The sequence below is a fragment of the Prunus persica genome, chromosome G8 (genome assembly GCF_000346465.2).
Source record: "Prunus persica cultivar Lovell chromosome G8, Prunus_persica_NCBIv2, whole genome shotgun sequence".
Taxonomy (NCBI): domain Eukaryota; kingdom Viridiplantae; phylum Streptophyta; class Magnoliopsida; order Rosales; family Rosaceae; genus Prunus; species Prunus persica.
The window spans coordinates 8792136-8863610 of NC_034016.1; the positions used below are offsets into that span (position 1 = coordinate 8792136).

A 71475-nucleotide genomic window follows, 5' to 3' on the forward strand; every position below is an offset into this window, starting at 1 on the left:
CAGCTTGTCAGATGTGCAAGTAGTCTACCAGAAGAAAAAAATGGAGAAAGAGGGTGAATAGTGCATGAGATTGCTGGGTTTTTGCAGGTAAGAGAGGAAGCTTGCTCTCTAAGTGTGGGTTGATTTCTTGGGTAGAAGAGGCCTTATTTTATAGCCGCTAGAAACCATCACTTCCCAAGAAACCTTAATGGCTTCTACTCATTTTGGCCAAGCTTTTCCCTTCCTTTCTCATCTCCTCCCTTGACTTTTCCTATTTTGGTGAAATTTCATCTGCCTAGCAGAAATTTTTGAGAGCTCAAGGCCCTCTTTCTCGCAGCTGTTTCAGTGGGAGACTTCCATTCCCAGCCATCTCCTTCCTTTCTTTCTTTCTTTCCTTTTTCTATGGCCAGGTCTGATGGGGGAAGGAATTGGAGTATGTATGCTAGTTCGAAGGGTGCTTCTCTTCCTGGCAGATTGCATGTTAATATCCCTTAGTTCTTCGGGTGTTTTGTGTTTGGAAATTGTTCCTTCCCATGTGCTGGAACCTTCTAGCAGCTCTGCATATGTGGACATCTTGCTCCCTTTGTGGCTTCTGTTTTTTCAGCAAGGGGCTGATGCTTTTGCTGCTTCTCATTTCTAATTGTATGAGCCTTCTAAGATAATGGGTTGGTTTGTCAAAATAAATGGGCTAACCTCAACAAGTGTTGAACTATTTTTGTTGAGGTGTTGGGCTAATTTGGTTAACCTAATGAGCTATTTCCTCTTTTGTGCTCACCCATATGTTTGGACCTAAGAAATGGGCTTGAGTCCCGAGGCTCCCAAGCAACCCGAGACTTCCATTTCTTGGCCCATCAATGGGCCTCATGTCGATTTATTACCATCCATATCATAACCCACTCAAGCAAGTCCCGGGTATTTGAGTGGCTTGGGCCCACTTAAGCTTGTAGCGTGGCGTGTTGCTTATTTGCTTGGCGTGGCATATGTGCAAGCACAAATGATGAACTTTCGAGTGCCCAAATCGCTTTTCTTCTCGGTAAAGTATCGCATTGGGCCAAGAATTTATTTGAGCCGAACCGTGGATTTTTTAGGCCTCAACAAATATAATGTCAGAAATTCAACAAGCTCTATTCATGGGTGTAAATAGACCGTAGCACAGTGACTAGTTCATGCACTATTCTTGGTTTCAACACAATACTACAACATTGCACAAATAAATGTCATAATAAACTCCATTATTTTAGACCTTGTTCACAAGACTTTCTCTAATGGTCAATTTAAAAAAATATTAATTAACAAAACCTACAACATCGTATACACTAATATAATAGCAAGTTCCATTCCTTTAGACCTCTTTCACAAGAGTCTCTTTCATGGTCAGTGTAAACCATAGCGTCCATAACCATATATATATAAGATAGAAGGCTAATTATGATAGATGTCATGGATTCATTCAAATATCACATAACTACAGTAGAATGAAGGCTAAATAAAATCTTGAAGAATATAGGGTTAGAGAGCAAGAGAGAAACAGAGAAGTGAAGCACTCTGTAGTTTCATTCAATATGACAATGATATCATCTCTTCCCACAGAAGCTAGAATGCCTTTACATACATTGCCATATAACAACAAAGAAAAATTAACTTAACCAAACTTGACACCTGTCCTAGCTAATTAGTCTAACTATTTTTCATCAATAGACTGAAACGAGACAGAGAAGAGATAGCAACTCACAAACTAAAAAAATGGGAAAATTCTCACAGAAAAAGGTGATGCGCTTCAAGTCCAAAGCAAGAGCAGCATTAAGTCCTTCAATCAAGGCTTTCAACAGGGCACCATTCTTGCTCTTCCCATTCCCAATCAGGGGTTTTCAAACCTCGAACACCAAATTATCCCTGGAGTCGCATAGAGCAACCCCAACCCCAGCCAGCACCACTCTCTCATTTCCAACCATTTCCTCGCTCACCAAACCCTTGAAGTAGAGCCTGAACACTCTTTCACTTTCGACCCTCTTCGTCGACGACGATGAGGAGGAGCCTTCACCGAAGGGTTTGGCGAAGAGTTCGCCAGACTCTTGCCACTCGTCCTATGGAATCTTCATGATCTCCCTCGCGACCTGATCATCGTGAATCTGACGGTTGAGATCCTCTCTGGCTTTCCGCATTTCGATTTCGCGGTCTTTCAATTCCTGCTCCATTCTTATGAGTTCTTCGGACTTGGGTTCTACTTCATTCGCTATTAACAAGACGGCACACGCAAGACAAAAGATGTCAAATCAGGCCCTTGAAAGGTGTAGATGAAGCCTTTTCCTTGGGTTGGGGTGTTGAGGATGGTCCGAATGGTGACATTTGTGTGTGTGGGGGGGGGGGGGTGTGGGTTGGGTTGGGTAGAGGAGGAAGATGGTCGAGAATCCCATTGCAGATCGGTCTCTTGATCTTGGATCGATGATCGCAGATCTGGCAACGTGTCGTCGTTGCTGCGGAGAGAGAGAGAGAGAGAGAGATCGATCTGATAAACTCTCCCAGGTGCACTACAACATGCACGTTACATCATCAATAATGTAATCCAACCGTTTCAGAGTTTTATTCTTCAGTATGTAGAACATCTATCGCTTGGAACATTAGTAGCTGGTCTCATAGTAAGTCTTGTTAATTACCGACATGTACTTCTTTTGCTGATCTATGTGTCTTTCATTGTTTTCCTGTATGGTTTTACGGACACATGAATTTTTCATCGCAAAACGATTTGCATCCTTGAACAAAAATTGATTAGTCTTGTTTCGTATTAGCCTGAAAGCAGGGGAATTCTGCAGTTTGAAGATTGCTTTCAGCTTCCAAAATTAAAAGACGAAGATGTTCTAATATTTCTTCAACATGTCTATATTTGACCTCCAGGTGATGCAATGAAGGATGAATTTCTTCCAAAGGCTTTGAAACAGTAGCCAGAGATGACTTCAATTTTCTTAGATTTTCTAAGATTGTTGCCTCCATTGGTAGGTTGATTGCAGAATTGTAAGTAAACAACAGAGGTAGTAAGAAGACCATGAAGAAGGAGAAGTGGTCGTCGTCAGTACTCGGCTGCGGCAGTAGCACTCCAGTAAGTGGCAACATGTTTGAGTTCGAATAAAAATTAAAATTGTAAATTGATATTTGTAGTAGAGACACGTTAATGGTTCATCATGGTCCTTTTTTTATTTATTGAAGTGCATCATCAACTTTTGAATTGCTTGAATAAGTACAAATAAGCTTTATATTTATCACGTAGATCGTGATACTGAAGAGGCAAATCGAATTCAAAATGAGGAGGAGAACAAAAGTGGCGAGGAGAGTAAAAGTGAGGAAGGGAGTGAAGACGAGTAGCTAATTTATGTTAATTTTAGAATCGTGAGGCAAAATACTTACACACTCAAACTCTATGATAGACTTGGTTTGTAATTGTTCTACATTAAATTGACTAGGGTTGTCTTCGGTAACAGAGAAGAGACTACTGGTGCCAAGAACATGGGACATGCTTCTTGCGGATGTGATGAGTTTCTAGGGGACACGAGGTGCACCGAGATTGCAGGAATCATGACACACGAAGTAGGTTGCAATTGCTTACTTAACGAGGAGAAATTATAGAATGATACAGTACTGCCACGTCAGCTGGTAGTACTTCCATTCAAAATATGCCATATGTCATTTTTTTATAAAAATTATAATTTTTTTTTTACAGCTGGATTTAATACTTTCTTTTTAACTTTAGAATAAGATTTTTTTAATTTTAAAAAGAGAAAGAACCCAAAGAAGCCGCCGGAAACCACCTCCCACCACAACTCAATCCCCATCCTCGCACTTCTTCCACCCAACCCAATAGTCCATGGATTAAGAAAATAAAAATTAAGAAAGCAAGCTCATTAGGGACTCGACAAGTTTCTGTATGTGATGGTTATTTCTTTTTGGGTTTGTTGATAATCATTTGTACAGAAACCACAAAGGAAATAATCAGTTTTTGTTATTTCCAGTGATTTCTTTATGTGGTTCTTGTTTTAGATTAACCAGGTGGCCAACCAAAACCCTTGCGCGATTGGGTTGGGTGGTTGGTAGTGCAAGGTAGGAAGATTTGGGTTGTTGTGGGAGTTGGTTTCCAGCGTCTTTGGTTTTTTTGTTTTTTAAATATTATTCTAGAGGGCAAAAGTCCAGCCATAAAATAAAACATTATAAAAAATTTTAAAGTGACACATGGTATATTTTGAATGGAAGTACTACTAGCTGACGTGGTAGTACAGTACCATTCTATAATTTCTCCTTAACGAGGGTCCTCGCATTCGGTGGGTAAAGGAAGTCATTCGTTGGGATTTCCCCCCTTTTATTCATCGGTTGTTATCAAATTGAACTTTGTCGACTATCGATCGATTATTTCCAAATTGTTCATTAAAATTAGTCAAAATAACCATAATGTTACCAATAGTTTCAATGTTGGTCCATACATAAATCTAACCGTGAATTTAATCATTATTGTTTGACGTAGAAATTGAGCCAGGTGCTTCTTTAAACATCCACATTATCGTATATTTCGACTAAATTCAAGTCTCATCCTCGTAGATCTATTGTAAATACAAACATCATGAAGGAAGTTGAGGTTCCAACCCAAAACCAATTGGCAATGGGGGAGTAACCCAACTCCTTATAAGCCCTTGCAAGGTTTTTTTTTTCTAACTTTCCAATGTGGGACTCTTTTACCATCACATTCTCACACGCCCCCACACGTATGGCGAATTTTCAAGCCTAACACGTGGACAACACATTTTGGGTGACGTGGAGCACGTGTGGCCGTTGGGCTTTCACACGTGGGCTAACCCGCTCTGATACCATGAAGGAAGTTGAGGTTCCACCCCAAAACCAATTGGCAATGGGGGGAGTAACTCAACTCCTTATAAGCCCTTGCTAGGTTTCTCAACTTTCCAATATGGGACTCTTTACCTTCACATTCTCACACGTCTCCGCATATGTGGCGAATTTTCAAGCTTAACACGTGGACAACACATTTTGGGTGACATGGAGCACATGTGGCCGTTGGGCTTTCACACATGGGCAACTCGCTCTGATACCATGAAGGAGTTGGGTTACTCCCCCTTGTTTAGTTTTATGCACATGTGGGTGTAATCACTCAAAAAATCACGTATTATTTTTCTTATTTTGGTGAAAAATAATATTATGTTTAGAATCATTTTGGGTATTTTATGAAGTAACTTTGAATTGAAATATTGGATTTAGTGTGTTTAAAGGCTAATTAGATGAAAATTTTGTGATTTCTTGAAGTTTAATTAAGGATTTGTGAATTCATGAGCACGTAAGCGCAAATGGTTCGAAAATCGAAGTTGAAATGAAGAAGTTATCTGTGTTAGAAGTTTGAGGGTCCAAAGTGTAATTTTGGAAATACTATAAATACCCCAAACCCAAATGTTTTATTTAGTTCCGCCCAGACCAGATAACCCAACTCACAACCTGACACTAGCGACGACTTGACCTGAAATTTCACGACATTTCTAAGCACAATCGCTGACTGGACCAATTGGGTTTTGTTCCTCTAGATAGCGCGCACCTACCCCTGGGATCAGATCCATCATCAGACCATCACTCATGATGAATCGATGCCGTGAAGTTGTTGCACCGCCGCGGGTTCTTTAGAGGTGCTTTCTCGTCCTTTCCCCACGTCATCTCAAGTCGACCTTGGTATAAAAGTTACTTTTCTCATTGTGCTCTTCATTTTGGGCGCTTGGGCGGTTGGTTGTAGGATACTTGGGGTGTGGGGGATATATCAGGGTCTTAGAGATCTAGGATGGGGAAGGGGGTAGGGATATGCAAGATCCAATCCAATTTTGGCGGATTGGATTGGATCCCTAATTTTCAAAACTTAAATGAATGGATCGAACGACGGATTTGCTTGTTAGAATCTAATCAAATCAAATCAAATCAAATCCAATCTAGTTAGTTTTATGTTTCTTTTGCTTGTGTGGGTATTTGAAATTGTAAAAGTTATGACATTTTACGTCATTTGATGGAGTTATGCTTAAATATATTATAAAATTAAAATAATTTTCTCTAGCATTTCATTTATATTATAAATTTACATCTACTAATATGTCTTATTAGATTAAATCTAACAATAAATGTTTCATATTTCATTCTTGTCTTTTTTCATTATCAAAACCGATCATCCAATCAATCCAATCCAATACAATTGGATTGTATCATAATGGATTTAAAACTCTAATATGATTTGATTGGATTGGAAAAATCATAATTTAATTTATATTGGATCGGATTCGGATTGATTAAAGTATATTGATTTCGAACCAATACTCAACCCTAAGAAGGGGTTGGCTGGGACTCGGTTTTGATATTTTTTAGTTTTTCTTATTCAATTACATACTTTTATCAAAATTTAAGAATAATATGTATTTTTAACTAGTTGTTAATCCAATATGGTTGTCACTATTTCTTTTTTATATGAAAAACCTCAAGCTTGTTACTAGTTAATCTTAAATTTAGACATTTTATATTTATGTTATAAAAAAAAGGGTTCTTTAGTTTTAACCCATAAAAAACTTAACTAATTTGGAAGAAAGATACTGAATTTTGCTTAATTAATATAAAACCAAAGCCACCTAATTTTACCAAAAGGACATCCAACAACACTAAAATTACTACATGTGCCATTGTGCTTAACTGTCAAATACAATTTATTTAATTATAAACCAAAACTTAAAACTGTCAAAACGACATAACATTCCCACAAAACACAACACAAAACGACACTACTCAGATTTAATCACTTCAAAAACTGGTTTCGCGCGACCTTTCGTCTCTCACTCCAAAAACGCAACCGACGAGCAGAAACGAAGACGAGAACGAGCAGAAACGAAGACGACGAGAACGGCGACGAGCAACGACGACGAGCAACGACCACCGACGACGAGCAACGACCACCGACGACGAGCAAAGACCACCAACGACGACCGAAGCTAAACCGTAAGAAAATGAATCAGTACTCTCTTCGATTTTAGGTTTTACACCGACGAAGGTTTCAGTACTGTTTCTTCCTTTTGATTTCTGGTTGTTTGTCTTCGATTTTGAACCAGAAACTGCATTGCAGTTTCTGGTTCCATAATTCAATTTCAGATTGCTTTTCGCTAGGGTTTATAGGAATGTGATAACTGCTCACGAAGTTAAATGTGTTTTGATATTAGTTTTAGATACTGTTTCTTCCTTTTGATTTCTGGTTGTTTGTCTTCGATTTTGAACCAGAAACTGCAATGCAGTTTCTGGTCCCATAATTCAATTTCAGAGTTCTTTTTGCTAGGGTTTATGGGAATGTGATAACTGCTCATGAATTTACATGTGTTTTGATATTAGTTTTAGCTACTGTCTTTGCATTTTGATTTCTGGTTGTTTGTACTAAATTTTGAACCAGAAACTGCATTGCAGTTTCTGGTTCCATAATCCAATTTCAGAGTTCTTTTTGCTAGGGTTTATGGGAATGTGATAACTGCTAATGAATTTAAATGTGTTTTGATATTAGTTTTAGCTACTGTCTTTGCATTTTGATTTCTGGTTGTTTGTCTTTGATTTTGACCAGAAACTGCATTGCAGTTTCTGGTTCCATAATTCAATTTCATAGTGCTTTTTGCTAGGGTTTATGGGAATGTGATAACTGCTCATGAAGTTAAATGTGTTTTGATATTAGTTTTAGCTACTGTTTTTGCCTTTTTGATTTCTGGTTGTTTGTCTTTGATTTTGACCAGAAACTGCATTGCAGTTTCTGGTTCCATAATTCAGTTTCAGATTGCTTTTTGCTAGGGTTTATGGGAATGTAATAACTGCTCATGAAATTAAATGTGTTTTGATATTCGTTTTAGCTACTGTTCTTGCCTTTTTGATTTCTGGTTGTTTGTAGCAAATTTTGAACCAGAAACTGCAATGCAGTTTCTGGTTCCATAATTCAATTTCAGAGTGCTTTTTGCTAGGGTTTATGGGAATGTGATAACTGCTCATGAATTTAAATGTGTTTTGATATTAGTTTTAGCTACTGTTTTGCCTTTTGGTTTCTTTTCACATCAAATTTTGAGCAGCAGTTTCTGGTTGTTTGTTGCAGATTTTGACCACAAAAACTGCAGTGCATATCACAAAATGGAACAAGAAATGTCACCACAAAAGAATGAAGCTGAAAACCAACCAAAGCGCAGAATCAAAACGATGGCTCAAAGGATCAAAACAAAGCCAAAGCCAAACTATGATCGGAAAGCAAAGCACCCGGACTATGTCCAATTTCGGTGCAATGCCTATGCTTTCAACAGCATCATTAGAGACATAAAGGACAAGCTCAATGAAAGGCAGAAGAAGCTTCTCAAGAAAACCCCTTTCTGAAACTTGATCGAGCTGTTTTACCGCCAGAGAATTGACATGAATAACATGAATAAGTCGGACATTGACTTAGCACAGCTGCTCAAGACATTTGATCCGGATACAAAGTCCTTCAAATTTGGAACCAAATCATTCCAAATCACAAGCAATGCAGTGACTCAGATTCTAGGACTGCCAAATGAAGGCAAATCTGTCAAACTTGTCAATGATAGGTACACTGCTACCTTCAGAACAAGGCACTTTGGAGAAAAGGGAAAACCTTCAAAAAACCAGGTAGAAGCAGAATTACAAAAGACAATTGCCTTGGCAAACCAACAGAAGAAAGAAAAGGCAAAGACAGAGCAAAATAAAAAAACGAACAAAGGAAAAGAAAGGAAAGAAGCTGAAGAAGAAGAAGAAGAAGAAGAAGTTGATTACGACAAGGAGGTGGTCAGCCTAATATTGATTCTGCTGTGCATGACATTCCTTTTTGCCAACTCTTCATCTACTTTGCATTGGAAATTATTTGAGCACTGCGTGAATCTAGACACACTTTCAAGCTATTCGTGGGCAAGAGCTGTTTCAGACTACATGAATGAATCCTTGACCGCAAAAGCAAAAGCAAAAGCAAAGAAGGGAGGAGAAGCCTCTATAGGAGCTGTTTCGGGTTGCACTATCCTAATATTGGTAAGTAAACAGTGGCTTATGCAATGCATTTTGAGTTTTAGGCAATGCAGTTTCCATTTACTGCAATGCAGAAATGGAAACTGCAACGCAGTTTCTGTTTTATCCTATGCAGTTTCCAACTTAATTTCTGATATATCTTGTTTTTGAACTGTGCAGTTTCTACTGTGTGAGAGGACAAACATCATACAACCAATCCTTGGCAAGGAGAAAGAAACTCCTGCCATTCTTAGATGGAGTCTTGTGGAACTCCACACAAGATTCAACCAAATAAAGGACTTGAATGACATCGAGGTATGCAATTTATCGCATGTTCTGTTTTAATGTATCTTGAATGTGAATCCATGCTAAATCATTCTCATTGTACAGGGTATTTTCAAAACTCCTAAAAAGCGAAAAACTACCAGGGAAGAGGAAGACACTGTTGAGAAGGTAATTGAAATCTGTATACAGTGCATTGCAGTTTGTGTTTTCTACATTGCAGTTTGCATTTTATCCAATGCAGTTTCTGAATCATTCAATCTCATTGTACAGGGTATTTTGAAAACATATAAAAAGAGAAAAACTACCGAAGAAGAGGGAGACCCTCTTGACAAGGTATAAGAATCTCTAAACAGTGAATTATGCATTTCGGTTTTCGTTTCCTCGAATGCAATGCAGTTTCTAATTAGTTTCTGTTCAATATGCAGGAAAAAGAAAAAGAAGATGATGAGGGAAAACCTGATGATGCAATTCAAGACCTCTTGGTGAAGTCCATGACAGACCAAATCAACTACCGCCAACAACAAGATCCTAGCTTCGTTTTCCCGGAAAGATTACAACTGTGGAAGGATGAAAAGAATGAAGACAGTGAGAAGAAAATGAAGGAATTGTGGGATATATTTATCCAAGCAGAAAAGAGATCAAAGGAGCTGGAAGTGGAGTTGGCAACATACATAGAGAAATTAGATAATGAAGAATGTGTGACTGCCACCATGACAGTGGAATCTACAGTTCAGCTTAATGAAATACAAAATCTGAAAAGGAGGATTGCAGAATTGGAAGGCAAGGAAACTGGTATTGACATGGAGAAGATTGCCAAGAAAAAGGAGATTCAAGAAAAGTACAAGGCAGAAATTGAAAGCTTGTTGTCAGACCCAACAATCTTTGAAATGGAGATGGATCTGCCTACAAAACAACCAACACAACCAGTTGAAGAGAAAGAAAAAGAAAAGAAAGAAGAAGAGAAGCAACAAGAAGAGAGAGAAGAAGAGAAGAAGCAAGATGCTCCAACACCTGATGTTCCTTCAAGAGTACAAAGGGTGAAGAACAGAGAAAGAAAGAGGCTTCAAGCATCTTGCTATGTGTACGAAAAAAATAAGAAAACAAAAAAGGAGGCAAAAAAGGATGATGAAGAACTACCACAATTCAAGCTTATCTCTTCCGAGGAGGTATGCAATTACTGCAGTTCAAGCTGCTGCTTTTTTCTATTTTCTGCATTGCAGAAACAGAAACTGCAATGCAGTTTCCGTTTCCTGCAATGCAGTGTGTTATCTGCTTTACAGAAATGGAAACTGCATTGCAGTTTCTGTTTTATCGAATGAAGTTTCTAATTAGTTTCCTTTCAATCTGCAGTTAACACAAGAGGCATCTCAGCCCGATGCCACAAATCCAATTCCTGACCCCCCTAAAGGAACGAGCCTTCATGATTCAATACCTGTGGATCTACAACAATCAAGTGATGAAGATGAAGCACAAAAAAAGCAAACAAAGAAAAAACTAGGATGGGGTCAGAAAAAGGTGTGGCAGAAAATTCCAAAGCCGGACAGGGAAAGCATTGAAAAACACTACTTAAGCACTCAACTTCGGTAACATCTCTATTCCAAAATAACAATTCTTTCATCTTTTAATTACAATTAAACTAAAACTAATCTTGTGAATTTCATGTATTCGAATCCACAGTGATATCTTCTGGGCAGGACTCAATGATGAGAAAGTGACAAACCATGATCTCAAAGATATTGTATGGGACCTGGAACTGTCACAAAACGTAAGTATTTACCAATTCTATAACACACACTGCACTGTATTTTTTATTTGTGCTACCTATATTCCCCATTTATAATTCCATTTTTCTCCAATCAATGTGAAACAGGTCATTGAGGCCTATATCCAAATAGAGGAGGATAAAATAGAGCCCATGCAGACAGAGAGTCCACAGTACATGTCCACATGGACTTGGGTAAGTATTATTTTGAAAATTCAAAATTGTTTAAACAGACAATGCACTGCAGTTTTCGAAAAAATATATACTAACAAATTGCCATTCTGTGATATCAGGCTTACATGCAAAGCTTCCTAGAGCCATCTTGGCACAGGTTCCTGTATGAACCCTTACTTGAAAAACTCGGGAAATGCAATGTTCTTTTCTTCCCAATTATTTCACAAGAAGAGTTCCACTTCACACTTCTCACATTTCACAAAAATGAACGAAAGTGGAGACACTACAATCCACTTAGATCGTTGGGACGTAGAAAAGAAGAAAGGTGCATTGACATTGCTCGAAACTTTGTAAGTGGAATGAAACTGTCTTAATTTCTCAGCACAAACACAAACAGAAACTGCATTGCAGTTTCTGTATTATACATACTGCCTAATTTCAGACCAAAACTATAATATGCAATGCACTGATTACCATTTCTTTTTCTCTTTTTTTCTTCTTCTTTAAACAGGTTAATATTGTTGAAGGGTGGCTAGAATATATAAGACCTCAAGCACGAGTGTTCATAGAAACAAAAAAAAAACCAACACTTGTGAAGCAAAAAGAAGGGCCCCCAACACTTGTACAAAAAGATTTGACTCCAAATGAAGAACTCACTCTCAAATGGATTATGCAAAATCCATTGCAGTTTCCATTTGAGGATGACATGGAATGTGCTCAACAAAGTGCATCTTCGTAAGAATTGTGTCTACTCAACTATTCATTACAGTTTGAAATCATTCAAAAGCAAAAAAAACTAATCTCGTATTTCATTTGCAGATTGGATTGCGGCATGTTCGTCATGTTCTATATGGATAAAATAGCACAAGGACAGCCCATTCCAAAAAGCGTGGACAAGAAATTCATGAATGAATATCGAGCACAATATGTCACAAAACTCCTACACCACAAAAACTGTGTAATTAATCGTCTCTAGTGATTTGCCTTTCGTTAACTCAAGACAATATGTATCTTAATTCTTGTGGATGTTTGTAAATATTTCTAGTTATGGTATATGAGAACATATTTCCTATACATATATAAACTGTAATATAATCTTGGAACAGGATGCAACAAAACCAAAAGGAAACAAACAAACTGCAATGCAGTTTCTGCAACAAAATCTGAAATAAACAGAAACTGCAATGCAGTTTCTGCAACAAAATCTGCTCAAAATCTGAAAACAAGCATTGAATGGCAGTCGAAAACGAATATCCACTCATTAAACAATTGTATAATTTTCATTAACTTCAAAAAAGAATCACAATATCCAAAAATGTGAAAAGAACCCAAAAGCCAAAGCCATAATCAAAGTACTAAAACTTTGTTCAAAACACATTTAAGTAGGTCAGCATTGAAATGTAGTTTCTGCTCATAATCTGCAACAAAATCTGCTCAAAATCTGAAATAAACAGAAACTGCAATGCAGTTTCTGCAACAAAATCTGCTCAAAATCTGAAATAAACAGAAACTGCAATGCAGTTTCTGCAACAAAATCTGCTCAAAATCTGAAAACAAGCATTGAATGGCAGTCGAAAACGAATATCCACTCATTAAACAATTGTATAATTTTCATTAACTTCAAAAAAGAATCACAATATCCAAAAATGTGAAAAGAACCCAAAAGCCAAAGCCATAATCAAAGTACTAAAACTTTGTTCAAAACACATTTAAGTAGGTCAGCATTGAAATGTAGTTTCTGCTCATAATCTGCAACAAAATCTGCTCAAAATCTGAAATAAACAGAAACTGCAATGCCGTTTCTGCAACAAAATCTGCTCAAAATCTGAAAACAAGCATTGAATGGCAGTCGAAAACGAATATTCACTCATTAAACAATTGTATAATTTTCATTAACTTCAAAAAAGAATCACAATATCCAATTAGACGCGGTGTAGCCAATTACAAGCAACTAAAACTGCAATACAGTTTTTGCAAAAAGTGCAACGCAGAAACTGACTATATATTCGCTAAACCATATCTAAAATAAAAAATTGTCAAATGAGAAGGAGTGTTCATATAATAGCCTTGCAAGTCTTCCTATTGTGCCCAGCAACACTGCACCGACTGCATTTCAACGGCCTTTTAAATTCACCAAAAACTTTGATCCTCTTTGTTGGTGGTCTTCCTGCTGGCCTCTTTGTAATTGGCGGAAGCACAACTCCAGCGGCAGAACCATTGCTGCCCAATCCTTTCCCAATATCTGGAATAGGAAAAATAGGACTCTCATAGGCTTTTCGAAAGAAGTCGGTTTTGTAGTAACACTCCACGTAATCATAAACTGAATCTCTCTTTGCTAGGATTGCAGCCACCGCATGTGTGCAAGGAAAACCATCAATTTGCCAAAGACGGCAAGAACAAGTCCTTTGCTCGAGATCAACCATCACAGAATAATCAGCAAATACTTCAAAAACAGTGCTATTAGAACGACGAACTGCCCAAGTCCTACCGGCCTCCGCATTTTCACAGAGTCTAGTCTCCATCTCCGGACACAAAACTGTTGTCCACTTCTCCGCTTCAATTCTTCGTTGAGAATTCAATACCATCAATTTCTGTCGAATCCCTTCTATCAAAGGTAGCACCGGCAAATCTCGAAACACACCAACCCAATTATTAAAGGACTCCGCTAAACTGTTTGCCATCTCCCCATAATGCATTCCTTTGAAAAATGCGTTGGCATAGTGATCTCTAGACAAATCAGATATAAATGTCTTCACTTTCGAACTCCCAACAATCACCAACTCCTCCATTGCTACCTTAAACTCTTCCTCCGTAACAGCATATGCGCATCTACTAAATAAATTGATAACACGGTCTTGGAGCAGTTTCCCATAACCTGACTTCGGGTACTTTGATATCAAATTCTGTTTGAGGTGATAATAACAGTAAGAATGAGGCCATCCGGGAAACACAAACCCCATTGCATTTAACAAACCTTGATTGCGGTCCGAGAAAAAGGTCACCACTCTCCCCATCGGTAGCAATATAGAAGCCAAATGTTGAAGAAACCAAGTCCAATTCTCCTCTGTCTCAGAATCAACAACTCCAAAAGCTAGAGGATAAAACCCTGCAAAACAAAACCAAAAGCACAAGTATAAGCAAAAAAAGGAAACTGCAGTGCAGTTTATGAAAACAAATCTGCTCAAAAAAGGGAAACTGCAATGCAGTTTCTGCTAAAAATTGCAACAAATGAAAATCTGCAATACATTACAGTAACCATACCTTGATTTCCATTCTTTCCCGAAGCACACAGAAGCTGCCCCTTGTACTTGCTCTTCAAAAACGTAGCATCAATGAACAACAAGGGTATGCAATATTGAAATCCAGCAATGCAACCGCCAAAAGACACAAAAAACCGTCAAAAGCGATTAATTCCAGCTTCACAATCAAGAGTGCAGAGAGAACCAGTGTTAGTTTCCTTTACGGCGTCCACATACCACACTAACTCGTTGAAGGACTTCGACTCATCACCGTGAACGTCCAATTTAGCTAACTCTTTGCCAAACCATGCGTGGTAGTATGAAATGTCTATACCATAATAATCTTTGAACTCGTGTATAATCTCAACTGGCTTCAGCTCTGGTTTTGCACGAATTCTGTCCACAATGAGGGAGGACACCACACGAGACCTCATCATCTTACTCTTTGATTCCCGTATCCGACCCGCACATGTATGAACATTATTTAACGTCCGAATTACAAAACTGCCAGTAGCTTCACAACGAGAAGCATAAACACGCCAGCTGCAACCCTCCAATTTCTTATTCGAACAAACAGCAACCACCCGCTTCTTGTCATTGCCGGCATATTCAAAATTAAATCCTACTTCAAGAGCGTACTTGCACAATTTCAACCGGAACTCCTCTGCACCACCGTCAAACTTCTGCCCCACATGATGTATGTATGTCTCCCACTCATTCGACAACAAAGGCTTAGCACTTGCTCTCTTCGACCTGCCCAAAAACTCGTTTCTGTCTTCGACAGTACTAGAACACGACGACTCGCCCTTTTCACATGCTATCAACTCCTTATTTACACAAAAATCACCACTATATTCACTGCTCCCGCATAAATCCTTCACTAAAATATCAACAGTCTTCTCATTTGATATCAACAAAAATGTCCTCATCAAGTCCAAATCGCTATCCGTTTCTAGAAAACAACTCGGATAACTGGGCACCGAATACCGTAATGTGAAACAACCCAACTGCAAACCCCTAAACCTCAGACACAAAGTCTTCAAAATATCAACCATGGATGACTCTGATGAAACTGAAAACATGATGGTTTCCGACTTATATGTGCACTTGGCAATGACACACACCTCCATTAGCCTTGAAAATGCAAACAAAACAACAAACAAAAACAGAATATCAAAACACGTTTGACTTCATGAGCAGTTATAACATTCCCATAAACCCTAGCAAAAAGCACTCTGAAATTGAATTAGTTTCTGGTTCAAAATTTGCTACAAACAACCAGAAATCAAAATGCAAAGACAGTACTGAATATCAAAACACGTTTGACTTCATGAGCAGTTATAATATTCCCATAAACCCTAGCAAAAAGCACTCTGAAATTGAATTATGGAACCAGAAACTGCAGCAGTTTCTGGTTCAAAATTTAGTACAAACAACCAGAAATTTTGAATCCAACGATTTTGAATGGTTAATCCCTATAAACGAAGCAAAACCTAAACAAAGAGTAGTTTTGAATCCAACGATTCATCCATTTTTCCAAAAACTGCATTGCATAAAGAACAACAGCAAAAATGTGTAATCCCTAAAATCGAAGACAAATCTGTGTTAGAGGGTCATTTTCTTACTGTTTTTTTCCCAAGAGAGTGAAAATCGCTTCGATAGTCGTCAGTGGTTGTCGTTGTTGGTGGTGGTTTCTGCTCGTCGTCGTTGCTGCTCGTCGTTGCTGCTCGTCGTCGTTGCTGCTCGTCGTTTCTGCTCGTCGTCGTTGCTGCTCGTCGTTGCTGCTCGTCGTCGAACGAAATTTGCCTGCCAAACGAACGAAATCTGCTGCCAAACAACTGAGCTCGAAGACGAAACAGAGAAGAACACGAAGCTGCTGCCAAACGAACGAGAACGAAAACGAAACAGAGAAGTCGCGCCTTGTTTAAACATTCAGGGGCAAAAGCGTCATTTACTGTATAGGTTTACAAATGGGCCAACGAATCTGGGCCTCTCTTTGGGCTAATCCAAAATAGTAATTTTTTCCTAGGTATTAAAACTAAAACCAAAATATCCAATATCTTACAAACTAATTAATAAAGTTAATTATGTCTAAAACCTAATTTTTCTTAAAAAAAAACATTTGACCACTTTTTTTTTTTTTTGAAAATAAAATAAGATCCTCATTGAGTTCCTAACTTCCGCAAATCGTACTTCATTTTACAAGCAACAAAAAATGAAAAACTAAATGCGTGAGATTAGCCAACTTCTCTGTTGCAATATTAGCTTCACGAAAAATATGACAAAATTGTGTACCTGGTAGTTGACAAGACAATCCAAAAACTACAGCCTCAAAGGGCATAACAAAAGCCAAGCGCCAATGTACGTAGATGGAATTTTAGATCATGTTAATTAGTGGAAAGAAGATATAATTGAGTCTTTTAAATCATGTTTTTCAAAATGTTTATTTGATTCGAGTTTTTCTTTAATTTTACATTTTAAAGATTAATCTGATACTTTTATATCCCCTTAATTTGCATTTGTCAAACTTAGATTTATGTAAATAGCATCTAATTAACAAAAAAAAAAGGTCTGATTGTAATTACACCGAACTTCATATAATTTAACTGAATTTTTTTTTAATTTTTATAAAACCTTTTATTTATTTAGCTTTTCGTAAATATGCCCATTTTAACATGACATTTTATAATATATAAAAAAAACCATTCAAGTCCAATACTTTTAAAAAGCTCAATGTTGTACTTTCAAGTGAAAAAATTGTAGCACGTTAATAAGAAATTAGAAAATGACAAGTGGCTAGTGGCTAGTTGAGGTCTTCAAATAAGCTCTCTAGGATTTTTGTATAAAATGTCATGTTAGAATGGGCCTACTTGTGAAAAGTCCGTATTTATTTGTTGAGGAAGATGCATTCCTTCAATAGGAGAAATTATCTAATACTACAGTAGTACCATGTGGCATTGGTATAGGTGATGATAAAGACAAATGAAATGATGACATACGGACAACAACTGCAATGGAAGGAGAAACTAATGTTTAATTGGTGTTAACGTTACCGTCCGAGAAACTTATCATACCCACCTTCTCTGTTTTTACCATCATGGACGACAGCCACTGCCATTTTTGCAAAAGATTCTTTTGCCATTTGAGCTTATGATGAGAAGTAGTCATATTGCTCTCCTTCACATAGCTGCTGAATAATTAACCCAAAAATTGGTCTCCTGTGGTGACTTGTTGAGTTTAGATGAGGAAAATTGACAATATGTTTGTATGTTTTTTCTTTGGGCTTAACCATATAAGGACAAATAAGAGGGCATCAAGATAAAATAGTCGAGCCCCTCCAAAATTGGCCAAAATTGGACAAACCGGTTCAGTCACTGTCCAACGGTGACATGAAATAAACTCTTAAGTCACTCACTGAGAGTGACATTGAACAACTCTCGGGTCACTATCCGACAATAACTGGACCGATTTGTCCAATTTTAAAGGGGTTGGACCATTTTAACATTTTGTCGTGTGTGAAGTACTTTTTTTTATTTATCATTTTCTGATTTTTATTTTCTTTAAATTTAATTGAAATTATTTTTGCCCCAACTTTTACTTGTGTGGTACTAAAGAAAAGGGGATTAGTATGAGGATGTTTGCTTCAAATAATGTCAGTCCTTTTTTTTTTTTCTCTAATTGCTTGGGAGTTTCGAACTAAACGTGGGTTGTTGTTAAATGGGTATTTCAGGTTCAAACAATAAGTGATCAATTTTAAGTGGGATTTTATTGAATAATTAACAACCCACAAGAACTTTTAATGATTTTTTATTTTTTATTGTTGTGTTTAAGAAATTTTAAGTGGGATTTACCCAGTGGATTGAATGAGAAAGAAAACAGCCATGGTCATGGCGTCTCAGGGGGAAATAAAGAGCAAAAGAATAAACAAATTTTGTAGAACTTTGAGGCGGTGAGGAGGAGGAAGGCTGTGGTACTTGGTAAAGTTTTACCCGTACAATTTTCGCTGGTAGCTCCTCTCTCTCTCTCTCTCTCTCTCTCTCTCTCTCTCTCTCTCTCTCATATAAAATAGAACCCCAGCAGCAGCAGCAGCGGCAGCAGCTTCGTCCCTCTTTTGGCCTCGAATCGATGGGCAGTGTTGTGGGCGATCTTCGTTTCCGTTATGAAGGCTGTATGATTCATTTGACGCGTTTCCCCATGGCAACGGGCATTCCGTACGAGATCGAACGCGATAGTGATATGGAGAGCAAAGCAAAGTACATAATATTGTGTGGGAGTAGTCTGAATGGTTTCTGTGAATTGGCCAAGGATAAGGTTGACGATACGTTTTCTTGTATCCTTGTCCACACACACGAGAGCCCGCCCTCGAATATGCAGTCGGCTTTGTAAGGAAGATGAAGGAGGAGTTGGATCTCCCAATGTCAGCTGTCGGGGACACTAGTCCACTTGCGGTGAAGAGTTTCTCTCTTTTCGTAGCAGGAGGATGCGATGTGGTTGGAACTCCGACCTAATCTTTTTATATAGCCCATGTGAGCTGTCAGCTTTTTTGCTTTGCTTTTTATCTTTCTTCCTTCACCGTTGTACAGGTTGGTGCTTGTTAATTAAGGTCCAATATCCTAAAGAGAAAGGGATTCCTAAAAGGATATTGGTTTGGGCTTTCCTTTTCTTAATTCAGCTCCCTCTATATAACTCCACTCTCTCATAACTAGTTTCACTCAAAACTCTCATTGGTGTGGTTTGAAGTTGCTTGTTCCAAGCTTTCTTCTCCTCCTCTTCCTCCTCCAAACCAAGATGAAGCTCATCATGAAGCTCTTTTGCTGCGGTTTCGACTCCTCCGAATGCAAAGAGACGGTGGAGACAGTGGTGGTAAAAGCGCGATTCTTGCAAAAGAAGAAACAAGATGAGGTGGCTAAGATGAAGAGTGACATCGCAAGTCGCCTTCGGGCCGGCGAAGACCCTATTGCCAGCCCTGCTCATGTCCTGATCAAACGGGTTATAAGAGAGCAGAATGTTTCTGTTGCGTACGAATTCATCGAGGCCTTCTGCGATATGGTTGTGGACAGACTGTCGACCATCAAAGAGGTGAGGGAATGCCCAGAGAACTTGAAAGAAGGGATAAGTAGTCTAGTCTTTGCAGCCAAAAAGTGCTCTCATGAGATTCCAGAACTGGTGACACTTAAGAATATTTTCAAGAAGAAATATGGAAAGACTTTTGTCTCTGCGGCTACGAACATACGACCTAATTGTGGTGTGGATATCATGATGATGAAGAAGCTTGCAGATACAAATCCTCAAAGTGACGAAAAAATGAAAACTGTGCAAGAAATAGCCGAGAAATACGGTATTAATGGATCATGGGTAGAGATTGCAGGAAACAACTGCAATGCTTTGGTCAAAGTATAGAAGACTACAAACGTCTTAGCTACCAATTAAGCTAATGTATAGATTGATCACTGTTACCTTCTTCTTTTTTTCCTTTCTTTTAACTCAATAAATTTCATTGTTGTCACACTATTTCTTTTTTCTAATTGACTACGAAAATAATCTTTCCTTTTTATTTTTGGTTGTTTGAAGATAGTTTCTTGTTTTAGAGCAGCACTAGTCATCTGGAGAGCACTGGTTTGTCTCCACAGTGTGGTTAAGCCCCATTCAAATAACTACATAAGTACATATGTGTGTGTTTTTCATTAGCTTCCATTCAAATAACTTGACGAATTTCTTCTCTGGATCAGCATACATATTGGTGCTTCAATGAATCATCAATGCTGATTTCCTTAGGACAGAGCTAAGAAACTAATCAGTTTCGAACAATTGTGTATAGTGTATGTCAACAAAATTATGAATTTCATGACTTCCAAGTCCCAACTACTTAAACTGGATCTCATCTGTTTAATTATGTCGACAATATAGTATCAATGACCACGATTCAAGCACATTGGCAAACTTTTCATTGGATTCGATTCGACTCAACCCCCCATCTACTATATTTTTTAACCTTGGATGTTTGTTTCTTGGATTGAATACTGAAATATGCTTAAATATAGAGCTCAAATAGATATTGGGGGCATAAGTTTGTAATATACTTCTCTTTTGTTACTCTTTGGAAACTCACTTCTCCTCTTTTGCAGCACTCAGATCTTCCCTTTCATTAGAATCAAAGAGTAAACATTGGCCCCATGTCAATTCTGGGCTAACTTCAAACCACATATACAATCCCACTTGGTTTTTCAGAAGAAGAGGATCAGCACTCAAATCCTCTACAAATGCTATAACAGAGGCCTACTTATTTTTCTGTTTATATCATCAAAATGTTCATCTGAATCAAAACACTGCATTCGGCTCAAAATCTCCCCAAATTAAGTTATTGTCCTAAAAGACATATCCTTAAAATTCATTGGTCAATTTTCGCTCAAGAAATTCTCTTTTCTGGCTATTTGTTTAAATGTTTCTCTTCGCATATCACACTCTTTATTCTATTCAACAATTTCCCAGAGGTCAATGATAATCCGTGGCATGCGTGCTGCTGGAGGAACAGATGATCCGGGTCAATTTTCTGGTGTTGTTTTGATGAAGTGATTAAGGTATCCCTTGTACAATTAGGTATAATACTGTGTGCAGGATATATATATATATACACCAATCCCGTTCTTCTGGTCCACGGGGACTAGGGAGTTTCTTGGTCACCTTGGGGTCACACACCATCCAACCAACGAGGTCGTCTGAGGACCTCCGTAGCCAAATTTTTCGGCCGCCACGGGGTCGCATGACCAATCTTGTCCCTCTGTGCATTCATCCTGATTATGTGTTTCTTTTCATGAACTTTAATTAAGCAGATGTGTATTATGTGTCTATATTACTCCTTAATAGAAAATAATAAAGATTCAGTGCATGTTTGGTATTCTATTTGAATCCAATTTTTTAAATTTAAAAATAGAACTTTAATTCAGTACACGTTTGGTATTCTAGAAACTGTTTTCAAGTTGCATACCAAACAAGTTTTTGAATTATTTTTTTTTAATTTTTTATATACAAGCGATATTATACTTTAAACTAATCTAAACTACGGGGAAGGGGATTCAAATTCGGGTGCAGAGTGGGAAGCACATCCGCTCTAGTCAACTTGACTAAGTCCATGTCTGCACAAGTTTTTGAATCTTAAAACATAGATTTTAGAAGTCTTTGTTGTTTTAAGTTTTTGAGTTCCCTATTTGAATAGGATACAAAACAAGTTTTTGAATCTAAAAAATGAATTTTAAAACTCATTGTGTTTAAGAAAAATCAAAGTTTTTGAATTCCATAGTTAAATAGAATACCAAATGCCATCTCAATTACTTTTATTAAATAATAATAATAATAATAAAAAGAGAAAAAAGAAAGAAAGGCAAAGACCGACTAAACACAACCAAGATTGAATAAGGATAGAATAGAGGCCTCCCCCGATTCCTTGGAGAAAAAGAGATCGTCAAACCTCTATATATATATACAAATCCAACTCTTCAATTCCACAACATATGACTCATCAGACGACACATTGTCTCTCTTTCCTCATTGAATCTTTGATTTGTTTGGTTAATAGCAGGTAAATAAGCAAGGGTGGAAGGAGGCTAGCTAGGCTAGGACTATGGAGGAGATCCAGAGGAGGAGCAAGAAGAGAATAATGATGAAGCAATGCAGCGAGAGCACAACGCAGACGCAGTTGATGGACCTCCCCTTGGAGATCCTCCTGGCAATCCTTTTGAGGCTGCCCACAAGATCACTGTTTTCTTTGCTTTGTGTCTCTAAGACCTTGCGTAGCTTAGTTGACTGCCCATCTTTTGCTCACAAGCATTCAGAGTATATCGCTACGTCCAATTATGAAGATTTAGACCCGCCTCATGTTATGGTTCTTACCAACTCCCAATTAATCACCTTGCAAGCTCAAGATCCATTGTTGCCCATTAACGAATTTGTCTTTGACATTTCCAACTCCATTGGAAACGGATTCAATCTAGAGTTTGAGTTTGTTTCGTACGGCTTGCTTTTGTTTAAGGAGAAAGAGGCAAATCATGAACTCCTCCTAGTCAATCCTCTCAGGGGAGAAGTTCTAAAGCTCCCACCACCGCTGCCACACTGCGCCTATGAATTGTATGCTATGGGATACGATGTCATGACTAGCACCCACAAGATTGTTCGTCTTTTTGGACCCCGCGGCGACCCGGACCACATTGTGGTCCAAATTTATGTCCTGGGCACAAGCTCCTCATCGTCATGGAGACAAATATCCTCAGTTCCTCCACTACCTTGTTGTCTAAGCAGCAAAGCCAGTGTGTCTGCATATGGAAACATGCACTGGCTAGTTTATGTTCTCTCTTCTGATCTTGAATTGAGAATACTTTCTTTTGACTTCAAAAGGGAAGAGTTCGAATGGACTCCTCATACCAACTTGCCAGACTTCGACAACCGTATTGATATTCACCTGATTAATTTTAGAGGACGTCTCTCCATTGTTGATGTTTCTGCAATTTCATCACCTCAAAAAAATGACCATGACCAAATTGAGATATGGGTGATGAAAAGTTGCAAAAACTTTACGTGGGAAAAAAAGTACGCCGTAAAAATCGATCTTGATCCTTGTTGCATGAAACCATGGGAGACTCCTTCTCATTTCCTTGGTGTTGGGCCTGGTTCTGTAGGTGCTTGGGAACATGGCATCTTTCTCAGAGATCCTAAATCTAGAAATATGGTTGTGTTTTTGGATGTCGATAGTGGTGGCATCAGAGCCGTACAAGTTGGATCATCTTCAATGAGCGATTGTGATGATCTTATGCCCGTCGATGTGTTCAGTTATACCGGAGGCTATATTTCTCTAAGAAAATATGGTGACTTGATGGAAGCAAAGACGGGGGAGGGAAATTTCTTTTCTGTGGGGAAGATGATGCAGAGGTCAATGTTGCCCAGTTATTGTTTTGAAATTGGTATAGGAGGGTTGAGAAGTATACAAATTAAGGTTTAATTGAGTAAACTTCTTTTGATTATTGATTATGATATTTTATATCTTGCTATGCTTATTTTTTTGAGCTTGAGATGGTTGTCACTTGAACTTCACTGAACTGCAGGTCTCAAGCCGCAGACTCCATTAGACTCTGCGGATTTGAGAAGCCTGAACTTGTTGAAACTGCAAGCCGACCCTTAGAACTTAATTAGAACCCATGTCACTGCTCCACTTGCATTCGATTTAAGATATGAACAGTCGCAGCGCTAAAAGAGAAGGATCGGACCACATGGTCCAATGTTGTATATTCAATTCCCCCTTCCTAATATCGCTTCTATAAAAAAGACAACAACCACAACTACAAGTTATGCATGCATCATCAGGAATCCGGAAAAGAATAACAAATAATATTATTCAGCATGCATGGCAATCAGAATAATTAAAGCTAGCTAGCTAGCTATGAGTCAGTCAGACTCATATCCCATCCTGCTGTGTCATCTTCTGTGGAAAATAATCCCTGGGGAAGACGTAGAACGCAATGGAGGACAATGCCTCAATGTCTACCTTCCGCCGGGTGTTGACCATTGTCGTCAGCTCCTTAACCCATTCCAGCTTCTCCTTGACAAAATCTTCTTCCAACAGACGTTGCGCTAGCTCAAGATCAGCCTTACTCATGACCAGCATACACCTTGGAGGCAAACCAGTGCTCTCCAGATGACTAGGTCGGAGTCCCAACCACTTTACATCACATCCTCCTGCTACGAAAACAGAGAAACTCTTCACCGCAAGTGGACAAAGATCTAGGGTTTCTGGAGTCCAGCGAAAATTCTAACCTACATCAACTAGTTTTTCAACGACTGGATTTAAATGATTTTGATCCAACGATCCATAATAAGTTCTGAACAAAAAACCACCTTAAAAAAAACTGGACAACCGGCTGTGGTGGATTTCTTTTCACCAATCACATCCTTCCACTCCAACATGGATTTTTTAAAAAATTTTAAATACAAATAAATCATTGCTAAAACCATTACTGCTAGGTTGAGTTGTCTCCTCACTAAATGCATCTCTCAAAATCAGGGTGCTTTTCCATCCAGGAGATTAATTTTTGATAACATCCTCATTGCTCATGAGAGGTTCAGTTATTTTAAAAGAAAAGAATACTTCACTTGGAGCTATGGCCGTTAAACTTGACCTGAAAAAAAACTTACTAGGAATTAGATCCACCACGCATTTTAACCTTGCTGCCCTTGCTAAATTGGGATGGAATTGTTTAACTTATCCAATCAGTGGTAGCAGCTTGTTAATTATTACCAAAAAATACCTAAGAAGTGAATCTTTTTTTTCTACTTAAAACGAAGCTTACCCATTCGAAGGTTTGGGACTGCTATCAACAGCATATGTTTTTGGAACTGGATCTTCCCTTTTCCACTAATCAATCTCATCATACCTGCTCATCAATGAAACTTTCCTTAGACTTGCTATAAAAACTTAAATCACTTTAATCGGAAATAGACTTGGAACATAAGCAAGCTATTGCAGGTTTCTGACCAGGCTGTTTTGGGTCCCTGTTCCAATGGTTCAATTCACTATCAAAAATGCTTATGAGCTTCAGATGCAGGATTGTTCACCTCATCCACAGGTGGGTTTGCTTAAGAAAATGTGGAACCTCTGTGCCGCCGGAAGTACAAGTTTTGTGTGGTTCCTACTTAGAAACAGACTCCAACTTCATGAGTTCTTTCCTCCTTGTTTTAAGTTAAATTTGATGGCTCAGTGCAAAAATCTGATGCAACTATTGGTTTTGTTCTTCGAAAGAGTGGTAATGTTCTTCTTGCTGATGCTAAGAAGATTGGTTTGGCTAACATTGTTGTGACTGAGTGTCAATCTTTACGTACGGGATGGTCTTGCCTTTGCTATTAACAGAGGATGTAAGAAAATCCAAGTGGAAGGAGATTCTAAATTAGTCATTGATTGCCAAGCTCCATGGACTTTATGGCTACTCATGCAGGATATTTACCATTTGAGCTCCTTTTGTGAAGTGCACTTTCGCCATTCTCATAGAGAAAACCAATTTTTTGGCGGATGCCCTGGCTAATTTTGGGCATCGACTTCCTCCTCCTTGTTTATGGGAGAATGGCCTACCCCTTATTGTTGTTGATGCTTTCTATTTTGATCTCTTTGGCCTCCATTGTATTAGGGGGCTTTTTCTTGTAAGTGACTTTGTTTTCATCTCAAGAAAAGAAACAGACCTAAAATTTGTTCCAAGTAGATTTGCTTAAAAATTAAACCCAAGCATTTCCTTAAAATTAAACCTAATAGAGCAGATTGTCCACAAGTTGGTAATTTGGACCAAATAAGAGGTAGGGAGAGATGCTGCAAATCTCAGACGGGGGCGACCCATTTGAGATTACCCATTTGTATAAAATAGGTAAGAATTTCTCGGTAATCATTGCATAATACTAAAAGGAAAAGGCAGCTCTGAACCTACAAAACCAAAAAGACAACAAAAAAGAAATTTCTTTAATTTTTTATATATATAAAAAATATATATTTATAATAAAAAATTATTTAAATAATTATAAATAAATAAAAAACCGTCTTGTAGATTGCAAAGATGTGTTACCCCAACAAGATAATTCTGATCAGCTAAACGCTGAGATTTTCACTTCATACTATGCCTAAATTGGTGTGTGTGTGTGAGAGAGAGAGAGAGTAACAATCCATACTAAGCTGTGCTATTAAACTATGGAGGGGAGAGAGAGACAACAATCCATACTAAGTTGTACTATTGAACTATGGGGGCATCAAATATCTAATCTGACCCATCAACAATTCACCCTAAACTTTTGGCTTTCTGGTCTGTACAAACTCAGTGAAGCAGCAAAACTCTTTCCTACTCAATTCACACTGGTTGCAGCCTGGTGAATTTCATCATATGCGCCCGTCTCCTCATTGAACGAGTACCTATATTTGGAAAGAAAGAAAAAACATGTATAAGGTTGCAAGACACATCTTTGGCAATTACATGAACCAACTGACCAACCCATTAACAATACAAAGTAGTGTAAACCTTCCTTTCAAATCTATTCCAATAACTCAGTAGATTATGGTGGTGAAGCCAAACTTTCATTTAAATCTGTGTCATCTTTCTATTATCGTCCCCAACATTATCAGTAAATCCAGAAAGTTTTCAGTTGCTATGCCTTGTGTTGTCATGACTTGTAATTGGAAAGCCATGTTCCTGACCAATAAAACCCACCACACATAATGACAATTTCAGATGGAAACTACTTCAAATCTAATACACTCGAAGTCGAACACAACAGCTGTAAGTACTGCAAGTACCCCTAACAGACTTTATTTGCCATCTAAACCACTCTTGCTTTCCTTTTTTCTCGATGGGAGAATAAGTAATTGAAATTAGTTGTGATTTATGTGCTAGTATTGCTCAACAATGCATGGTTATGCAGTAAACTAACCACATAGTTACAATGAAGAAAACAAGGTATGAAAGGCCCAGAATCCCAGATAGCAAATGGGATAATAACAGAACTGTGTTTGAAATTTAGTGTGAAGTGCAGCTAGATCTACTAATGTGCAATTTAAGAACTTAAAGGACGTAAGCCTAGAAACTTCTAACCCTTAGACTATGTAAAGAACTGAGAATAAACCAGGACCTATCCAACTAACAAGTAACCAACCAGTATGAAAATTCAAAACATGCAAACAAAGACTTATCCACCCCAAAAAGAGCACTGCATAAAGAACAAAAAGCAATGGAATCTAAAAATAAGGACAAGCTTTCTTTACCACAGCCCCGACGCAGCAGAGCAATAGAATCCTGTGGACGGATCATAATAATATCCCAAACTGCTGCTATAATAGTACCTAGAAGGATTAACCAACCATAGGTTATATTAGTCCAAAATAGCCACATAAAAATTTGCTCATATATAAGTGAAAGTTCAGATCACTATTTAACATCAAGGAAAAGCAACTGGACCAAGGATCACCAGTCAGTCCAATGGAATTTGAAAGTAATTAAATATTAAAAGTAAATTTCGAAATTAATTATTGGAATAAAATTACTCAAAATATACAAATGAAGAATAACAAATACGATTTCTGTAACCAGAGGATTTTCTAAAGCACTGATTTATGCATACAATGTTTGTAGTATTTTGACAAATTTAATTCATGTATATGTATATATTAGAACATTTCCGTAGCATACATAGACAATGGGGATGCCCTGCACCAACGAACGGTACCCCTAGCAATTCGAATGCTAGTGTTAAAAGTAGATATCGAAATTAATTATTTGAATAAAAATACTCAAATATACAAATGAGGTCCTTGTAAATTAATAAACCCTATTGGGATGGAAACTACACTTAAAAAAAGGAAGATACAGAGTCTGTTCAAACGACAAGGCATCACTCTAATGGGGAACTGTCTGCTCTTGAATGGATTTTTATAAAACTCAACTAATACATTTGGATGAGATGTCAACCTTTATAAAATAGTACCAAACTTCCACAGTTGCAGCCCTCCCCTTACACATACACACACACAGGGCATTGCTTCTCTCCATACAATCTGGAAATGTAAAATAGTTATGTTGCCAAACTCTCAGACGGGATAACATTTCCCTATGTAGTTTAAGGTTTAGGCCGGAGCAAGTTGCTTTGATTGGCATCAATCTTTTATCATGTTTCCCTTTTTTTTTTATAATCTCATTTTTGATTTAGTTGATTACTCTAGGGTGTAAAATCACCCTATGAGTTTAGATTTTAGTATTACATCTTGAGTTTTCGAGAAATAAAGCTTAAAATCTAAGAGAAGAACCTGTGCGGCTCACCTGGTACTAGTAAAAAAATGAAAATAATTGCTCTCCAATTCAAATGACCTATGGTGCCAATTGACGGACGTACACATACGGATGAAAGCTAACAGTTACGTCAGAGCCATATTGAGACTTAAATGTTCGGGTTTCATCCAATGAGGACGCCAAGTGACCAGCACTGTAATTTTTCCTCCTAACAGTCGACCAGCACAGGTACTTGCTTATATTTAGTTTTTAACTGTTGAGTTTTGGTCCCAAGAGTTAAAAGCTAAACTCTAAGCTCATAGGGTGATTCAACACCTAAGGTAGTCAACCCTGCCAAGAATGGGATAAAATAAAATTAAATTAAAAAAAAGAAAGATGAAATATATTGACTGGCTGCCCATCGAAGCAACTTGCTCCTTGCAGCCTACAAAATCTGGAGATTTAAATCTGGAAAATATATATATATATATATATATTCTATAATACGATGCCTTGCCGATCGCCTGGCCAGTGCATGCCGGTCGACCAGCAGTGCAAAAATCTGGTTCGGACATTGGATTTAAATCTGGTTGACCGGCAGTGCAAAAATTGGTTTAACCTTATAATAGAAAAGCTGTAAACACAGACACACAAACATTTAATAGCAATAACAGCAAACCATCTAAAAGTGGCTAAAGAACAAATGCCAGCAAGCAAATGAATTCAATTAGTCCCACTCCATTCCCCACAAAGAGCATTTCTCCACCACGTCTAAAGAATAGATGATTAGCATTTACTGACTAGACAAGAAGCAACTAAATACTATTATGTATCAAGTCAATATCAATCGTACCAAATAAATAAAACAAAACAAAATCAATGAGTTCACTATACAAGTACAAGCAATCAAGGATTTTATTTATTTATTTGGGTGGAGAGAGAGATAGAGAGATGTAGATAGAGAGAGTACCCAGAAGACTCATCAAACACATAATCATTTTGCAAAACTCCATCTGAAAGAAACAAAAAAAAAAAAAAAAAAAAAAGAAGTTAGGAAGCAACTGCTAATAACCCACCCAAAATGTTAAATTTTCTAATCAAAATCAACAGAAAAAAGCTTACTCTCAGAATAAGCGTTTAAGTTGTTTGAAGACAGTGAGCTGACTCCATCAGAATTAGGGCCACAGATCACATCACTTCCTTCAGAAGATGGTTTAGCAATTACATGTTCATCATCTTCCGCAAATATATCAAACGCATCAGCACCATTACTCGTGGTTTCTGCAGCGGGTGCATTAGAATTGGAAGAACCAACAGCAGTTTCGGGCAGTATTGAAGAGGGTACTCCTGGACTGGTTACATCAGAGGAAGTGCCCCACTCCATGCTAAGAACAGATTTCCCCTGGTATGCACTTGTGGAGGTGCCTTCCCTTCTTGCCCGAGCTAAGCTCTCATATCCTTCTGAAAAAGAAAGGATAAAAACAGTTATATATGAGCATAGCTAGCTCTAATTGGTGTCATGCTGTATTTTAGATTTCACCCATGTAATGTTAGGTTGTTTGATCTGTGTTGCTGTTGTCGTTGTGCAGGCCAGTTTGTCCAGTGGACAACTTGCCCATGTTTTGAAATGTTTCTTTTTATTAATGAAAGCTTGTTTCTTATAATGATAAAATAAAATAGGGAGCAAACTTATGATTGACACCCACCGATCCTTTTCTTTTCTTCTCTCTATTTATCTTTTCTTTTAAAGATGTGAATACTCATTACGAAAAGAATCATTTCCCCAAAATGATTATTATTCCAGAGCCCTTTTGTGCAATTCAGATAACAATTCCTTTAAGTCTGATGTCGAGGAACTTTTTTTTCTTTTCTTTTCTTTTCTTTTCTTTTTTTTTTTTCCCAAACAGACGAGCATCTTCTTTGAAGACTAAGGTGAACTTGCTGAAAGTGTTAATTGTCTCTTGACAGGTTTCACATTGATGATTTTTGAAAACTCTCATTCTTATGTAATTGGATTTTTCGCTCTTGCCCTTTCTAAATGACAGCTATTACTTATTGAAAAGCGAATTATAGAAGAAAACCTCTATACCTGGAGAATTGTAGATTATCCCCTAAAAGTGTATTAGCGCGAACATAGAGGAAAATAAACTACTTAAATCTTGGATTGACTAAAACACATTAGATGGCTATTTTTGTAATATTCTTGTAACCAGTTTTCCCATAAATTTCAAACTTGAGAGCACCTGGTTTTGGGATGATTATGTGTGATTATAGTTTATTTTCATGTTATTTGAGATATCTTCAAATGGTAGTTCCCCATTCCATTGGGATTTATCTTCTATATAAGCTAAACATTCATAAGAGCAAAACATACAACCTCAATTAATGAACTGTACTAGCAAAGATTGCTTTCTTTGAATAGTCTTCTTCCTAAAAGACATTCTAAAATCAATGGTTTTCTAAGTCCTAACACAACCCACCATCAATTACTATCTCAAAATCATAATTGATCCAAAATATTATTCTCAGGTTGTTGAAAACAGCAAAAATAACTCAGATTTCCAAACTCCCTTGTCTATTTCAATTCCAAAGCCAAACTCAGTCCATCTCAACTTACTTTTCCAATTCTTGTTTCATTAAATCATAACCCTAGTTTCCTCAAGAACTGTATTGTTGCTTCTGTTCCAGATATCAACTTCTCTTTTTAAATTTTACCAACAAATTCTTTGGGAAGTTGAGCATTCACACTTTTGGCATCCATAACCTTCAACTTCTCCCAAATACAGGCCTTGCAATTCGAGCCCTTGCAACCTATACTGATCACAGGATCCTTGATTTATGATTTCTGAATAGCAAAGCTTTCCTACACCATTTGGCACCAAACACCTCACATAAAAAATAAACAGACATGGCAAAGAGTGGTGCTATTGACACCTCCAATATGTTCAGCCCATCCAGCTACTATTCCAATCTCCACAGAAGTTTTCATAAATTTTAGAAAATGAATAATAACTCAAACTTTACTATGCCACCAACCAAAAATCCTCAAACTACCCCTACCCTTGCTTTTCCACTGCCCTTACCCTAATTTCTTTTCTTTACCATACCCTTACAAAAAATAATTAATTAAAAAAAGCCGACACGGCTGTGCGCACCATAAACTGGAAAACCCAGGCTACGGACGCTATAGCCTGGGCCCTGCCAGAGTCAGACCTCCAATGGAAGGCATAATTTTCTTTAAGTTAAAAGTGTAAATCTTACTAAAACTAAACAACACAAAGAAGCTGACAAGGCATCATAACTAGGTTTATGCATGCATACACAAAAAATAGTACACAGAGACAGACCATGATTATAGCTTCTCCTCTTAAGCTAGGGGGATTAAAAGATTGGTAGAAGAAGAAAATTAAATACCAAAATTCAGAAAAGTGAAAGATAAACCATATCACTGACCTGCCTCACGCTCAAACATCTCTTTCTTTTCATGATAGACATCTGCAAAATAAAACTTCAACCAATAAGCACTCTGCCAAAACAGAAACTGATTCCTTACCAAAGGTTTACGGAAATAAAACATATTTTCTAAGTGCCTGTACTAGATCTGACTAAAGCAACTACACCAGATTATACAAAACTAATGCAGTTTTCCTAGAACAATAACACACTTAACTGGATTCACCATTATCCATCAGGTTTGTGGCATCTTCAGTTAATTGGTCAAATACACGCTTTGTTTCAGCCGACATCTTCTCCTTCTTGTTATTTGAAGTTCCCTTCAATCTCCTCAAAGCTTGTAAAACCTGCCACAGTAGAAATTTTTACTTCATACAATTGATGTTGGAAGTGGTAGGCAATCAACCAAAACATAACAGCTACTTTAGTGCAATTTAAGTCGCCAAAAACAATATTGCATTTGAATTATTTACAACAATCCTTTGTGTTCCAAACAAACGCCCTTCTGCATTCATGCAGTCAAAGTGCCAAAATTCCTACAACCACATATGATGGAGTGTAAGGCCCTTAATTTTCAGGACCAATTTCACATTGTATATTGCTCCTTGTGTTGTATGCCAATCTTGCATACGATCATTTTCTATTGTTCTTATCTTCACGATATGACCATATTCTACTGTTTTTGCTTTGCTAAATATTACGCTAGGAAAATCTAAAATTTGCCAAGTGTTACGTGACAGGCCCAAGCGCAACAAAAGTTGAAGGTCCAAGTCCAAGGAGGCTGTCTACTCCTGTGGCCCACCTTAGAGAGGTACACACTTGCATCTGTAAGGTCCAACCTTATCCACAGTAAGTAGACCCAACTGTAGGATTCACTACCTAAGTGTACTTCTGATGGACCACTTGCATTTTCTCCATAAAGACTCATTTGTTAGGACGGTTTTGCTTCAGGATAAGAGAGGTCCACTAGTTCGTTTTATCTTAGCCCAATTATTTCGCTAAAGCTAGTGAAAACTGTCCATTATAAAAACTAGGCCCTCATTTGGTTTGGCTAGATCAAAATTGACTCCATCAAGGAGGAAGAAAAATCCATTGGAGAAGCCAAAACTTCTCAAATGTACCAGAGGGGCATTCAATTTTCAAACAAACCCAAACAACCAAGGAGCTTCACCACCATTTTCCCACTCTAGTTGAATTGCCATCACGAGAGTAAGAAGAGGATCACTATTTGAGACACAGAGGACAAACTCGTAGGCACTGCTTCACTTTTCTTATACCTTTGCAATCCTAGGTCATCAATGCACACTCGAGCCTATGTCATAGGTTTTATCATTTTTGCAGTATTTTATAGAGTTTAATGGTTTCTTCTCATACAACACAAACAATGTTAGATTTAGCACTTCACATAATTGAAATTTCAAATGAAAACAATTAATTCAAAGAAGAAGACTGAGTAAGATGAATGCTAGTATACCGTTTCCCCTGGCTCAAGCACATCAGCAATACGTCTTTTAATCTTCCCAACATCATCAGAAGACAAATCTTGGACATCATCATCATCTTTTGTTACTGCAAACCCTTTTCCAGCATATTTTGTATCAACTTCAACACTATCAAGCCATGCATCCTACAAAATTCCATATTAAATTGAGAAACTGAACACATAATTGTAACCATTGTTTTAAAAGGCGAGTCGTAAGTGTGCCTTCAAGAGCACTTTCCAGCTTGTAATAAGCTCTCGGCTATGCTGTGTTATTTAGCTTTAACTATATGTAAGTAGCTCCGTACCTCCCAGCTTATTAATTTATTTTTATTTTTTTAATCTATGTGAACTGCGTGCACAAGCACTAGAATGACAAAGTTGATGTGACATCCATGATGACATTATGTAGCAAAAAGTGGCAGAAGAAAGGAACAAAATATAGATAATAAGCAGTTTTGGGGTTGATTATTATCTTGGATGACAATAAGTACTTTATTTCAATTATATTAATCTCCATTTTTTAATCATAGAATTGAATTCTTGAAAGGTTTCCACCTCACTGTTCTTGTGCTTGACATAAAATGCCTCAGTCTCGAAAATATGCGTAACAAATCCAATTAGTTGGTATTCGCAGTGTACTTCAAGAACATTATGCATTTTCACGTGTTCTCGAACTATTCTACGACAAAAAAGATAAATTCCAATTTTAGTAAACTTGTACAGAGAATTTTTGCCTTTTAACTGAATCACATCATTCTATTAATTAAAAAGAGACAAAAAAACTCAGTATGCATATATTAATGCTTTATGAGCATAGTAAAGCAGTAAATTCCAGGACCTAATTGTACTAGATACACTTAATCACCCAAAAGAAAACTAAAAATTGGCTTTTAGAAGCAAAACGAATAACTATTTAGCCTTCAAAAATGCTACACATGTTTACCTCGACTTCATAGAACTATTTATCCTTAAAAAATGCTACACATGTTTACCTCGACTTCATTTTTATTGGCATATTCAACAAAATTTCCATCTGCATCAAAATAACCTTCTTCCCTCTCCTTGTTCAAGTTGAAAGGTTCTATTGGAATCCCATCCTCAACAAAGTCGTCGTAATCCTGCCAAAAGATACCCCAATCATTGGCTATCCTTTCCACTGATCCAAATCCAATTAACAGAAGAATCTGGCAATCATCTCGACTCACAAAAATGCTGCCAATTCAGGAAAGAACCATTCCAAATTACAGATGTGCTCCTTTAACAAAAAACATGCATGGCACTATAAATGATTGTGGAACTACTGACATATAAAAACAAATGATTGTGGAACTACTGACATATAAAAACAAATGTTTCCACCACAAGAAGATAATAATAATGGTCAAATCACATGATTTGTATCTTAAAGCAACGACACAGACTAGATGCTGTATCAGGGAAGTTTTCATTGAAAGCATTAGCAACAGGCACACAGCCTCAACAACACCATGTAAGTTGTAACTATGAAGCGCATTGTTACAAGATGACAAATATAACACCAAAAAGAAGTAAAATTCTAAACTCCTTAGGAAACCAACCAAATGCAGTTCATATCAGCTACAAACTTCAAAGGTTCGAAAGGCTTATTCCCCGAAACAAAACGTGAGGAATGAATAAGCACCGAACAACGCAAAATGATAGTGATAGAAGAAAAAGCACCGAACAACGAAAGCATTACTTTGATTGCAATGTCGACAATTGCAAAGGTATCAATCGAATACAGAATATCACACACACCTTGTAAGTAACTTCAGCAGCAGAGACATCGTTGAGAATGCCCGCAGTCTCTTCACTGAAAAGCTCAGTTGTGATTTGGCTTCGGCGCTTGGCCCGTTCTTTGGCGGCAGAACGAGGGTCCGTCAATGGAGTCGGGCCAATCCCAACCCCAACCGCCTCCTCAGGTCTGCCTCTGTTTACGGCTTCATCTCCTGGCCTCGCCTTCTTCCCCTTGGGGAATCTAACCCTTTTTTGCCTGCACATGAACCCAAAAAATTTCCAGTAAAATGGTTTCCTGAGAAACAAACAGAAGCCACAACTAAATAAAGAAATAAATAATTGGTTGTCAATTAGGGTTTTGAGAATTGTTACGCTTGGGGTTTGTCGGAGCCGTCGTCTTCAAAGAAAGGGCGTTTCAGATTGGAGCGTGAAGGATTGGATTCCATTGAAATTCAATCGACGAAATGGAAGAGCAGCTTTTGGTTTCTTGTTAACGATTTTATGAGTATTCACTTCGAATCACTGGGTAGAAAGTTTTCTGACTCTGGGTTTGAACCGAGTTTTTAATCCTAATTTACCCCGCATTTTCATAAATGTCAACTATAGTAAAAACCTCGCTTGAATTACACTCAATCTCCCTCGAAACAAAAAATAATAATATAAAATAGTTACTCAAAATCTGTGTAGTAGTTCAGAGCAATTACTTTCCAAGTAAGATTATGAATTTGAGTCGTCTTAACATTCATGTAATGTGTATAAATTTAGTATATTAGCTCTCTCAATAAATAAAAAATTGCTCCTAAAAAAATAAAATAAAATAACAAATTTGAGAAATAATTGGGAAGTTTTTTTTTCAAACAAAAAAGAAATATTATTAAATTCCTAAATCATGTGCTACAAAATTAAAGAAACATGCCGATTGTATTGGGGTTGATTTCCGTTTAGGATTGTTTTTTTCACCAAAATCTATTATTTTAAAAGCAGTGGCCATTTGATAGTAGTTTTTAAAAGCAGACTCTAGTTACTTTTTACAATCCTGATCTCTTAGACTACAGGGATCCAAGAGATCTGTAGTCACTCACCGTTGGATGTAAATTCAACTATTTACTCACTATTGCACTCCTTTTTAAAAACTTTTTTGAACCATTGAATTAATATCTAACGGTGGGTGACCACAATCTCTTAGACTCTTGTGGTCCAAAAGATCAGGACTATACTTTTTAAAAATGCTTTCAAAAGAAGCAGAGATAAGCTTTTAATGAATTTTTTTAATTCCCAAAATGACATAATTCATTTTAAAAAATGACACCACCTCTACCCCCACATTCATCACCTCCACAACCATCGCCACCACCACCACATTCACCACCACCATCCTCACCACCACTACTACCACAACCACCAACTTCACCTTCATCACCACTGTGGGAACCAAATTAAATAAGACCCTAGGTCAAATAATTCCTTCCATTTGGGGATTATTTGACCTAATTGGGAATTAATCAACCTAATTGGGAGTTACTCGATTTAATTGGGGATTACCCAATTAAATGGAACGTTACCTAATTAGGTTGAGAATAGATTTGATTCCTACCACAATTCTCAATTAAATGAAGAGTTACCTAATTAAAATAGGACTTGATTTAATACCTACCACAATTAGGGATTTCATTTACCCTAATAAATCAAATCCCTAATAATTCCAAATAAGGGATGAATAATTCTTTTCCATCTACGGAATTATTACTCTGAAACCATAGCCTCCAAGACCACTATAAATGGATAGCCACACACAAGGGTTGAGGTACATCTGAAATCTCTACTGAAACTCTACAGAAAATTCCTCTCAAACCCTAGCCACCTCCTTTCTCTATCTCTTTTACATAAGGTTCCGGCCTCCCAGTTTTCACATTAAACACATCTCGTACCCTATTTTAGCTATCGTTTCTCTATGGATCGATTGAACTGACTTAGGCATCGGAGGGCCTTTGGCCAACACCCCCCGGGTGTGGTCCTCTTATTTGTTCTATTTTGCAGGGAGAAAGAGGCGACGAAGAAGAAAGGGGAATCTTTCGAATCGAATATTCTCGTGGGGGAAATTTGCTCCCACAAATTGGTGCTCTCATTGAGAGCACGAGTTATACTCAACGCGTGCTAAAGGAATCTGTTCCTTCTATTTTCCAATCCACCGAAGCCTTCCAAACAACCATGGTTGGAAGCAAGAAGACGAGAGGCAAAACCGCCGTGATGGCTAGATCCGCAACGGCCCTAAGCCATTCCACCCACGATCTCGCAATCGACATGGTGGCACCACCACCTTTCACCACCGTGCCACCTACCGGACCTCTAGCTGAGACCACCGCACCGGCCACCGCCACCGAATATGGTGGAACCTCCCATCAAGGTGGGCTCGTTACCACCACTGACTTAGGCCCGGTCTTGGAGCAACTTCAAGCATTCCCTCCATTGCTTCCACGCTCCCGCATACACCTCCCATGAAAACCTAGCCCGTGTGCAATTAAGCTCCACACACTTCTCTTCTCCCGATCCACGAAGTTAAGCAGACCTTAATCTAAGAGTTGACTAGCTAGCTCAGAGAATGGACGACCAAAGCAATCTAATGAGGCAGCTCCTCAACCAAATAAGCTTGGTTCAAAACCTTGGCCTTGGACAACCGGCGAAGAGAGAAGGATGGACGAACGGGACGGTAGGCAGCATGATGAGTACCAAGCAGGTCGAGCAGGAGTAACCAGATAAGACGAGGGACAACAACGTGATCGGCCGGCCGACATGTCGCAAGTATCCACGAGCCGCACTCAGAGCAGACGAAGTCACCCATCCAGGTTGAGCATGAGGAACAACGTGCGCGAGAGGCTAGGCCCACAATTTGACATCCACGCGCCGCCTGGGCCCACAGAGAAATGTACATCAAAGGCTAGGTCCCTAGGGAGGTCAGCCAAACAACCATTGCAATGAGGATCGTGAAGAAAAACGCTTAGCTATCCACTCGCAGAGGAGCGTTCAGGAAAGGCAAGGCCCCCAGGAAGGTCAACTGGATAACCCTCACAATGAGGATCATGAAGAAAGGTGCTTCGCTGCTCATTGTCAAAGAGTTGACTCTCACCAACAAGCTACAGAGAATCCTTTACGAACACAGTCCACCAACGCGCCACCTTTGCAGCGTAGGTGAGAAGGTCGACCCTCGGAGGACAATGAGGAAGTTAGTCAATATCGTGGAGGTCGCCAACGTAACCGACTAGCAATATGCGCAGAGGACGTTGAGAAGCTCATGAATGACAGACTTCGAGACTTGAAGACCAGAGGAAACTTTGAGGATTCACTACATAAGGAGATGGACCAGGTGAACTCTACGTCTTTCATCATCGATATCAAGCAGGCTGCTCACCTGAAGCGATTCTAGACACCCTCGTTCATACACTCAAAGGGGATTCTGATCCCGAGAGCCACTTAAAACACTTTAAAAGTGTTATGATCCTCCACCAGGCTGACGACGTGCTGATGTGCAAGGTATTTGCAATGACCTTGTGAGGAGCAGCCTAAGATTGGCTCCACACCCTACCATCTGGGTCGATCTGCAGTTTCAAGGAGCTAGCTTACGTCTTCACTAAAGAATACACCTTCTACCGGATAATTAAGAAGAACCCTGACCACTTGTACAACCTGCGCAAGAAGTTTGACGAATCCCTTCGAGATTACATCAAGAGATTCAAGGCAGAAAAGGCGAACATTGTAGGATATGACGACTTAATCGCGTCCTCTGCTTTCAAAAAAGGCCTTCCAACTGAGCATGGCTTGTACCGCGAGCTGACTATCACTCATAGCCAGACTCTGGCAAAGGTCTACGAGACTGCGGAACGCTACGCGTTCTGGGATGACAATTGAATCGCCGCAAAGAAGTCTACAAAGCAGGAAGATCAGCCAACTAAGCGGGCAGGCCAAAGAAGCGACGGATTTAACAACAGGAACAAGGACAAGTGCAGGTCGCACCCACAAGAGGAGGCTACGGCAGGAGAGAACTACACCAAATTCACCATCCCCATACATCAAATCTTAGCCCAAGTGAAGAACAAACTTGGGTAAGAAGACCACCACCTTTGAAAGGAGATCCGAAAAAAAGGGATACTGGCAAATACTGTGCCTTCCATGGGACACATAGGCACACTACGAACAACTGCTTCCCTTGGAAAGCGCACCTTGAAGAACTCGTGAAAGAAGGCCACTGCACTGAATTCATTGCAAAGCAGGCCATCCAACGGATTGAGTATCGAGACACCGCCAAGGAGCCACCTCAGAAGGTCATAAGGATTAACACAATCCTAGCCGACTCCAAGGAGTCTGGGCTGACCAGCAAGGAAAATAAAAGGAAGATCAGACAGGCCACTGTGATCTCCCAAATCACGACTGATCTTCCACCAGCAAAAGACAATCCTGCGATCGGCTTCCAAAAGAAAGATCTTATCAATCTCGACATGCCACATAACGATGCCCTTGTCATCAGCATTCAAATTGCTCAGGCCATGGTCAACCGAATCCACGCAGACGAGGGCAACGCAGCCAATATCCTACAACTGGTGGTCATCCAATAGATAGGCTTGATGACAAAGATCAACAAATTAGCCAGATTGCTGACCGGCTTTAATGGTGCAACAACGGTTACCGTGGGCACGATAGACCTCGACGTCTACTCCTCACTTGTAATCAGCTCGCAAACATTCATGATCATTAATGAAGTCTCACCCTACAACGGCATCCTGGGCAAACTATGGATTGGCAAGATCAACGCCATCACCTTCGCCACACATTAGAAAATTCGGTACCCAATCCCTGGGGGCGGTGTCGGCCAAATCAATAGTGATCAAGCAATAACAAGGAAATGCTCCTCCCAAGGGCTGAAGACAAGCGTAGTTCATCCCTGTGAGCCAGGCAGATTTGGAGGAGGTTGAGCAACCGAATCTTGCTATCATATAGCAATCAAAGCGTCAGGACTAAGTTGAGGAAATCCACCCAGAGTTCTTTCCTGAAGAAGGATGGAAACCCGACGAGGACGTCGAGTTAATACCCTTGGATCCTGACCAGCCAGACAGGAAAGCACAGATCGGCTCGAGCTTAAGCCCAGAGGAGAAGGTGGAGCTTACCACCTTCCTCTAGAGCAACAAAGACATGTTCGCATGGTCGCCTTCAGACATCCCTGGCATCGACCCGAACATCATCTGTCACTGACTCCACGTCAACCCCGCATGCAAGCCAGTGGCGCAGAAGAGACGCAACTTCCCACCCAAGTGATTCGCTATCATCAAAGCCGAGATTGACAAACTCCTAGCTGCCGGCTTCATTGAAGATGTCTCTTACTCAGAGTGGCTTGCCAAAGTTGTTCCGGTGGCAAAACAAGAAAAGGGCAAATAGAGAGTTTGCGTCGATTACACAGACCTCAACAAAGCATGCCTTAAAGACAACTTCCCATTGTCGAGAATCGACCAACTCATGGATTCCACTTCTGGCAATCAGCTGCTCAACTTCATGGATGCCTACTCTAGCTATAACCAAATCCTGATGCACGAGGATGATAAGGCGAAAACTTCTTTCATCATCGAGAGAGGGACCTACTGCTACAAGGTCATGCCCTTTGGGCTGAAGAACGCCAGAGCAACCTATCAAAGGCTCGTGAATAAAATCTTCAAGGAGCAGATCAGCAAAACTATGGAGGTCTACGTGGATGACATGCTGGTCAAAGCCCCAAAACGTGCAAATCACATCAGAAATCTAGCCGAGTCATTTAGCTTGCTCCGCCAGTATCGCATGCAGTTGAATCTAAGTAAATGCACGTTTGGTGTATCTTCTGGCTAATTCTTGGGATACCTAGTCACGCAACGAGGTATCGAGGCACACCCATGTCTAATCAAAGCCATTCTAGAGATGAAGTTGCCCTCCACGGTGAAAGAGATACAAAGTATGTCTGGCAGAGCAGCAGTCCTCAACCGATTCCTCTCAAGATCAACCTACAAGTGCAGACCATTCTTCAAAGCTTTGAAGAAGGGACAAAGAGATAAATGAGATGAGGAGTGCGAAGTAGCTTCCCAGAATCTGAAGACTTACCTCACCTCACCTCCCCTGCTCTCAAAGCCAGTCCCTGGCGAGGACTTGTTTGTGTACCTGGCAGTGTCCAACTCAGCTGTCAGTTCAGCTTTCATCCGAGAAGAGCTGGGGGCCTAACTTCAAGTATTCTACACGTCAAAAGCTCTTCTTGATGTAGAGACTCGCTACCCGAAATTGGAGAAACTTATTTTGGCTCTTGTAGTTTTTGCGAGAAAGCTGCGACCCTACTACCAAGCTCATCGAGTCATCATCATGACCGACTTTCCTTTGAAATCAATCCTCTACAGCCTTGATGCTTCTCAGCGACTCATGAAGTGGGCTATAGAACTAAGCCAATATGACCTCCTCTACCGGCCAAAAACTACAATAAAAGCTCAGGCTTTAGCAGACTTCGTCGCAGAATTCACAACATTAGCTGAAGAAGAGAAGCTGGTCAACAAAAATAAGGAAAGTTCAAAAGCAGATGAGACCTCCACTGAACCTGGCCAACCCAGAGACATGTGGGAGTTGCGCGTAGACGAAGCATCGAACCAAAAGGTAGCTGGAGCAGGAGTCGTCATCACCATCTCGAATGGAACCCTGTTGGAGCAAGCTATTTCGCTTGGCTTTCCGGCCTCGAACAACGAGGCAGAATACGAGGCATTGCTCGCCGGCCTACGCTTGGCAAAGGAGCTCGTAATCAAGAAGCTAGCTATCTACTCAGATTCACAGTTGATCACGAACCAAACCTCAGATGAATACATGGCGAAGCACCCAAGGATGATCTTGTACCTTAACAAAGTCCAAGAGTTGTTGAAGGCATTTCTTACCTTCACTATCCAACAAGTGCCCCGGGCAGAGAACGCGCATGTAGACGCACTGGCAAGCCTAAGGTCAGCGCTGGATACCCATTTTAGACGCTCCATCCCAGTCGAACACCTTGACCGACCAAGCATTGAAGAAATAGAGCCGATTGACACAATGCAGATTGACGAGGACCCCAGCTGGCAAGACCCCATCATCGACTACTTGACGAATGAAAACCTGCCTACGGACAAGTCCAAAGCTAGGAAGGTCCAGCAGAAGGCCGCGAGATACTACATGCACAGTAATAAGCTCATCCGCAGATCTTACTCCGGGCCTCATCTCACCTGCATAAAATACCCTTGAACACTTGAGGTTCTCTACAGAATTCACGACGGTGAGTGTGACAACCACTCTAGGGGCAGGTCACTCGCTCTGAAAGCTCTAAACATAGGCTACTTCTGGCCTACCATGCGTCACGACTCCGCTAAATATGTCAAGAAATACGATCGTTGTCAGCGATACAAGCCGATCCTTAAGTTTCCTGTCAAAGTCTATCATCCGCAAAACAGTCCATGGCTGCTTATGCAATGGGCCATCAACCTAGTGGGTCCCTTGCCACCAGCACCTGTCAAGAAAGAAATGATGATCGTCGCCATCGACTACTTTACTAAATGGATCGAGGCCAAAGCTCTATCCTCTACAAAAGAAGCCAATGTGGAGCGATTCATCTGGAGAAACATCATATGCTGGTTTGGCTGCCCACAGTTGCTGGTTATCGACAATGGCTCACAGTTCATTGGCAAGCAGATCACCGCCTTTTTTGTGAAATGCAATATCAAGCAACACTTGTCTACCCCGAGGTATCCACAAGGAAATGGACAAGCCGAGGCATCCAACAAAGTCATATTTGACTGATTGAAGAAAAAGCTGGAAGGCGCCGAAGGAAAATGGGTGGATGAACTCCTCGGAGTACTATGGGCTTATCGTACCACTAAGCGAAGATCGACTAGTGAAACCTCATTCTCCCTCGCCTATGGAACTGAAGCGATCATACCACCTCACATCACTGTCCCCTTCATAAGTCTTGAGGTAGGCAGTGTTGACCAGAATTCTGAGCAGATAAGGCTCAACCTCGACTTACTTGAGGGCGAGCGTGAGAAGACCATTATCCGAGTCGCCTCCTATCAGCAGCAGTTGAAGTCTTACTACGACAAAAGAGCTAAGGTCAGATAATTTCAACCAGGCGACCTCGTGCTAAGAAAGGCTTTCATTACTACATCAAGACAAAGGTCAAAAAAGATGAATCCTAACTAGGAGGGCCGGTCCGGGGGCGGCGGAAGCTACACACTGGACACCATGGATGGGAAGGAAATACCACGACAATGGAATGCTCACCATCTCCGAAAGTATTATCTGTAGTGCTTCCTCCTGGCTGCTAAAAGTTCTAAGTTTTTGTACCAAGTTATTTCCATTTTTGAATAAAGGACTGTAATCTTATGAATATCAATATTAGTTCAGTTTCTCATTCCAAAATGTCTCATCTGCCTACGAAACACAACATTTGCCCATCAGCAGCATCCTTCGGGAGACGCAGGGTACGTTAGAAGGGAGATGTCCAGATTCCTATTGGTTTCCTAAGGGAGGCAGGATAGTCACACAGTTGCCCATAAAGAGCGTCCTAAAGGAGACGCAGGGCGACAACTCGTCCGTTTGGAGACGTAGCCCACTAAAAAAGCGTCCTAAGGGAGACGCAGGGTATGCTAGAAGTTTCTTAAAATGGGGTCGCCATGCTTCCTGTGGGAAATATTCAAGTTCCTATCCGTTTCCTAAGGTAAGCAGGATAATCACACAGTTGCCCATAAGGAGCGTCCTAAGGGAGACGTAGAGTGACGACTAGAAGCGTCCATTTGGAGATGCAGCCCGCTAAAAAAGCATCCTAAGGGAGACGTAGAGTGCACTAGGAATTTCTTAAAATGAGGTCTCCATGCTTCCTGCGAGAAATATCCAGGTTCCTATCCATTTCCTAAGGGAGGCAGGATAGTCATGTAGTTGCCCATAAGCAGCGTCCTACGGGAGACGCAAGGGGACGACTAAGGCATCCTACAGGATGTGCAGAACACACCCGGAGTCCCTCAATGGGGACCCTGGTACTCGCCAACTTCCTAAGAGGAACCATCCTATGTGATATGCAGTGCATGCCTGAAGTCCTTCAAGGGGGACCCTGGTACTCACAAATCTCTAAAGGAGGATGTGCAATCAAAACACAGGCTGGTTACTCAAACAGTTCACAAGTCAAATATGCAAATTGAAGTTGGAAAATGTAACTGAAATTTCCATAACAAATAGACCAACCGGCCAAGTTCAACAAAAAGAAGATGGTCAAATAAGACCAGTTATTCTAAACAAGAAAGCAAACTACAAAAGCTGAAAAGAAACAAAAAAAGAGTCTTCATCTACTTTGAGACGCCAGCAGAATACTTTTAAGTTGTAGCCTCTTCAGCATCCACCTAACCAGCTACGCCTTCAGCAGCTCCATCTGCCTGCACCATGACATCTGCCATCATCTCGTCTACTACGTCCACCTCTGCTTCATCATCTTCGGTTACCTGCTCTTCAGTTCCTCATTCCACAGGGGGTGAGTCGGGGTAGAGCATCTCGATGTCTACGTCGTCAATCGCATCCAAGGGATCAATCCCATCTGCGCAATGCAGGTAGCCCAACTTGTACGCATCTATGGTTGCTTCAGACTTGGATTCTTTAGCAGACGTATGGTAGGCATGAAATCTAGCCAGGAGTTTGTTATAGCTAAGGGAGATGTCAGCATTCTTACGCTCAAGACGAAAGAATGCATCTTTTCGACTAGCCAAATCAGCAGCGGAAGAGTTGAGCTCGGAATCCTTCTCGATAAGGGAGCTTTTGAGCCCAGATATCATTGCCCTCAAATCAGACGTCTTCTTCTTATAACGGGCCTGCTCGGCAGAAAGCTGGCTAGCCAATTCAGCATTCTTCTTCTCCAACTCACTGAGCTGGGCAGAAGATGGGACAACAGTAGATGAGTTCTGAATAGTCTCAGCAGCAAAAACCAGTCCTTTTTTAATCAGATGGAATGTCGCCTCCCTTTGTTTTTCTAAGGAAAGGCACGAGAAAGTGCCAAGATCGCCAGCTTGACGGATGTGATCAACCAACTCAGCACAGGAGGACGAGTTTGATAGGAAGTTCGTCTTGAGCATATCAGATACGCATGCATCCCCTACAGAGCTAGACTTGTTCACGTTAGGACCAACTGCCGACGTTGAGGAAGAACCCTTAACCCGGGCAGATGACTCGCTCATCTTCTTAGCCTTCGCCAACCTCATCTCCAAAGGAGTCAATAATGCTAAATCATGAGCAGACCTCCCGTTTCGATCTCCATCTATTGACCGATGCAGACGACTCAAACTTCTAGGAGGAATGTCTACATCTCTTTGACGCTTGGCAGAACTAGGTCGGGCACGAGCCGCTTCATGACACATATCATGGTTTTCAAGCGGGTCAGTAGGAGGCTCAGGCAAAACACCCTGAGTACCACGCATACCACCAACCTTCGTACTATCTGCACCCACGAGATGCTTGACCCTAACAGATGATGAGGGAACAAACCCCACTTGAGTCTTCTCAGTAGAATAGAGCCTTGGTTTCTTCTTCGATGGAGACCCATCCTTTGCGTGCGAAGAAGTAGCTTCACCTCTTGAAGATTTGGCAGCAGCCTTTCTCTTTGAGAGAGATTCAGCAGAACATTCTTCCTGTCTGCCAAGTAGATCATCAGGGTCAGGACCGTTCTACTTCCACCTTTCGACATCATCGACAGGGGGCAAACCACCGTTTTCCTCCCGGTACTCATTCAACAGCCAGTGCCACTCACGAAACCTTAGAGGGATGTTCAAAGCACGACGAACCTTAGCCATGTTCAGTCCAAGCTCCAATTGCTTGCTGATGTCACTCACTACAAGTAGAAGACAGAAGTTAATCAGCCACACTTCAAGAAATTCAAATAAAATGAGCATATCAAAAATCGCAAAGAGACATACCATCGCAATAAGTGATGGGAACAAATGGGTCGTCACCGACGTCGCCCTCCCACCGTCCGTGATCCCCTTGATTAAGACTGTTGAACAGCTTGGCCTTGTAGACGCGAACTTGGGCATACCACTCGAAGTGCCTCACTTCGAAAAAATAAAAGAACTCCCGCACCATCAGCTCCAACATGAAGAAACGACTCAGATTCTCGAAGCACATGATCGCCCGGTAAACGTTTGGAGTACACTGGCTTGGAGCACACCCCATGGCGCAGAATTCCTCCTTGAACAGCTTTGACAGAGTGAATTTGAAGCCCAAGGAGAAATAAAAAGGGCGGAAGGTGATGATCCTAGCATCAAGATCATTCGCATCCACCAAAGGCTCGTTGTCAGTCCGAGACTTCAATAGCTTGACTCGCACGTTATCTGGAATGGCAGACACATAAGCAGCCCGCCACTTCTGGAACTGAGCATCAGTAGCGACGCAATGCAAGTTGGCCACGAACTTCTTGCTATGCACTATCCCTATAAATACAAAGGGACCTGAGAGCTTGGAGCCTTGCTACCATCTCCGGAAGACATGGTTGATCAACAAGCAACTGCAAAAAGAAAAAAAAATTTACAAGTTAGAATGCAAGAAAAATTTGCAAAGCAAAAAAGAAAAACACAGTAGCAGCAGCACAAAAAAATAAAAAAAAAATAAAAAAAATAAAAAAAATCCTAGAGCAGCTTGGACTGGCCCAAGCAGAATGGGGGTAGCCCAATCTACCACCTCCTCAAAATCCTAGCCAATGCACAGCCCAGCACCAGCTCCAACCCCAGCACGGAGGCCCATTTCACGCTCGGCCAGCTCGCTCCAAACGCCAGCATGTGCAGCCCGCATCCCATGCGAAGGCCCAGCTTGAGCCCACGTTGCGCAAAGGCCCAACTTGTTCTCTCTTAGCCTGAGCCCACTCCGCGCATCAAGCCTGATGCCTCCAGATCGCCAGTTTGAAGCCCAGCACATGCCAGCTCGAGCTCACCAGACCTCCTTGCTCGAGCCCAATGCACACAGGCCCTAGCTTGCCTACCCACGAAATTGTGCAGCCCTTCCAAGCCTCTAGTCATAGCCCAGACCAATCATACAAGGCATGGACCAAGCTGCCAGAAGCCAAAATAAAAGAAAAAATATATATATACAACCCAAGTCAAATTACCTTGGGTGTATGGTGAAGACAAGGACTCAAGAAGGACAGGACAAATTCTCCAAAGTTTTCTCTCTCTCACTAATGAAATCGGAATGGATTTTGGATGTGACGAATAAATTGGAGGAGCCCTACATTTATAAGGAGCAAAATTCCTTGACTTACAAGGAATCTCAAACCTTTTCCAATTGGGTGTTCATAAAATTGGCAAGTCAAACACCTCCTCTACTCAGGAGTCCAAGTCCACGAAGGAAGCCCAGTTACAGCTAGACAGCCCAACGGATAATTTACATCTCCTACATGCTGCCGCGCACCATGAAGAAGCTGGGAGGCATTTGTGGGAACCGAATTAAATCAGACCCGAGGTCAAATAATTCCTTCCATTTAGGGATTATTTGACATAATTGGGAATTAATCAACCTAATTGGGAGTTACTCGATTTAATTGGGGATTACCCAATTAAATGGAACGTTACCTAATTAGGTTGAGAATTGATTTGATTCCTACCACAATTCCCAATTAAATGAGGAGTTACCTAATTAAAATAGGACTTGATTTGATACCTACCACAATTAGGAATTTCATTTACCCTAATAAATCAAATTCCTAATTAATCAAATCAATTCCAAATAAGGGAGGAATAATTCCCTTCCATGTACGGAATTATTCCTCTGAAACCCTAGCTTCCAAGACCACTATAAAAGGATAGCCACACACAGGGGTTGAGGTACGTTTGAAATCTCTACTGAAACTCTACAGAAAATTCCTCTCAAACCCTAGCCACCTCCTTTCTCTATCTCTTTTACATAAGGCTCTGGTCGCTCAGTTTACACATTAAACACCTCCTGTACCCTATTTTAGCTATCGTTTCTCTACGGATCGATTGAACTGACTTAGGCATCGGAGGGCCTTTGGCCAACACCCCCCGGGTGTGGTCCTCTTATTTGTTCTATTTTGCATGGAGAAAGAGGCGGCGAAGAAGAAAAGGGAATCTTTCAAACCGAATATTCTCGTGGGGGAAATTTGCTCCCACAACCACCACCACCTTCACCTCCATCTCTTTCACCATCACCCTCACTCCACTACCACCACTACTACCACCACATGATTAGCATATAACACTTTCAACATCATGTCTATTTTAGTCATTATTCACAGTTACAACAGTTTTATATTAAAATTTACCAAACAATTTTGACACTACTTTTCATACTAACAGCACTTTAAAAAAATTGTTTACCAAACATGGACATGCTTTACTTTATAGCTAATTATTTTCAAAATACAGCAGAAGCAACTTTTTTAAAAAGTGACAGCAATCCCAAACAAGGCCTTAATATGGTTTTGCTAATTCTCCGACTTTATCTAATAGGATTTTGGGGTGGATTGTATTGTGGCCATAAATGTGGTGTGGGATGGCTCTATGGCATCAACCTTTTGTTTGGTTGAAATCACTTTTGTTATGAAAGAGAATAGGATTCCAGACCCAAAAAAAAAAAAAAAAAAAAGAACAAGAGGAAGAGTAGTACAACACACTGCACTACAAAGCCAAGAACGCAGCCTCCAAAACAGTGAGACTACTAAAACAACTAAGAAAACAAGCTTCTGTTAATAAAAAGGCAACACCGCCTCTTTCTCATTATTGTAGCATCATAACAAGTCTTGAATTTTGGCCGATGGGCGATTCTTTCTTAGTGTTTATTAGAATTCCTTTTTCTTTTTCTTTTATTTTTTTTTCTGAAAATTAGCGATAATTGTATTCAATAATTGGAGATAAAAACCAAATACTCATAAAGGGTTAATACAAAGATGGATCTACAGTAACAACAAAGGGTTAAATCCAATATAGGAGGATGTTGTGTGGAAACACTCCAAGACCTTGTTGTTGATGGACTATACGATGGCACACACACAATCCCATTTGAGAATAAAACACACACACACACAGAAGACAGAACGCAAGCACACAAGAAAACAAAGATTTTATAGAGGTTCGACATCGTCCCTGTGTCCTCATGGTGATCTACTCGAGAAATTCACTAGTATGTAAGAACTACTTTGGTTACAACTTAAACCCCCTTAGTTCTCACAAGAACCCTAGCTCTCTTTTCTCTCACCCTTTGCTCAAACCCTTTGATGCCCTTGTAAACACTCAAAAATTCAACCTTGAATTATCTCTTATATTTCTCCCTTAAAAATTCACTCTTGAATTCTCCTATCTTACTATTGACCTAGCCCCTAAAAGTCCTATTTATAGATCATAGGACTTTAGTACACTTGTATTAGGAGTAGGAGACTTAACCCTAGTCAAACTAGGCCCAAAACATGCCTAAAACCCGTAGGAAAACCGAAACAGATCGAACTTCAAAACACGTGATGACCGGTCTCTTTATGCAAAACCTCCAGACTTCATCTCGGCTTCCAAGTGACCAGTTGTTTCCAATAACTCCTCACGATCTTCTTCTCGGCACCTGCCCCACGACTCCAACCTTGCATCAAAGGCAAGCCAACTTCAACAGACGATATACTGGCGACATCTAAAAACTTGTATTTCCACTAATAGTCTTTGAGAACCAAATACATTTCAACATAACAGTCACACGCTTAAAGAAATGATATATGAAATACAGTGCCCAAAATTACAAATACAATTACAACTAACTCTCACAAGTAGAATATAAGTAGAGACTAAAACACAAATAAACACCCAACTCATAAAGAGTTGATGGAATTATTGCGACTCAAACAACTGCAAACACAAGCTGCTCAATCATTTCATATGTCTTCAAATCACAAATAGAAATGAACCACAAATCTAAAGTAGATCTACAACAGGAATCTCAATTATGCAAAAAGAAACAAACTAAACAACCAAGCGCATACATTAAAGCATCACCAACAGGCAGAAGAGGAAAAATGGAAGGAGGAGGTAGAGGAGAAGGGAGGGGGATAAGGGGATGAAGCCCAAGGGGGTGACGGCTGAGTTTTTTTTTTTTTTTTTTCCTCTCACTCTCTAGGTTTTCTAACTACCACTGATCGGAATTCCTTTGTTTATTTGATTTTTAGTGTTGAGCGTATTTGAGATAATTCAAGTGAGTTTTTGGCTATATTTAAAAGTTTTTATGAAAACTGATATTTAAAAGTTTTAGTTCTTCATCTGGAGGTATTTATAATGTGATCATCCACACATGAGCTGGCTATTAAATGGCCAGAAGTTAACTTTGTTCAAATTTTTTTCCTTGTGTGGCATCCCAAATTCTCGAGATTGATTTGATGGAGATCGTCGGATTGCAAGTCTGATCGCTTGATTCTATCCTCCTTGAATGTTCTGAATTGACATCAATCTCCTTGATTGCTTTCCTTATATGATTCTTGTCACATGCATAAAAACATTTGGAGGTTTTAGGTTTCTGAATACTTGGCTTGACATCTTGTGAGACATTGTGACTTCCAGAGTGTAACATCTAGGGAAAAAAAATAATAATGATAATAATAAAATATATTTATTTCACCTTAATTATGAGGTTTTTAAAAAAAAAATTATAAATTATAAAAATAAAATAAAAATATATTAAAAAAAGGCAATGTGTAAGCCAAACCTTATTCTTCCCTTCATTCTTCCCCCCTTCCCTTATACATTCTCTTCAAAAATCCGATGTTGATCTCAAATTGGGATGAGTTGTAAACCTATTAGAGATGAATCACCTAGTCTAGGCTAAGGGTATTAATTTCATAAACTAAGATAAGATTGTGGGATCAAGGAGATTGAATTTGGGTGAGGAAGAGAAGGGAGAAATGAAGGAAGAGAAGAAAAAAAAAATCTCTAAGGTGAGTCAATTTCAAAAATTTTGGTTTTAACTTTGTGGTTGTGTGATTTTAGTCCCTTAAAGAATAATTTGAGTCACATGAGTATTAAGGAAATTGAATTGGAAGGGTTTGAACTTCTATTTTTGGATTGGGTGGATAGAGCAATTTTTCAAGTGTGGGTGTTGTAGATTTTGGTTCCATTTTGAGTTTTTGATGAGTTCAATTAATAGGTATGAAGTTTAGAAGAGTTTTAGAAGTCTTAGGAACAACTTGGAGGTGTTAGAATGGTTGAAAACAACTTAAAACCAAATCTGGAAAATGTCATTTTCTACAAATTTTCAGCTAGCAAGCCTCATTTTGGCTCTCGTTTTCTCCCAATACTTTGAGTGGTTAAGGAAGTCAATTGTTGGCTTTTAAATTAGACATGGCAAGGAACAAAAACAAATTTGCTTCGTCGAATTTGGTTGAGTTTTGATATGTCAAACACATGTGCAAAGTTTGGAAACAAAATCTGTTTTATGCAAAAAGCCAGCCACAAGCCCAACTTTGGAGCTAGTTTTCTCCTTCGTTTTAGCTCCGCTTTCAGTATGGTTTGTTGGGTTAGAAACTAGAGATATTAAGCTTCAAAACTACTATAAGTTTCCCCATTTTCGTTGACGTTTGGTTGGCCAAAATGTCTCACAAAATCTGGGATTTAGTATGAAAAACAAGGGAAGTTGCAGGAATTTTTCTTTAGAAGACAATGAGCAGTAACCAGAAAACAAGCCCACTCGCGGCTCCGGCGAGTTGCGGAGCATGGCGGCTGTTTCGGCAGCCTCTGATGCCATATTTTTAGTCCATTCGACTCAATCTCTCGATCTGATTCCAATGGTATAGGTTTCGGGTTGTTTCGATGGTTTTAGCTTGGAGAGTAGGGTGCACTCTTTGTGTTAAGAGAAAAAGTGTTTTTATAAAATTAGAATTTCTAACCTCATTTATGTTATTTAATTTTTTTTAAAATCTAGGAATAGGAGAGAACCCGACAACCTTCGAAGGGTAATTTCGTCATTTTAGCTTCTTGGACACGAGGTAGGGTCTCTAACTTTTTCCCCAATGATTAGATTATATCACTTTTAATCTTGGTGTTTATATATAGTACTAAATATGAATATCTTATTATTTTGCTTGGTGAATACTATTGTTTTATTTTATGAATGTTTATTGAGTATTATTTGATGTTTGATGAATATTACTATCCATGTGATTAAATTTGAAATATTACTATTTTTTGTTTGAATTATTATCATTCCGCAAAGATTATCATAAATACAGTTGTGTTGGGTCTGTGTACAGTTTAAGTCATATTTAAGGGGTCAGAGAAGGCTTTAGATATATCTGAGTAAAAAAAAAAAGTAGAATATATTCAGGTGACAGGGGCAGAGCTTGAATATATTGAGGTGATGGGAGCAGGGCCTCTAATGAAAAGTGAAAGTTGAGAAATTCGTAAACAAAATAAACATGGGGTAAGGGACGGATAGGCAATAATTTATATTTTAGGGTGTTCAGAGCCATAGTGGTAAAATGCATGGTATGTGACATGTAGGCTTGATGTCCTAAAGTATGAATTAGTGGGTTTAGAAGGGAGTGAGTTCATGACATCATCGCATATGCATAACACATTTATCTTGTAATTGTTTAATGCATGTCACTTTGATTAGCTATGATAGCTAGCTTTGAAGGGGATGTTACAGTACTCTACTGGGCATTAAAATGCTCACACCCTAATAGATGATGCAGGTTCCAATACAAATCCTAAGGAATGAGAAGTTCTAACAGAGGACTAGATCAGTGTTGTTAGTTACTGTTTGTAAAATTATTAAGGAATAAATTGTTGGAATATTATTCTAGTGTGTGTACCTAACTTTGCGCTACTGCGACTCTGACTTTGTTTTTATTAAATAAGTTTGTAATATTATTGGCTCTATTTCTATAATACCATAGTTATAGGAGTTTGTTTCTATAACTGTGGTATGATTATCCCTTAATTCGGAGATAATCCCTATTTTCGAATCGGGTCATGATACAGAGTCTTTAGTCTTGATGGAAAAAATCCATCGATGTTTGGGTGGCATAGGAATCCAATAGTCCAACCGAGAAAACTCCTAGTTTTATCCATTCATCATTTATTTATTATTTAATTTTATCATCAAGTCGTAAGGCCTCACTTTTAGTCTTATATTATACATAATATGATATTGTACAAAACATGGCATTCTCGGTTGTAGCCCTAGATGCTAATAAATGAGTAGCATATATTTGAATGAGGCAATTATTTTTAACAACCCCCACCATATTGCTTGACATTTCGTCAAGTGAGACCAAACCACAAACTCCTCTCTACCCCATGCAAGTTTCTCACCTCCAATTCATCCATAGGGTTAAGATCAGGATCTTTTGACCAATACCTCGTTTGTGGGTGTACATAGGCACTAGAGATTCTATGTTGCCTAAAGTGATTTTTGGCATAGTGTAGAAATTCCTTACGACATGATCTTCAATTATAGAGGTCTAAAATTATGATTGCATATATTTGATTTCAAGGTAATCGGCGGATCAAAGACCATTACTGTTAGGTCATAGAACATCAACTAGTGTTTTAGTTTGTTTAGAAACAAAGTTGTGTATTTGTTATCACTTTACAATTTTATAAGTCAAAATTATATTTTTAGAGCTTGAGGGTGCAGAGAATGTCATAATGAGTTCTTAGGAATTTTCGGTGTATTTTTTAGATTTTTCATTTATTTATTATGAATTTAAAAGTTAAATAAAAATAAAAATATTGAATAGGATAGCACGACACAAGGCAACAGCTAAAAGTTGTCGTCAATGTTTCCAACAAGTGCCGTCCCACGATTGCGACACATCTCATTTTGATTACTTTTTTCAAGTTTATCTTAAACAATTTATACAAAAAAAATTAAAAATAAAAGAGTATATCGAAAATTGCTACAAACTCTTTACGACATGATCTTCGATTATGGAGGTATAAAGTTATGATTCCACATATTTAAGTTCACAATAATAGGTGGATCAAAGAACATTAGTGTTAGGTTATAGAACATCAACTAGTGTTTTAGTTTGTTTAGAAACAAAGAGGAGTTTTTGTTATAAGTTTACAATTTTATAAGCCAAAATTATCTTTTTAGAGCCTAAGGGCATAGAGAATGTCACAATAAGTTATTAGGAATTTTCGGTGTTTTTTTTTGGAATTTTCATTTGTTTCTTATGAATTTTAAAATAAAAATAAAAATAAAAATATTAAATAGTATAGTGCGACACATGGCAGTAGCTAAAGGTGATGCTGTCAGTGTTTCCAAAAAGTGGTGTCCCACAATTATGCCACATGTATTGATTACTGATTTCAAGTTTATCTTAAACAATTTATACAAAAATAATTAAAAATAAAAAATACACTGAAAATTGCTACAAACTTCTTATGACATGATCTTCGATTATGAAGGTCTAAAATGATGATAATGTGGCGCCATCATGGTTTCTAACAGGTGACGTCCCACAATTGTGTCACATGTCATTTTGATTACTGTTCACCCGTTTTGGTGTTTACTCCTGAGGTGGAAGGGCGAAGTTCCCTACTGGCTTGGGGACCACTTGTTGGTCGACAAGTCAGCTTTCTTTGGTGTGTGAGCGTGCCACTGCTAGTAATGTAAATTCTAGAAGACTTATTTTTAGAGTGGATAACTTGCGCCTCAAGTTACTGACTTCTAAAACAAATGATTGTGAATTTGGGTGAGGAATATCTCCCAAGTAAGTTCTTTTCTTGCCTCAGACTGGTGAGGACTTTCATAATTTATCTCAGTATCAAATGGTTGTTCTGGCCAGAATAGATAATGAAAAAGTAGACTGTTTCAGGCAGAACTGCCTTTTACAAAATTAAGAAGGGAGAAATCAACTCTAAAAAGATAAAAATATGGCTGGAATCCCATTTCTGCCTGGGTAGAAACTTCTGATTCGGGCTGGACTGGGTATGTCTGTGTTGGACTGTGCTGTCAACAACTTTAGCTGCTTGGCTTCAGCTGTAAATCGATACCGAAGTTCAATTTTGGCAGAGCTTTAATCTACTTCAAGCCTTGGGAGACTTTTGAGCGGGCAGAACTGCAGCTTCTTCAGTTTGAAGGGACAGAAGTGGCTATTCTCGAGGATTTAGCAAGCTGGAACTGTGCTGTAAAATTTGTTGAGGTTTTCATATTTGCGAAAACTCAAACTATGTTTGTCTTGGCTTTTGCTGAACCAAATTTGTAACGAGAGGGATCTCGTTTTCAGAAGACTTATTTTCTAAGTCTGAACTTTGGAATTCTGATCTAAAGCTGTTTTTCTCTTGGGATCCAAGTGAGCTTTTGATTGTTTTCTTGTTTGTTTTTGTTTTTTTGATTGATTGATGAATTGAGTGTCCTTTGTTTCTTTGCCTACTTTCGTTTTTATAAGAGACCCTCCTAAGGAGGTAATTTTTAATCCTAAATAATGGGCGGCAAAAAGATCTCTTATAATGTAAAGTAAGAAGAGTTTCTTATCAATCAAGGCAGATAGGTTCTGAGCAGTCACCTCCTAAAGCAGTCCCTTCCCTGGTTTCCTGGGTGGCAGCTTTCTAATTCAACCAATGTCACCGTCTGTGTGGGCTTTTTTATGGCGGTTTGGCTCTTTTTCTTTTGTATTTTCTGAATGGTTCCCTGTTTCCCGTTCTAATTTAGAAAGCGTGATCCGTGAATTCCTTGGGAGATGGTGTATTGATTTGGAGCAAAATCTCGAACACATATGGGTTTTTGATCTTCAATTGGCAGTGTTTCAGAGACGTCCCTTTCACATTTTAAACTTTAGTTGGAATTGCTGACTTTTTCAAAGTTGAGGTAATCACGTGGATGTGTCCTTGATCCCTTGGGTTTGAACCTAACAAAAATTACGGGCTGATCTTTGAAGCCCATTTCGAAAGTTTTCACATTTGGGCTTTCTTTGGGCTGAGGCTTCGTTTTCAACATTTTTGGTGTGAAGCCCAATCTGTTTGGATCCTACATTTGTTTTTTCCTCAAGTTTTTGGGCTAGGCAGGCAATTTTATCATGGGCCTGTTTTTTGGACTTGGGCGTGTCGAATTTGGGCCCAAACAATGCCCCCTAAGTCTGAATCGTTTTGGAACGGTTTCAGACTTAATGTTTTGTCATTTAATTCGCGCGCCAGTTTATTCCGTGTTTTCGCCCACGTCTGCCACGTTTGCCTGCTACGAACTAGAGTTCGTGGGAAAACGGCTAGTTATTAGCTAGTTACTAGCTAATAATCATCAGGTGCCGTCCCATCTTCTTCTTCCCACGTTTTTGAGCCCCTCCTTAAAAGAAATTCAAATTCATAGCTTCTGAAAAGAAACCCTAAACCTTCCGACTCTTGTTCCTGCGAGCTTTTCTTCGAGATTTCCATAGCTTTTCTCCCTTTCTTCTGCTTCTTCCCCTGAATCAGAAATGTCTTCCCCAAGGTCCCGCGCTCAGTCTTCTTCCACTCCAGTTCATCCCGATTATATCACTGGGAACGGGATTGATGCTCACGCGATAGAAATCAGGAGCAAGCTTTATCCCTTTGTCCAAAAGAATCTGGACGAGAATGTCCTTTATTTGTTCGAGAACACCCTGGTGTTAGGGCCTCACTGGTTTGGTCCTGTTCCAGCTGAGATGGCAGAATTGCTAAAAAAGGATGCCGAGGCTCCTTTGTGTTTTGAGAACTCTTCTGCCCTGGCTTCTTATTCTTGGGTCAGCAAGAATTTGAGCCGGTCCTTCCCGTCCAGCGAGGTGAGGAACAGTCCGGTCAAATGGGCAAACTGGATTGATAGACTTTTTCCGAGATATAGGGGTCACTGGAGGAGAGCTGGGATTTATGACGCCATTTTTCTGTCCAAGCAGTCGATTAACAGAGATGAGAATCTGCTTGCCGCTGCTTTATGCTTCTGGAATTCTGCCAGCAATACATTTGATTTCCGTGTGGGTCCTATGACGCCAACCTTGCTGGATATGGCCCAGATCTTTGGGTTCAGGCCCCATGGTAGGCCTGTTGATGCCGTTGGAGATTATCACAGGCGAAGGAATAAAGAGAAAGTGGCCACTCCTTTTACTATCCCTCCAGCCGTGATCAACCAGAACTGCTCTTTCTCCAACTATCTGAAGAAATTCAGTGCTGAGAAGGACAAGGATCAGCAACACATGTTGTTCCTTCTGTATTGGCTGAATCGGTTCGTTCTCCCCAATCGGTCTTCTGCAGTTCTGCTAGAGTACAGACATTTGGCAGAAGCACTTCACAATCATACTGATGTGGGGCTTGGGCCTACAGTTCTGGCTCACCTTTTCAAGAATCTGCACACTGCCACCCTGGAGAATCCACTGAACCTGTCAGCCTCTGGCGCATTCTGGATGATCCAGATCTGGCTGCAGGTTTACTTTCCAGAACTAAGGTTCCCAGACATAGTTATGCCTGAAGACCAAGTCCTGGCTCTTCCTTTGATGTCGGCAGAAGTGCCCGAGCGTTCTATTGAGGAGTATTTGATGCTCTTCAGGCATTGTACAAAAAGGTCGGCAGCTCAGTGGCAAGTGGTGATCAGAAGGACCTATCCTTGGTTCCAGACCGGATTTCGGTTGTTTGAGAAGGAGCCAGAAGATGAAGCTGCCAGAACAGACTTCAGGAGGAAATTTCTGAGCATTACTCTGCCCAGAGATCTACCTCATGGTGGGGGCAAACCTCCAAACTATCATCTGGGGGCAGAAGTCTACCATCCCAACTTCTGCGCAAGGCAGCTTGGTTATCCCCAACTCATTCCGCTGAAATCATATCAGAGTTGTAACCGGGCCTCTTCTTGGAGGGATGCAGATGATCTGGAAGTGCACAAGGATGCCCGGTGTGCAGTGAACAAAATCAACAACAGCACGGATGCCCTCTATCCCTCGTGGGAGCTGAATTCCTGCAGTTCTGCCGATTTCGACGCATGGTGAAAAGCCAAATTCCAGGGTCTGCCTGCTTCAGTTACTGCCCTCAAGGTGCTTTTTGATGGTTGGGAGAACTGGGCCATTTTTGCGGATGGGGATGCCAAGACGCACATGATCCAGACTATCAAAGACATCAACGCACAAATCATAGAAGGTAGATTTCTGATTCTGTCTGGGATTCATTCTGTCTTGATGATCGATTTCTAATGTCTATTCTGCCTGTATCAGATCCTTCTTTGACCAGCGTAGGTGGGCAGTCTGTTCATGCTGGAGAAGTGATTGGTAAGTAAGTTTTTTTTTTAATTTTCTTCTGTCTTTTCCTGCTGGATTGGTTTCTAATGTCTAACGCCTTACTGCAGTCTCTTCTGTTATTGCTGCCGGGGACTTGGAGCTCCCCTCTGCAGATGAAGGAGATGAGGTCCAGGCAGAACAAACACCTACCGAGGCCGCTCTTTCTGGCAGAAGAAAAAGAAAAGGACCTGCCCCTCCTTCGGACAATACCACGCGGCCTGGTATTTCAGGTAAGCTCGTGATGTTCCAACCATTCCCTTTAAATTTATTATGTCTTGCCTTCTTTTCCCTAATACTGCTTTTTGTTCTGTGCAGCTGGAAGTCCTTCCCCTCCTCCTACCAAGTTGAAAAAAACTTAAAAAGAGGAGTGAGGAGGAGTATGTCGCTGCGGAAGAAACGGCAGTAGTTCCCACCACTACCGCTGGGACGGACGAAGAGCTGCGAGAGGCTTTTGAGGAGGTGGAGCAGGAAAAAGAACTGGAAGAGCTGGAAGAAACGCCTCAGGAAAAAACGGCAATGGTGGAAGGGGAGGTGAGTTTTATTTCTGTGATTTGCATCAATTCCCTTCTTGCCCCATTTCTTCTGTTCTAACCCCTGTTTTGTATGAGGAGATCCCTGCTGAGGTGATTGCAAAGAGCATTGCCTTGGCGCAGAAGCAACAAGGGGGTCCAAGGGCTGAGCTGACCAGCTCAGAACTGGCCTTATTTGAGGATGCCGAGGCAGAGCACTCTACTGCCTTTCCAGCGGCTGAGGATCAGGCGGAGCGGTCTGCATCAGAGCCTGTGGATCAGGCAGAACTGTCTGTTGTAGTTCCGGAGGCTGAAGTGGAAACAACCGCCGCTGCCCCTGTGGTTGTGGTAACTTTCTTTCTTATCTGTCCACATTTTCCTGCAATTCTCCCTTGTTCTTTATTTTTAACTGTTGCAGCCTTTTCAGGTAGAAGTGCCTACAGCTGTTGGCGTCCTGGCAGCGGTGACCAGTCCCTTGAAGCCTCCCATTGTTGCTGTAAGTTTTCATAACTTTTGGGCCTTTATTTTCCACTTTTTGCCTGGTCTTAACTTATGCTTTCTTCTTGCAGATGCCCATTCATTCCCTTCCAGGATCTTCTGCCATGGCTTCTTTTGCTGATCCAGAACTCGAAGAGTTTGAAGCCATGGATCTGGATGCCCAATTGGACATACTGGAGAAACTCAGCTCTCCTCCAGGCAAGGCAAAATCTAGGGCAGTGGAGGAGGCCATGGAGAGGTTGAAAATCTGCAGTCCAATGAGCTGGAGTTTGATCAAGACAATGAAGCCTTAAATCAGCTGATGAAGGACCTGGACCTGCTTCACAGACAGAACATAGCTCCAAAGCCTATTCTTGAGATGGGCCTAAGCTTGGCCAGAGATGTGCTCAACCTGCATGATCGCTATGAGGATCTTAGGCCTACTTTCAAGACTTCTGAATTCTGCAAGGCCACTCACGAAGCCAACTTGGCTGATTTTGCAAAGCAGAAAGCAGAACTGGATCAGATGGTGGCCGGATACAAGGAAGCCAGGGCTACTGCGGACAAGCTGGAAAAGCAGATTGAAGAGCTCCAAAAACAACTGGCAGAATGCAGGGAGGTGCAGGGCAGGCTTGGGGCTGGACTGAGTTCTAAGACCAAGGCTACTTTCCTTGTGCAAAGTATGGTTGCAGCTTCCAGGCCAGCCTTGGAAATTGCAGAGGCTTCAATTCATCAGGGGGTGCTGCTCCAGAAAGAGCTTTCTGTCAAGAAGGCGAACCTGCAGGAGACTCTTAGGAAACAAGGATTTTAGTTTCTTCTTTCTTTTTATTGTTCGAATAATTTGCCGCGAAGGTGGCTATTTTTATATAAGCTTTCAAAGCATTTTACTGCTTTTTATTTATTCTTGATGCAATAACCGGACACGGTTTTGAAAGTGAAAACAAAATAACTTTAAAGCAAAAATAGATCTAAACAAGATTCTTTTCAAGAAACAAAAAGGGTCAATCTTGTTCCTCTTCTATCCCGGGATCTGTTTGTACAGCCTGCGAATCCCACATGGTTGGATAGAATTTCTTTAACCATTTACCATTGATTGGGGCAAAATGAATAACTCCATCTCGGTCCTGCAACCTGTATGCCCCCATTCTGAGGATTTGGTTAATTATAAAAGGGCCTTCCCATGTAGGTGACCATTTCCCATATCCAGCTATGTGTGCTCCAAGGGGCAGAATTGCCTTCCAGACTATCTCTCCCTCTTCAAAACTCTTGTTTCTGACTCTTTTGTTGTAGGCCCTTGACACAGCCTGTTTTCCTGCTAAGAGTTTGTTGAGGGTGTCAATTCTGCTTGCATCCAATTCTTCTAATTCCAGCAACATGGCTTGAGAGTAATCCTCCCCAGTGAGACCGTGCTGGTGAGCAATTCTAAGAGACTGGACTGCTATCTCCATGGGAAGAATTGCATCATGGCCGTAGGTTAGAGCATAGGGGGTCATGCCAGTTGCTTCTCTCTTTGAAGTTCTGTATGCCCACAAAGTTTCTGATAACTTCTCATGCCACTGCTTTGGATTCTTCTCCAGCATCTTTCTGATGATATTGATAATCACCTTGTTACTTGATTCTGCCTGTCCATTAGCTTGAGCATAGTAAGGAGTAGATTGAAGCAGTTTGAACTTGAATGTTTCTACCATATCTAGCATGTCCCTAGATATGAAAGAAGAACCCTTATCGGTTGTGATTGATTCTGGAATGCCAAACCTTTGTATGATCTGTTCTTCTATACAGGTGATGATCTCTTGAGATGTTGTGGTTTTTACTGGCTTGGCTTCTACCCATTTGGTGAAATAATCTGTGGCAACGATAATGAAACAGTGCTGCTGGTTGCTGGCTGGATAGATTTTGCCAATGAGATCCATTGCCCATCCCCTGAAAGGCCATGGTTTTACTACTGGATTCATGGGAACCGAAGGGGCCTGCTGGATTGGGCCGTGCCTTTGACAGGCCTCACATCCTTTGGAGTAGTTGATGCAATCCTTCATCATGGTTGGCCAGAAGTAGCCATACCTTCTGATTAACCAGCACATCTTTCTTCCCCCTTGGTGAGCTCCACAGATCCCCTCATGGGTTTCTCCCATGACTTTCATGTATTCTGTCTTTCCGAGGCACCTTAACAGTACCTCATCCTTACTTTTTCGGACCAAATCTTCATTCCACATGAGGTAGTTTGTAGCCATGATCCTGACTCTTTTCTTAGAGGGCAGAGTGGGATGTCGTAAGTAAGTCATGATAGGCTCCCTCCAATCGTCTTCAGTGATCAAGGCAGAATTGACTTCTATCTCCATTCCTCTAGTCAAAACAGATGGTAGACTTTTCCTTCCTATCTTGATGATCCTTTGGACGCAGTCTTATGGCATTTGTACGCCTGATGCCACCTGAGCCAGTTCATTGGCTGCAAAGTTTTCCTCCCTTGGGATGTGCTCCCAAGTAGCTTCTCTGAATTCTGTCAACAGATTTCTAGCTGCTACTAGATATACAGCCAGAGAAGGATTTAGACACTTGTATTCTCCAGCAATCTGTTTTAGGACAAGCATGGAATCTCCCAAGATCTTCACGAATTGGATTCCTAATTCTACCAACATCTCGAGCCCTATAATCAAAGCTTCATACTCGGCCCTGTTGTTAGTGCACTGGAAATCTAACTGGAAGGAATAGCAATGTTTGACCCCTAATGGTTCTTCCAGAACAATCCCTGCTCCTGAAGCTTTATCTGTCTTTGATCCATCAAAATATAATTTCCAAGGTGTGAGATGAATCGAGTAGATTGGATTGTTAAAGCAAACATGAGCTCTAGTTAGCAGATCTGCATTTGCTATGTCCAAAGAATCCATGTTTTCAATTTCCTATCCCGGGTGATCTGCCAAGAAGTCTGCCACAGCTTGCCATTTGACAGCTCTCTGGGGGACATACCTGAAGGTGAATTCTGTCAAAGCCAAAGTCCATTTCCCAATTCTGCCCCTCAGCATTGGTCTTGTTAGCATGTATTTGATTAAGTCTGTCTTGGTAATGATGTAGATAGTGTGTGGCAGCATGTAGTGCCTGAGTTTTACAGCAGTGAAATGCAAGGCCAGGCAAAGCCTTTCTATTGCGGAATACCTTCTCTCCACTTCTGTTAATGCTCTGCTTAGATAATAGACTGCTTGTTCCTTTCCTTCTTTGTTATCTTGAACTAACAGACTTCCAATGGATATTTCTGATGCAGACACATAAAGCTTGAGTGGTCTGCCCCTTTTTGGCGGGGACAGAACTGGTGGATTTGAGAGGTAATGTTTTATTTCCTGGAAAGCCTGTTAGTGCTGTTCTTCCCATTTGAATGTCTGTTCCTGCTTCAGCCTTAACAGGAAAGAAAAAGGTTGGATTTTTCCCGCAGAATTGGATATGAATCTCCTTAGAAAATTGATTTTCCCTAGGAGACTCTGAAGTTCCTTCTTGTTCCGAGGTGGTGGGGCTTCTATGATGGATTTTGCTTTATTTCTGTCAACCTCTATACCTCTCTGGTGGACCAAGAACCCTAAGAAATTTCCTGCTTGGACTCCAAAAATACATTTTTCGGGGTTCATTTTTAGTTTGTGTTGCCTCATTCTTAGGAATGCCTTTCTCAGGCTTGCTATGTGATTTTCTTCCTCGGGGGATTTAATCACCACGTCATCTATATACACTTCCAAGGAATGTCCTATCATATCATGAAAAATGGAATTCATTGCCCTTTGGTAGATGGCCCCTGCATTCCTCAAACCGAAGGGCATTACAGTATATTCGAAAGCACCTATATGTCCTGGACACATAAAGGCTGTCTTGTGGATGTCCTGTTCTGCCATCATAATCTGGTTATAACCTGCATTGCCGTCCATGAAAGATAGCATCTGGTTATGAGCAGCTCCATCCACTAGCATGTCTGCCATTGGCATAGGATATTCGTCTTTAGGAGATGCCTCATTCAGATTTCTGTAATCCACGCAGATTCTAACTGCCCCTGTTTTTCTTTTGAGAACAGGTACAATATTTGCTAACCAATCGGCATAGACGGCTGGCCTGATGAATCCTGCCTTGAGCAGCCTTTCTATCTCTTCTTTGACCTTTAGTTCTGTGTCCATAGACATTCTTCTTCTGGCCTGTTTGACTGGAAGGTAGCTATCTTTAATTGGCAGCTTGTGCTCCACTAACTGCCTGTCCAATCCTGGCATCTCGTGGTAATGCCAGGCAAAACAATCTCTGAACTCCTGCAAAAGTGCCATGAGTTCAGCCTTGAGTGGTTCCTTTAACAGTGTGCTGATGAAAGTAGGCCTTGGATCTTCTTCTGTCCCTAAGTTTATCTCCTGTAGAGGATCCTCCACTTCTGGCAGGGAGTCATCCAGTGCTGCCGGTGCAAAATCTAATACTTCCTCTTGTAAAATTTCCTCCTCTTGTTCTTTTGTGCTTTCATGGGTGAATTCTGCCATATTGATGGCTGGATTCTGTATGAAAAGCCTCCTTTCTCCCCAGTATATCAACAATCTTTTTGTGATGGATCGGATTGTTGCAGCTCGATCCTTGTCCAGTTGATTGGGACTAAACATCAAAGTTCTGGAAGTTCAGCACAAAAAGGTCTATTCCAGTCCTCTAGAGAACTGGCTAAACCTTCTTCAATGAGTCTTTGGGCCGTGACACCATGGGGGTGGCCGTTCTGATTGACTCCAAGGAAAGTGAAAGGACCGAGGTCATCATGATAATACTTTGCTTCAAAGCACATGGCAAAGGGCAGGAATGACCGTGGATCGGCCTCTATAATCTCCATGCAGCCTTCTTCATTCCATAGTGCTAACTGCTGGTGGAAGGTGGAAGGAATACAAAGGCTCTGGTGAATCCAATCCCTGCCAAGTAGTGCATTGTAGGTGGTGGAAGTAGTGTCTATAACAAAGAATTCTATTTTCAACTCTTTGCTTCCGACTATGACATCCACGTCTAAGATGCCATGTATTTTTGTGATGCCCCCAGCGAAGTTGGTGACAGTCAATCGTGTTGGAATCAAATCTTTCTCTGTTCTGCCCAACTTGGTCAGCATTCTGTGGGGTAATAAATTAATGGCTGCACCTCCATCTACCATGATCTTGGAAATAGGAATACCCCCAAGATTTGCCGTTATAAACAAAGGCCTGAGGTGATTTGCCATTTCTCTGGTTGGCTTGGAGAAACAAAGTTGCTCTGAAGCTGGTTTATTGGCTGTTCCGCTTGTCCTGGGGTTGTTTGCTTGTGGTTCTGGTGGCTCCTCTGCTTCTGCCAATCTACATTCAAAGCTTTCCTGAGAGAAAACATCTCCTTGCAGAGCGCTTTCTTGTCCCTCGGCAGCCCTGAATTTACCTGGTAGGATGAATACCATATTAATTCCCAGATCACCCTGTAGGAGGTCTTCTAATTCTGCGCTAAAAGCTTCTGTTTATGGGTCCAATTCTTCACCAAACTCCATTAATTCTTCCCCGTATTCCTCCGTCCAGTCATCCTGCTCTGCTACTCCGAGGGGCTCATTCTGATCATCTGCAGAAGGTTCATAGTCCAATTGCTCTTCTTCAAATTCCTCAGTGTAGTCGTCTTCTCCTTGTAACGGGGTAGACCCGGATTTCTCTGGTGCCTGCGTTGTGTCGGGACGACTGTTGGATGACGAGGCTAGATGGATAGGAGACCTGGTTGGCGATTCTGTTTTCAGTAATTCCCTTGACTGGCAAGCTTTCTGTTCTGTCTGGGGAAGTGTTTCAGGATTTTTTCCTTTTCTGGCAGAATTGGGTTGTGAACGTACCTGCGTATTATCTTGGCTCTTAAGATATGTGCAGTATTGCCTCTGGATTCTCCTTTTCTGAGTTCTGGTTAGCTCCAGAGTCGGTCTACCGCTTTTCCCTACGGAATACCATCTACCCTCTATGATCGTTGCCAAGGGTTTTTCGTTTCCGGGTGTCTTGACTAGTATTTCCTTTCTGGGTTGCTTCATCCTCCTCTCGCTGTATTGTGTAGGCCTAAGACAGCTCTTCTGCCTTGTTTTGTCTCGGGATGAGGTTCCAATCCTGTCAAAGACACTAGGTGTGGGCTGATTTTGTCTGTCTAGAACCACCTCTAGCTCTGTTTCACATTTGCACCTACTGCAGAGCACTACCCCAGCCGAGATGGTCGCTCTTGGTATCTGACTGATTTCCTTTATGATTCTTCTGCCTCTGCTGCAACCAGCATCTGTCACTGGCTCAGTTTTCCTCTGTTCTGACCAATTTAAATTGACCATATTGACTTGTGGTTGAGGAAAAGGATCCATTGTGACCGATGGTGGTTTTTCTGCCAGTTTCAACCTTCCTGCCGTTATCCCTTCTTGTATTACGTCCCTGAAAACAACACAACTATTGGTAGAATGGTTCCAAGAGTTGTGCCACCTGCAGTACTGTCTGCCCTTGAGTTCTTCTGGCTTCGGTATTCTGTGAGGTGTTTCGATTGCCTTCTACAGTAGCATTTCGTCGAACAAGGCATCAACCTTGGTCAAGTCAAATGAGTAAACCTTGTTTTGCGTTGGCTTGTTTGGAACGAATCCTCCTGTGAATGGTGGTGGCTTTTGGTCTTTAGGTGGCTTTGCAAGGGCTTTGCAACTAATGGGATGTTTTAGTTTTGCCATTTCTGCCACTGAAACGTCTTTCTCTTCTTATTCTTCTGCATCTTCTTGTGATTCCACCTCAATCAGGTGGATTGAAGAAGAAGGGGTTTTATAGTATGTACCTTTGGAGGAGTTCCTCCTTTGCTGTTCTTCCCTGAGTAACTCCTCATATTTGGATGCCTTATCAGCCAGTTCTGCCAGATGTCCGAACAACATCCTGTCGAACCTTTTCCTGAGAGAGATTTTAAGGGCGGCTTGGGCCATCTGGATGAAGTGTCTTTCTTCCATAGGGATTCGGCACTTCATTTTGAGCTTTCTGAACCTGGTTATGAAATCTTGGGCCGGTTCGTCTTCACTTTGCTTGAGGGCAGCTAGATCACTGATGGTGACTTCTGGCTGAATCCTGTAATAGTAGTCATGGAAGACATTTTTCATCTGTTCCCATGTTTGAACAGAGTTAGCTGGCAGGCTGGTGTACCAGGTAAAAGCTTGTCCAGAGAGAGAATTGCCGAAAAGCCTTAATTTCAATAGAGGGTTGTTCTCAATAGCTATGCATTGGACGGAGAACCTGCCTATATGTTCAACTGAGGAAGCATGGGGGTCCTCCCCATTGAACAGAGTGAAGTTTGGTACTTTGAAACCTGGAGATAACGGTATTTGATCGATATAGGCTGGGTATGGCTTTCTGTAAGTAGGCCTTTCCCCTTTCCCCTCTTCTAGCCTCGGGCTCTATGATTTCTCTGATCATTCTTTGTAATGCTCCTATGTCATTCAAAGCATTGACGGGGGGAAGATTTTGTCCCTGCTCTGGCTGAACGTAATCAAACCTGGGCTCTGCCCTGTGTGGTCTGGGTGGAACTTCCTCCCTGTTTTCTTCCTGCTCTTCGACTTCTAGATGATTCCTCCAGTTTGCCCCCGGTCTATTCCTGTCATGATTAGCAAAAAGGTTATTCCCTCATCGGCCTCTCCTCCCTCTTGCAGGTGGAGGGAATGGATTAGGGTCCATCCTTCTGGGTCTATATGGCAATACTGCCGGTGGTTCAGGCAGAAGCGCCAAAGGTTGATCATGTGGGGCCACATGAGGTGGAATGGGCTGAGGTTCTGGCTGGTTCTGAGCCAGTGCCAGGTTATCTGGTTGGGCTGGGGCTTCATGTTCTTGATTAGGAAGGGCTCCTTCCCTCGGACCAGCCTGAATTTCTCTGTGGTCTGGCACTCCAGCCATCTGTGCAACTAGGGGATTTTCCTGGTATGGCCATGTTAGTCCTGGCGGAGGGCCATAAGGGAAATCCAACTGCTGGATTACAGGATCTGGGTTTGGGATTCTGGCCATGGCGGATTCTCGGTCCTTCTGGAACTGTCTGTTTACCTGCCATTGCATCATGGCTGTCATGTTATTGAGAGTGTCCTGGCTCCTTTGTACTGTGATTTCTTGTCGGAGTACTGACTCCTGTATTTGATTCATCTTTTTGGAGCCAGTCCTGGAACGTCTACTTCCTGTACTAGCGTGGGCAGATTGTCTGGCATCGCTTTCTTCTGACTCGAGGCCTTCCCTGAGAACCATCTTGTTTTTCTCCATATCTGGTGTGGGTTCTGGCTAGATCTTCCAGTATTTGTAAATCTGTGAATGATTCTGTCAGGGTATGTATACTGAGAAGTCCCACCGGGCGTGCCAAATTGTTCACCCGTTTTGGTGTTTACTCCTGAGGTGGAAGGGCGAAGTTCCCCACTGGCTTGGGGACCACTTGTTGGTCGACAAGTCAACTTTCTTTGGTGTGTGAGCGTGCCACTGCTAGTAATGTAAATTCTAGCAGACTTATTTTTAGAGTGAATAACTTGCGCCTCAAGTTACTGACTTCTAAAACAAATGATTGTGAATTTTGGTGAGGAATATCTCCCAAGTAAGTTCTTTTCTTGCCTCAGACTGGTGATGACTTTCATAATTTATCTCAGTATCAAATGGTTGTTCTGGCCAGAATAGATAATGAAAAGTAGACTGTTTCAAGCAGAACTGCCTTTTACAAAATTAAGAAGGGAGAAATCAACTCTAGAAAGATAAAAATATGGCTGGAATCCCATTTCTGCCTGGGTAGAAACTTCTGATTCGGGCTGGACTGGGTATGTCTGTGTTGGACTGTGCTGTCAACAACTTTAGCTGCTTGGCTTCAGCTGTAAATCGATACCAAAGTTCAATTTTGGCAGAGCTTCAATCTACATCAAGCCTTGGGAGACTTTTGAGCGGGCAGAACTGCAGCTTCTTCAGTTTGAAGGGACAGAAGTGGCTATTCTCGAGGATTTAGTAAGCTGGAACTGTGCTGTAAAATTTGTTGAGGTTTTCATATTTGCGAAAACTCAAACTATGTTTGTCTTGGCTTTTGCTGAACCAAATTTGTAACGAGAGGGATCTCGTTTTCAGAAGATTTATTTTCTAAGTCTGAACTTTGGAATTCTGATCTAAAGCTGTTTTTCTCTTGGGATCCAAGTGAGCTTTTGATTGTTTTCTTGTTTGTTTTTTTTTTTATTGATTGATGAATTGAGTGTCCTTTGTTTCTTTGCCTACTTTCGTTTTTATAAGAGACGCTCCTAAGGAGGTAATTTTTAATCCTAAATAATGGGCGGCAAAAAGATCTCTTATAATGTAAAGTAAGAAGGGTTTCTTATCAATCAAGGCAGATAGGTTCTGAGCAGCCACCTCCTAAAGCAGTCCCTTCTCTGGTTTCCTGGGTGGCAGCTTTCTAATTCAACCAATGTCACCGTCTGTGTGGGCTTTTTTATGGCGGTTTGGCTCTTTTTCTTTTTTATATTTTTTGAATGGTTCCCTGTTTCCCGTTCTAATTTAGAAAGCGTGATCCGTGAATTCCTTGGGAGATGGTGTATTGATTTGGAGCAAAATCTCGAACACATATGGGTTTTTGATCTTCAATTGGCAGTGTTTCAGAGACGTCCCTCTCACATTTTAAACTTTAGTTGGAATTGCTGACTTTTTCAAAGTTGAGGTAATCACGTGGGTGTGTCTTTGATCCCTTGGGTTTGAACCTAACAAAAATTACGGGCTGATCTTTGAAGCCCATTTCGAAAGTTTCCACATTTGGGCTTTCTTTGGGCTGAGGCTTCGTTTTCAACATTTTTGGTGTGAAGCCCAATCTGTTTGGATCCTACTTTTGTTTTTTCCTCAAGTCTTTGGGCTGGGCATGCAATTTTATCATGGGCCTGTTTTTTGGACTTGGGCGTGCCGAATTTGGGCCCAAACAATTACTTTGTTCAAATTTATTCATATAAAAATATTTAAAAATCAGAAAAATTCATCGAAAATTGCTACAAACTCTTTACCACATGATCTTTGATTATGAAGGTCTAAAATCATGATTCCACACATTTAAATTCACGATAATTGGTGGATCAAAGAACATTAGTTTAGGTTATAAAACATCAACTAGTGTTTTAGTTTGTTTCGAAATAAAGTTGAGTTTTTGTTTATTTCTTTTGAATTTTAGAAAGTTAAATTAGAAAATATTAAATATTAAATTGTAAAGAATGACACGTGGTAGCAGCTGAAAGGCACATCGTCAATGTTTCTGATTGGTGGCGTCCTACGATTGCGCCACATTTGATTTTGATTATTTTTTTCACAATAAATATGGCACACTTCCAGTTCCATATTCTCAAAACGAAAAAAAGAAGAAGAAGGAAACAAAATGAAACAGTTTTGTGTGTATGGGGTTTGAAATCAAATGCACCATTTAGGAGTTGCAAAACATTTAAAAGCATAAGACAAACGATTTCGTTTTCTCTCAAAACTTTTAGGGAAGAAAAGGTCATATTCTTCGTGAGATCAAAATAAAACCCAACATCCAGATATGAGACTAAAGCATGCAAAATGTTAAATTTGAATTTGATGGCTTATGTGGCAATTTGACACTTTGGAAAAAATTTAACCCTACTCGAAATGCAAAACATCATCTTATTTTATTTTATTTTTTTTACACAAATAGGGCTCATATGATGCATAATGTTTTGAAAGTGTAAATGATAGTGGGATCCATGACTAAAAAAATATTAAAATAATGTTTGACATCAAGATTTTTGATATGTTATTTTTGACATATCTCTTCTAGCCTTCAAATTCATGTAGGATTTGACTATTTTGTTGGAGCAATTTTAACCTTCAATTTTTGTCATTTCATGTCCATGTGGCAATTTGACATATCAGTTGGAGATGCTCTTAAAATCACAATTAAACACACCACCCTACACTTCCCAGATTCGGTTACTTAATGTCTCCGTCTTTACCTTTTGTACTGTAGGGTGGGTTTAGGGGTGTATTCAATTGGGATTTTAATTAATTGTTTTGAAGCTTAAGGGGGGTGTATTGAATTAGGATTTTAATAGATTTTTTTGAAGCTTAAAATTCTGGTGGTATTCAATTATGATTTATAAGTAATCAATAAAAATCTGATGGTATTCAATTAGGATTTTAAAATCATCAATGCAAGTCTGGTGGTATTCAATTAGGACTTTCAAAAGATTAAAAAAAGTACGGTGGTATTAAAAAACTTACCGATTTTGAGGTATTTCATTAAATAATGTATTCTGTGAGACTTTTCAATGGGTGATATAAATACCAAACCCCATAAAAAATCACAGCCTATTACATCTGATTCTCATGTTGGTTTGTTTTGGGAGAAAATGAACAGACATCCTTTGCTGTGGACAAGGTTCTCATCTTTTCTCTTCACATGCTTGTTACTATTTTTTTTGTCTCTATTTGTATTATCTGTGTTGCAAAGCCTACATACATCCTTTGCCGTGGAACAGACAGAGAAATCAATCTGTAACGATTGGTTGGTTTGTTGCGCACTACCCATTTAGGAATGATTTTTTATTATTATTTCATAAAATAATATTTTATTACTTTTGTAAAAACGTTTCGTTAGTAGAAGCCACTGGGTGCACAGATGCTTATCATCGTTGAGATTTCCTTGTTTTATTCTGATCTAAAACTAGTCTTTCTTATCTTTTTTTATTATATATATAACACTAATAAATAGTGGACGGTGGAATGACTAGAAGAAGTCCATCAGTAGGAAATTTTCTTGCGTTAGGATGCTTTATTTCTTGGTTTGAATGCATAGTGTCACACCCCTGGATCGGCTCCACCGTAGCACTATATTGTCCGCTTTGGGCCCCCCTCTCTACCCTCACGGTTTTGTTTCTGGGAATTCACGAGCGACTTCCCAGTGGGTCACCCATCCTGGGATTGCTCTAGCCCCAACTCGCTTAACTTCGGAGTTTCCATGACTCCGAAGCCAGTGAGCTCCCAAAAGGCCTCATGCTAGATGAAGGCGGTCTTGTACATATAAGGCACATCACCCCCTCTCCGTTGGTCAATGTGGGATATTACATAGTGTTTGGTCTTTTAGTCCCACTTGGGAGAAAAGGACCACTGTGCTACGATTTTTTTATTTTTTTTATTTTTGATAAAGATGAACTTTCATTAATAAAGACCAAAGAAAGGTCATATAGAACCACCGAGACTACACAACATGAAAGTTTATTTATGAAAGTATATGAAAAATAATCATTTGGGCCTCTAGAACATGAAAAATAATCAAGAGTTTACATACCAATCAATT

At 40.2% G+C, this 71475-nt stretch overlaps 5 protein-coding genes across 8 annotated transcripts; 2 read left to right on the plus strand and 3 right to left on the minus strand.

Annotated features, from left to right (window-relative positions):
* LOC109950576 lies at window positions 8405-12319 on the plus strand. The gene is made up of 10 exons (XM_020569830.1): window positions 8405-9048; window positions 9205-9339; window positions 9415-9642; window positions 9735-10475; window positions 10660-10892; window positions 10987-11074; window positions 11180-11266; window positions 11365-11595; window positions 11757-11980; window positions 12065-12319. Exons 1-10 carry the CDS (start codon window positions 8422-8424, stop codon window positions 12219-12221), a joined length of 2751 nt encoding a protein of 916 aa, XP_020425419.1. The 5' UTR covers window positions 8405-8421; the 3' UTR covers window positions 12222-12319.
* On the minus strand, window positions 13300-14635 carry LOC109950828. The gene is made up of 2 exons (XM_020570965.1): window positions 14507-14635; window positions 13300-14351 (listed from the first exon to the last, which is right to left on the minus strand). Exon 2 carries the CDS (start codon window positions 14257-14259, stop codon window positions 13300-13302), a length of 960 nt encoding a protein of 319 aa, XP_020426554.1. The 5' UTR covers window positions 14260-14351; window positions 14507-14635.
* Window positions 14643-15614, minus strand: LOC109950829. The gene has a single exon (XM_020570966.1). The coding sequence runs from the start codon at window positions 15612-15614 to the stop codon at window positions 14643-14645; it is 972 nt and encodes a 323-aa protein (XP_020426555.1).
* On the plus strand, window positions 22103-23473 carry LOC18768487 (F-box/LRR-repeat protein At2g43260). Its single transcript, XM_007199308.1, has one exon. It carries the CDS (start codon window positions 22103-22105, stop codon window positions 23471-23473), a length of 1371 nt encoding a protein of 456 aa, XP_007199370.1.
* Window positions 26031-35543, minus strand: LOC18767205 (SUPPRESSOR OF ABI3-5). 4 transcript variants are annotated; one of them, XR_002272981.1, is made up of 11 exons: window positions 35326-35495; window positions 34975-35209; window positions 34191-34316; window positions 33190-33342; window positions 31933-32062; window positions 31716-31757; window positions 29385-29723; window positions 29233-29275; window positions 28314-28613; window positions 27966-28051; window positions 27263-27340 (listed from the first exon to the last, which is right to left on the minus strand). XR_002272981.1 is itself a non-coding variant. In XM_007199812.2 (10 exons), the coding sequence occupies exons 1-10, from the start codon at window positions 35397-35399 to the stop codon at window positions 26350-26352; spliced, it is 1287 nt and encodes a 428-aa protein (XP_007199874.1). In that variant the 5' UTR covers window positions 35400-35543; the 3' UTR covers window positions 26031-26349. The 4 variants fall into 4 exon arrangements, 2 of the variants coding, with proteins under 2 accessions (XP_007199874.1, XP_020426129.1); XM_007199812.2 differs by lacking the exons at window positions 27966-28051; window positions 28314-28613 and adding an exon at window positions 26031-26416 and having other exon boundaries at window positions 35326-35543; XR_002272980.1 differs by lacking the exon at window positions 27966-28051 and having other exon boundaries at window positions 27260-27340.

Bases quoted from the DNA above. Each gene is read 5' to 3' on its own strand.
- LOC109950576 (XM_020569830.1), top strand. From the start codon at position 8,422: ATGAATAACATGAATAAGTCGGACATTGACTTAGCACAGCTGCTCAAG. The intron at 11,596-11,756 runs GTAAGTGGAATG...TTCTTTAAACAG, and splicing joins TTGACATTGCTCGAAACTTT to GTTAATATTGTTGAAGGGTG. The intron at 11,981-12,064 runs GTAAGAATTGTG...TTTCATTTGCAG, and splicing joins GCTCAACAAAGTGCATCTTC to ATTGGATTGCGGCATGTTCG.
- LOC109950829 (XM_020570966.1), bottom strand. From the start codon at position 15,614: ATGGAGGTGTGTGTCATTGCCAAGTGCACATATAAGTCGGAAACCATC.
- LOC18767205 (XM_007199812.2), bottom strand. From the start codon at position 35,399: ATGGAATCCAATCCTTCACGCTCCAATCTGAAACGCCCTTTCTTTGAA. The intron at 29,724-31,715 runs GTCAGTGATATG...TTTCTTTTTCAG, and splicing joins GATGTTTGAGCGTGAGGCAG to AAGGATATGAGAGCTTAGCT. The intron at 29,276-29,384 runs GTAAGCTTTTTT...TGTTTCTTTCAG, and splicing joins CTTAAACGCTTATTCTGAGA to ATGGAGTTTTGCAAAATGAT.
- LOC18768487 (XM_007199308.1), top strand. From the start codon at position 22,103: ATGGAGGAGATCCAGAGGAGGAGCAAGAAGAGAATAATGATGAAGCAA.
- LOC109950828 (XM_020570965.1), bottom strand. From the start codon at position 14,259: ATGGGGAGAGTGGTGACCTTTTTCTCGGACCGCAATCAAGGTTTGTTA.